General features: G+C 41.6%; 1 protein-coding gene across 1 annotated transcript; it reads right to left on the reverse strand.

Moving 5' to 3' along the window:
* Nucleotides 1-46,011: 46,011 nt before the first annotated feature.
* On the reverse strand, nt 46,012-60,456 carry LOC108804888 (acidic mammalian chitinase-like). Its single transcript, XM_018576801.1, has 11 exons — nt 60,310-60,456; nt 59,614-59,643; nt 58,461-58,662; nt 56,249-56,305; nt 56,002-56,167; nt 55,047-55,171; nt 54,525-54,648; nt 52,407-52,592; nt 49,955-50,071; nt 48,610-48,739; nt 46,012-46,382 (listed from the first exon to the last, which is right to left on the reverse strand). Exons 1-11 carry the CDS (start codon nt 60,332-60,334, stop codon nt 46,012-46,014), a joined length of 1,533 nt encoding a protein of 510 aa, XP_018432303.1. The 5' UTR covers nt 60,335-60,456.
* Between the last annotated feature and the right edge of the window lie 2,153 nt (nt 60,457-62,609).

The raw sequence follows: 62,609 nt of genomic DNA on the forward strand, positions 1-62,609 counted from the left end.
TATTTAAAATGTATTTCTTCTATTGGGGGCATGTAAATTCAAAAACAGTCGGGTTATACTGCTGGCTACAGGAGGTGTGGTCACTGGCAAACGGTGTGTGCCCAGGGTGGGGGAGGTTAATGGGTGTGTTGGTCCACAGAAATAATTTGGATGCCACTTAGAACCTAGGCCCATAACAATGTAACAAAATGGAGGGGGGGGATGATTATGGATCTGAATATTAATAAATTGTATCCATATTATCAACACCCACTTCTTACTGTTCAAGGGTAGGTCAGCTAATACATGCCATAAACTGTAGGTTTTAAAAGAATATATTGTACGTGGAATTTAAAACATACATAACTTGATTGATAAAAAACAGTACAGCAATAACAAAAACAAATCATCTATCAAAGATCAGTACCACAGGAACACTAGCACAGCAATAGAAAAAAAAAAACAATGTTAAAACAACAATACTAAACCAGAGAAGACTCCAACCCAACCTCTACAACACATAATATATCATAAACTGGTTGGTATAACTCATCCAAGTGCATGTACATATATTACCCACCCTGTAAAAGTACACAGGTTCTGGACTGTGGTTCCCACAATGGCTTCCTCCCAGATGACCTCCTCCACAATGATTCCTCTCAGATGGGCCTCTCTCCCAAAATGGCTTTCTCCCTGTGCCTCTTTAGTCTAGCTAACTTCATTCACCATCATTAGAAACCCCTGATTGGTCCACAAAACCTAAACAAACCTATATCATGATAGTGATTGGATGGCAACTTAAGGCTGGGTTAACACCTAGGCGTATCGAATATGCGCGTTTGTCGCATGTTTCGTGTCGCACGTTTGTCACGTGATTCGTGGTAAAAAAAAAACACGCATTTTCAAGGACTACCTGGCTGTATCCCATTGGATACGCGTGACAAAAAACGCCCCAAAGAAGCTCCTGTACTTCTTTGGGCGTAGGGCGTTTTGTAGCGCGTTCATACGGCCTGTAATACGCCCAGGTGTGAACCATACCCATAGGAAATAATGGGATTTCGGTGTTGAGCGTTTTGCAGAGCTTAGGAACGCGCTACAAAACGCCCAAATGTGAACCGGACCTTAGTCTTTGATCTAATAACTCGGTTGGCCATAACATGATTGGTTTCACGCTGTCTCCGAGTAGAGTATATGCATATTATTTTGAGTGTTATCTTCTGAGCTCACCGACACTCCCAAAACTACCACTTGGTGTAAAAGCAGTTGTCCAGGTTAGCATATCAAGCTGACCATTCATCTCAACATATCTGCTCTCACAGACCAAAGAGGGGAGATCTGCAAAAGGGGAGATTAGCATACTAACGAACTAATTCCTTTCAACATACCCTGCTCAGAGAAGTTGGGGTCCTTAATTTACCATTCTGTTCACACATGGGTGGCATCTGTACATACTTTGTCAAGTTACACCTTTTAAGAATCCTCCACCATATACACATTAAAATGATTAAATGGATATATTCAAATAGATTTTATTTTAATATGGGCCTTGGGATTTTACATTCCCCCCCCCCCGAGGACGGCCTAATTCTAAAATAGAGGGAGCCCTCATATTGGCCTACTCTTAAAACCACTCAAGATCTGTTTCTGAAACGCTATATCCAACACCCCATGGGATATAGTCCATGATTGCAGTGTTCCATCTTCAATCATCTGAGGGTTAGGTGAGGGAATTGCTTTAGTTGCGGATTGGAAAAAATTAAGTCTCAGACTTACAAGTGTTGTGGTTTGCTGAGAGACGTCTGCTCATATATATCTATACTATCCCCATCAACCCTTCAGCCACTGGATGAAATTCATGTTCTTCACTGAGGTTCTTGTTGCCGGAAGTGCTGTTGAATAATAACTCCTCATATATGCAGGTAGGATTTCCTCACCATCTTTTCATGGCAACCCACACTGCTGCACAACATTACTATTCATAGAATCCTGAGACCCTATATGAGGTGAGCACATCAACAGTACACACCTGATGTATCCACTGCTGCAGTTTTAAAAATTTCCAACTATAGGGTCAGACACATTTTCCGTTTCCATCCCTGAGTCAGTTTCAGTATCTGACACAATATCTTTGTCAGACTTCTCATCTACAACACATACATTGCCTCCAACCCCAGAAACAATAACTGCAGTCACAACAGCACTATGATTTTCCAACTGTTCAACTGAATCTGGGCTAGACAATGAGAATGCTCAGCCTTTGTCCTCCTGTAGATTAGACAATTCTTACGGCAGCCTGTGCATCCTTCGGGTTTTAAGACAACCATAACTCTGTATTATACTTTACAATACGTTATACTCAGTACTAACTTCAGCAGTCTGTTGGACAAGAGTTTAATTTCCATTTTAAGTCCTCTACTTCTCCTTCCAACCTCTGCTTCAGCCTACAAGACTCTTGATACTGTTTTGCTATCCAACCAGCAGCAAAAATAAGGGCATACCTCCCCTTTACATTGGCTCCACTTTTTGCGATACAATTTTGAGCCTGCAGTCATGGATCAGTAGATCCTTGCATGACTTGAACAATGGTCTCAGTGTCAGGGGCGTCCCAAGGCTGGGTGACACCCGGAGCGGTAACCGAGTGTCCCCCCCGCCGAGACGTCACTGCGCATCCGCGTGACATCACCACGCGTGTGCATGATGACGTCATCGTGCACGAGCGGCAGTATTCCGATACCTGCCGGCGTCCATCTTGGTGATGGATGCCGGCAGAGAGAGGGGACAGTCACTCGGCGGGATAAGGTATGCCGCCACGTCCCCTCCTCTCCCCTGATACTGCCGGGCGTTCGGTCCATGACCGAGTCATTTTGGTGTCACCCCTCTAATGGTGTCACCCAGGTGCGGGCCGCACCCCCCTTGTGACGCCACTGCTCAGTGTTTTTCACTTCAGCTACTTTTTTTTTTTAAATTCCTTACATTATTTATGTTAACACCCCAATCGTGAATAGAAAAATAATGTCAAACGATATGGCCTGTTGCCCAATACCTTTGGGACAGAATTACAGAGTACCCCACTATCACTGCAATAGGAGTAATAACAACCAACTATTAACTATGCCAAAGCGTTCATTCACTATGCTCATGCATTAAGCAAAATTAATAACTCGGACAATTCCAATACTACATTGCCCCTGTGGTTCACACAATACTCCCATCTGGCTGACCACTGAGGTCCACAACCACACTATACTCAAAAATCATTATTCAACAAAAAGTTATCCAAAAAAATCAAGTTGTACATAAAATTTTCAAGACACAATATGCCACAGTTGGAAATATGCATTTCAGCCACACCAAGCCCCTCCTACCTGGCTCTCCAAATCCAAGAAAAAAATGGGGGTGATTTCAACCAGATATTATTGTGATTTCTTACAACAATGGGGGAAGGGCACAAAGTATGACCAAGAGCCAACAACCTACACAGGCTTAACAGGAAGCCGGAGTGTACTCTCTTACTGGTGAAACAAGTCCAGTGGCATACAAGAAGTAGACCTTTTTAGGGAAGGTTTAAGTCTCACCTAATAGTGATGTGTAGCTAGGATAATAGACACCTGTGAGGCTCTATCCAGTCAAAGTTTACAGGTATTTGTCCCAAAAAGGTGCAGACTGCAGGGGGGCAAAAAACTGAGCCTTTTCAGGGAAGGTCGTCTGAGCATACCACAATGGGAATCCCAGGAAAGGGCACTAGGGTGAACACATTGTCTACCGCTCATAGAAGTAGCAGGTGCCTCTGAAGGATGTTGAGGGGTGCCATGTACCACAAGGGATTTGACAGTGCACAAGGAAAGCAGATTCTTCCAAGGAAGGGAGTGAGTGCAACTCTAAACCACTAGTAGACCGGGAGAAGGGGTCCCAGGATGCAGGGAACCGAGGAAGAACAGGTATGTTGCATTGTGTTAGGAAGATAGTGAGGGGACACTGAAGGAGGCGCCAGAGAGAAAGGATTAGCCTATGGGCTAAAAGGGGTGTCCTCTGCAACCAAATGCCAGAGAGGCAAACTTCTCAAGGACCCTTACAGATGCGCAATTAGTGCCCCACTGCATAGCGTACCTTGATGCAGAAGGCGTTTCAGAGGAGTTAGCCGACCTCTGGCCAAAAACTCTACAGGCTAAGTCAGGTTCTGAAGGCCTACTGACGAAAAGGATAAGATACCCCTGACCTGAAATCAGAGGGATTTCTGCTACATGAAACAGGGACCTACTGCAGAGGGAATCCACACATTCTGGTGTAGTTTGACAGACTGTAGTTTGACAGACTATAGTTACTACTAAAACAAGGCAAAGCTGCCTATTGGTGGGATTCTGAAAGGTGAGCATACCCTCAACAAGTCTAGTGGTGTCCCTGTCAAGGTAGGTTACTGGTGTATCCAAAGTGGGAACAGACCACAGATTTACAAATTCTGTCTAAAAGGGAAAAAGTTCAGACACTGTCAGGTGGGACCCAGGACCCTTCAGGGTGTTTCCAGTCTGCATACATAGCGAGTGTAGTGGAAAGGTCTTACCACTATGAACTCTAAAAGACCCAAGGCTTGGAACAGCAAGCTGATCCTACAGATGCAGGGTAGTACACACTGCATCAATAAGATGAAACAACCCCCTGCATATCCGAGATGACAGCAGGAGATTGCGTTGCTTCAAAAGCAGCACCAGCCTTACTGGTGCGAAAGTGTGTGAAGCACATGTGTTGCTCCACCCAACAGATTATGTCAGCATCTCAATCCTTAATGCAATAAAAATGGCAATGGTAAGAAATTTGAAAGGCGATCAGCAGTGTAAACAGTGAGGCAGCTCCTGATTCAGCTCATATGGCTGTACTCATAAGGAGATTCTTTAGAGACTGAGTCACACCTGGGGCTATGCCATGTCTCTGGACCTGGAAAGAACTTTGCGGCTAACACAGTACACTCAGGTCTGGAAAGTGCCACAATGCCAGTACCCAAAGGTCCCATTTCAGACTGCCCACACATAGCCAGTCCAGCGGGGTCCAACTACGCCTCCAAAGCTAGACTAAGGAAACATTGATCTAGATAGCTGCTATATTAAGACCAGCTCAAGCAGTGGTGCAGGGAGGAAAAAAGGCTAGCAAAACATTTTTTTCAGCCAGGATTGCAAAAAGGTCCAACCTCCTAGACACAAGGAAAGAAATGTGCACATGCTTGGTATACGAGGGATTATACAGGAACTGGCTTAAAAAAAAACTTTGTTTGCCAATGGTCAAACCTCCTGCAGGAGTCAGTATAACTGACTCTTTATGAATTCCTGTCTCACTCAATGTACAAGAAATACATATTTTTATTACTAGTATGTAACTTTACTAGTAGTACTTGTAAGTAAGTTTCTACCAGCAGTAAATCACTATTAGACAAAAAAAAAATCAAGTTGTATATATTGTACTCTTCTACTGAAAACATATGATCCCTTTCAGTGGGGCTACCTCTGCACTGCAATAGCACTGGGCAAGTGTTAGACTCACAAGTAAAGCATGATAGTCCTTCACCTGCATAACCATGTGAGGGGAGAGATTTGGCATTATACTCAAATACAAATCTAATACTATACTACAGTGCTGTACAGAGAACACTGAGCCAGTCACATTAGTGTCTGTAAACAGGAGCTTACACTCTAATGCAGAAAGGCACCTGTTGTAGAGAGACTACAAATGCCAGCAATACATTATATAGCAATGCAGAACAGTATATGAATTGGATTCTGGACCCAGCAACCCACTGGACCCAGCAACAGCTACTGACTGCTGTGCTGTCCTCCTCCCCCCCAGTGTCAGGCTCTAAGCACAGCTGCTAGGTCAAAAGCTAGTGATTTCACAGTGTAGCCTGGAAAAAGGCTATGTCCCATAGAAGGCACCTAACAAAAAAATATGCTATACACATCCTAATTGGTTTTAAAACTGTATGCATTCAGCAAAAGGATGCATTAGCCAATTCCCATCTAGTAGAAACACCATAGGGTAAGCTTAAACCAACCAGGGTTACTTGGTAGGTGCCAACTTACATAAGATAGGCAGTATATGGTTACATTCAAATTTGCCACTTGCACTCCATAGCTCTATATGCAGAAAGAAATCTGGCAAGCTAGATGCAGAAATTATGCTTCCATATGCATTAATGACTTACACATGTGTGCATGCATATGCATCTAGTATCATTCTGCCATCAATTGTGTTTACATGCATCTGGAGCAAACAGAAGGTAACATCAAAACTGAGAGGCAACTGACCTCTGTCTTTCACAAACACATGTGCAGACAATTTCATAGTAATTCTTCATTGTATAGATTGTGGAGCATAGCTCAAATGGGGGAATCACCATCCCTGGGAAAAGTGTAGTCCAGGCAGCAAAGTTCTTTAAAATGTGGCTTGCACTCAGTTTTATTTAAAAGGTTTCAATATCAAAAGAAAATAAATCCTTGCCATCCAGGCTCTAACCAACCAAACAGCATTCCTCTCCAGGTGGTGAGCTTCTCCCAGCTACCTCACAAATTAAAAGCTTTTCCTGCAACCTTTACTCACAAAGTGTCCAAACTGCAGCTCCCTGAGTCCCAGGCCAGAGCACCATTCTGCTCCAGCCTTCCCCTTTTATCTCACATGGACAACCAATTATAGGTAAGAGACAAAATCCGAAATGGATTACGCAGACCCAAAATCTACCTGAAAACCCAGTCTGAATCCAAGCTAATTTTGCACACATGACAGAAACCAAGGGGAAACATATTGTCCCTCGATAATTCCCCCCTTTTCCTTATGTCACAAACACTTCCCAAGGAGGTTTTTTTAATTTTATTTTAATAAGTGCGACCAACTGCACCTATTGTGAATGTGACTAAAGAACCCTGCCTGAGAAAAAGCCTGAGCTCTTATCCAAGATCATAGAAGTCAAGTATGTGTTCAGAGCATATGCCTTCAGAACTCCCATTCACCATAACGCATCTAATTGCCTTTATCCACCTTATTACTTCTGCAGAGGTACCACACACTTCTGCTATATTAAAGATGATAGGCAAGGATTTCTACCTGCAACCTCTTATCATTTTGGCATGGCAGTAAACATTATGAGCTGTCTTCCCCAGGTGGGATAAGTCAGCATTTCACTTATTCATTCTTTCAGTGTATATATATATATATATATAGTCATGTCCAAAAACATTTCCACCTAGTGGCAGAACTATCGCCATAGCGACTCAGGCGGCTGCTATTGCTATGGGGCCCAGGGCACAGAGGGGTCTGGCCAGGGCCAGGAACAAAGGAGTCCCCCTGCTGCCCTGCAGGCCAACTGGGTCACTATGGAATCGCAGGCTGCAGGATTGTCACTGACGGCTGTGAGGAGGAACGCACCGCTGTCCAGATCAGTGAAGCGGCGTGTTCCTCCTCACAACCGCTGCTGAGTCAGTGACAGCCAGCAGTGAAGGAAGAGGAGGAGGCGGAGTCTAGTGGAGGAGGCGTGGCCTGGCTGGACTCGGAACTTCATCGGACTTCCGGGGGTGTGTTCGTGTGAAGGGCTCGTCCCTGCGAGCAAGCGCACTGTGTCAACAGGTCCATGATTGCCACAGACCAATTCAGCATTTCTGCGGCTGCAGTGCTCGACCATCCGTGCAAGTGCACTAAGGCACAATGTCCATAATGCTCACAAACCAACGCTGCTGGTTATGGGTCATGTTTATGAAGAAAATTAAAATATTAAAAAAAGATGCTTACACACTGCCCCGTCAAGGCGCCTCTGTAAAGTTTGGTGCCTTGAAGGGGTTTTGTGTTTTGTATTGTTGCAAGCCTTCCCATGTGCACCCTGCTACAAAGGTTGGTTATATATGTATGCGGTTACCATTTCTTTCTAGTTTGACTATTATTGATGGGTTTTTTGGATTGCTGGGCCTCCCTGCACCTATTGAGGAGGAGTGGGCTACCTCCAGGTACACCTGCATTTAATTTATCAACTGCATTAATATGCTCCCATTTGGAGACTCATATAAATAGAGTTAGGACCACACTTTACAGAGGTGCCTTGATGGGGTGGGGTGGCGTCTACATATTTTTGGCCAAAGGTTTGTGCAACTTAAACCTCTCTTTTAACGCATACTGTTAGACAGGGCAATTTGTTTTGTTGCAGGCTAGCTGGCAGGTGTGCTGGGGACTTTTTTGTGTTTTGTAGTGAGGATGAAACATGTCAGAGGTGGACGGTTCACAAGCAGGGATGGAATATTTGCGGGCTGTTTGAATGTGAATAAAGTTCTTACAATGAAGACGGCGATGTGCGGCTTTTTTCCTATGTCAGCTTGATGTTTTACAGGGTTGGCATGAACTGATACCAAAGGATATATGGAAAAATTGCCTTGTTCTTGCATTGGGACTGTGTTGGTCATTGCAGAACAACGCTGCTGGTGTGAACAAGCCTTAAATATGTAAGTGTTATTGAGAAGTTTAATTACAATATATACAGTAACATTCAATTTATACCCGGGTAATGCTGTCTCAAAATGTGACACACAAGGCAAGGACTTAAACTGCAGTTCTGATTTCAAAGCATTTAAAGTGTAAACTTTTTTTTGCTTTGGATAAAGTAGAGAAGGGTTAAAAGCCCTGCCAGGTAATATTTATTTTTCTTTTTAGAAATTTCTCTTAATTTCCTAATTTACAGACACAACATGAAGTTAGAGAAAACCTCCCAAAGTTAGGAGAATTTCCCCTTGGACAGTTGTCACCAAAACAGGGGTCCCCATTGGACATTTTCCCTTTGCCTCTTGGTATGAGGACAACTCCAAAATAGAGGAGGGAATCTCCCCAATGTGGATAACAATAAAAACTCGACAGTGGGTTTAACCCTCCCGGCTCTCTATCCAAAAACTAAAAAAGGTGTAACAACTGCAACACCAAGCTGTATTTAACATTCTTTAATAACTGGCATTACTCTGGTACTAAAAATAGAGATAATGACGAGACGTTTTGCCACCTAAAAATATACACATCCCCTTACTATATGTGCCCAATTACCTACAATGATGACCATATTTACAAGTTAGTGTTTATATGTCATAGCTACCTATGTTTCTCATATTTAATGAAGGAGTTGCCTTTTCCAGATGGAGACTCCAAGTCCTTCACAATATCAGGCATTTTGGTCCAAAGAACGCACATACTCTGCAAGCTATGCTCCTTTCAATTTCAATGCTGCATGACTTCCAGAGAAGATGACAGGTATCTCATTGAATCCTAGGTAATGTATTTAATTAAGAAAATATATATCAAAGCGCTAAAGGTGTAACTAATAAAAGACTTAATGTAACCAAGTGATAAAGTGAAATTTTAGGTTTAGGCGGTCTATCCACTGGATAGTCTTCAGTGTGTTCCTGTGTCTGATGTAGGTTTCCTGTTCCTGTGTTTTGACAATTTAATTAGTATGTAACCATCACAGCCTTTCCTGGCCATATCCATGGCAGCGCTGACCAATGGGGTTTTAGCTGCAATTACCCCTAGCTGACAGGAACAAAAAGGATTAAACATTGCATAACCCTCCCTATAAAAGCCCCTCCTCCTGCTGACTTCCCCAGTCTTTTTTGTTCCTGTTCCCCTAGGACAGGGTCCTTTTCTAGTGTTATGCTAGAGTATGTAGGCTAAGAAAGTTTTTTTTGGCTTCAGGGGAGTTTAGCCTCTCTCCCCTGGGAGGGTCCCAAGACTCGGCCCCGAGCAAGGGTGTCCCCTTGGAAAGTAGCGGCTGGCTGTTATGTCAGATGCTGTTTCCCTCATCCGAATGGGATGAATATGCAGGCGGCATAATTCCGGTGCGGCGATATAAGGTAAGGCTGTGCAGGCTTCTCTTACCTATTCTATGTGCTCCCGTCCCGTTCAGGTCGGCGGCTCCCCGCTGTGTGCTCCCCTCACGGCAGTCAGTGGTGTGTGGGCAGAGCAGCAAGGGCACTCGCGGGTCCGGAAGGCATCTGCGCATGCGTGAGTGTCCGTCATTCGTGACGTCATCGGGGGAGACGTTTTCGGCGCCAGATTTGAATATCTGAGCTATTTAAAGACCATAGAAGGTTTCTTTAGTGGATTGTTCCCCTCTTGGTATCCGGAAAGCCGTCAAAGTGGCAGGACCATGGATGACTGCCCCTCACCGCACCGGTCTGTGGAGCTACCTTAAGCAGATGGATTGTATTCACCATCGTTCACGCTTATCAGACAGTGGGAGTATCTCCACCAGAAGGCATCAGGGCTCACTCCACTAGGGCCGTATCCTCCTCATGGGCAGCAGCATCTGGAGTTTCGGCACATCACATTTGTAGAGCGGCAACATGGGCATCTAAGTCGACCTTTGTTAAGCATTATCAACTAGACGTCAGGGCCACGGTTAATTACCACTTTGGTAGAAGTGTTTTGCTCTCCCGTCACGGGGTCGAATAATACATTTTGTTTGGCATTTGCTATGTTTCTGTCTGACTTTTTTCCCACCCCTTTTTCTTCTGCTTGGGTAATCCCCATTGGTCAGCGCTGCCATGGATATGACCAGGAAAATTGAAAATGTAATCATACTTACCGTAATTTTATTTTCCTGTTTATACTCCATGGCAGCGCTGAGATCCCGTCCTAGGGAGTTATTGGCTGGTTACTAGACTGGGGAAGTCAGCAGGAGGAGGGGCTTTTATAGGGAGGGTATGCAATGTTTAACCCTTTTTGTTCCTGTCAGCTAGGGGTAATTGGAGCTAAAACCCCATTGGTCAGCGCTGCCATGGAGTATAACCAGGAAAAGAAAATTACGGTAAGTATGATTACATTTTCAATTTTGTAATCCACATGTTGCCTTATTATATAATACTTACATTTATGGAAATAAGTTCTGCAAATACTTCATAGCACTCACTCACTGGTTGGCTTATTTGTTCCACTTCTCTTAAAGTTGGTTGTAGGTTCACAGTATTATCAGTTACTACATTTGCAGTTTGCTGTGTTCACTTGTGATACATATTTTAGTTTAGTTATACTTGGGAAGGGGGGGGGGTTACTATTTATTTTCTAAAAGTGAATTAATGCAAATTATTACAGCCCAGGAACATACGAACATAACATAGAGAGAGGCAGAAAGGTGTCTTGGCCTGGGAGATTTGGATCCCCTGACTGGTCTTCCGTTCCCTCTTTGCAGAAGAGAACATTAAGATCCGAGGTAATTGTTTTGCTACTCTTTTAATACTTGGGAAGGGGGGGGGGTTACTATTTATTTTCTAAAAGTGAATTAATGCAAATTATTACAGCCCAGGAACATACGAACATAACATAGAGAGAGGCAGAAAGGTGTCTTGGCCTGGGAGATTTGGATCCCCTGACTGGTCTTCCGTTCCCTCTTTGCAGAAGAGAACATTAAGATCCGAGGTAATTGTTTTGCTACTCTTTTCAGTACCAGTCTGTGAGTATAATATTTTACTGTTAATGTCTGCTACAGGTATTATTTTAGTGAATGGGGCTAGCAGATACAGTTATAAACTAAAAAACTATAAACTAGTGACTGATTCTGCACAGATATGTATGTAAACCCCCCCCCCAATACATTGACAGAATAGCTAGTAGCAATAGTCACACTGAACTGGACTTGTATTGTAATGTTGTGCTGCTTATCCACGCAGCTTCTTCAGCTCCTAATGAATAGCAACAGACTGTGTGGTCTAGGCCTACCCCCCAGAAACCTCTTCCATCTCCACTCTTCTATTAACTCCAGTTTTCTTTCTGCTCCCCTTCAATCTCTCTTGCCTCTTCTTCTCTGACCCAACTAACTACAGATCTTAGGGCTGCTACCTTCAACCCGCAACCCTGATAAAATCATGTTCAATATGGCACCCCTAGCATAGTTATATCTGGAACCTTATTACAGTCAACATTCACAGCTTTGCTCCCCACTATGTAAGCAAAAATCCCCAGTGCCTAGTATCATCCCCGCTATCACAATCGCCTTCACGTTCCAGTCAGTATATGGTTCAACTAAATTATTACCCTAGAACCAACCCCAAACATTGTAAATACAGAATTTTACAGTTTTTCACAGAGCAGTTTGTTCTCTTTTTCTTAAAAGAGACTACTAATAAAACTTTTTGCAATTGAAATGAATGAACATGTATGGAAAGGTAAACCTTTTTTTTTCCAGCAAATTAAAATATTATTTACACATAGAGTCTGAGGCATAAATCTTTTACCCAACATATAGCCCCTCAGCTCCATCTAGTGATAGTAATGCCGTATAAATGGCATTCACACACTATATGCTGAACGGAAGATTTCTACTTCAGCCGCTTAGAATTTTAACATACTTTGTATTCCTTATGGGTTACAACTGTAAACATATGTATTTCTTTTAATTTCTTCCACAGTTACCAACAGACACAGAATTTAGGAAACACAGGAACCGGGTGGCATATTTTAGTCTGTACTACAGTTAACCAAATGCCCTAAGTGCAGAGACTTTATCATTAACTTTGGTAGTTTTGTGTCTGCTTTCTGTAAATTAAAATTTTATATAATAATAATAATAATAATAATAATATTACAACAGATGCAAACTGTAATAAAAGTATTCTTTCATGATGTATATATGTGTAATTTTTTAATGGTAAATTATAAATGGGGCATTTTTGAAGAATGCTGAAAAATACGGCAGCACAATGGTGTAGTGGTTAGTCTTTCTGCCTTGCAGCACTGGGTGTCCCTGGTTTAAATCCCAGCCAGGTCACTATCTGCAAGGAGTTTGCATGTTCTCCCTGTGCTTGCGTAGGTTTCCTCCCACACTCCAAAGACATGATGTAGGTTAATTGGCTCTTATCTATATTGGCACTGTATGTATGCATGTGAGATAGGGACCTTAGAGTGTAAGCTCCTTGGGGGCAGTGACTGGTGTGAATGTGCACTATGTAAAGCGCTGTGTAAATTGCCACTACTATATAAATACCAAAAATAAAATGGAGGAAAGCATTGGTTGACTAGAAAGGGTAGAGCATTTGCTTTGTTCGTACCAAGTAGAGCATGCCACCTTCCTTGGGAACCCACTAACTGGCTTGTCTCAGCTGAAAAGGTCTGTAAGCTTGTGCAATTCAGGCATTTGTGTACTGGAAGATACTACTGTGAGATGCAGAGGAATGAGATACAGAGAAGAAATGTGGGTTTGTAATAGAGTTGTCACCTTTTTTCAAGTGAAACCCCAAAACTCTAGCGACGCGCTGACATTTTCTTGGGAGAATGAGTTGTGGCGTATTCATATGTAAATAGTGCCACCCATTCATATGTAAATATCACAGTTGAGACTATTTTCAGTGGGGGGCCAGTAGCCCCTATCTTAATTTTGGTTGCCCCTGTCTGCCTGACATCTTGTGTCCGGGTTTCTGCTGCCATGAAATCAGGACACAGCATTCAAAACCCGGACTGTCCGGGTGAATCCTGAACAGGTGGCAACCCTAGTTTGTAATCACATCTTGTTTGAATGGAAGCTCTGCACACAGAGACCTAGTAAGGAAATTATAATAATAGAAGCAACTTTAGTGGGCATGTACTTTAAACTAAGTGTGTATAAGAGGGGCTATTTTGAATGAACTAACAAATCATGTTGTACAAATAATCATGTGATGTCAATACTATATATGGAATAATTATATTATAAAATGATCACGTTTTATAAAATAGAATTTTAACAATTTAAAAATCATGCTATTAATAAATCAATTTTGATTTTTTTATACCTTAATAGGAGAGCGTTTAGTATTTTTTGAAAGCCCCTCCCCCTAGGGTCTTGGCATACCCCTAGGTGGAACTCACTTATTTCAATAGTTATCAAGGAAATGATAATAAGCTAACACAGTACTTCTACTGTACATTAAATCCTAAAACAATCTTTCTTACTTAACAAAATAAGGATCATAATTGAATTTTGCTTACTTGATGGCTTTCAGTTTAGGGTCATGCTGCCCACTGCCATAATAAAACATATTCACTGCAATTGGGGAAGTTCACAAATGCTTTCTGCAACACTTATGTATTCATTTTAGTGTTTCAAAGTTTCCTAAAATCTATTCAGGGTTGAGAAAGGATATGGCTGTAGCCAGGAAAGTGTCTGGTAATTTTAGCAGATCATATAGCTGCAAAAATAATTATCTTGCCCTTGCAAAAACCTCTTTCTCTTGCAGATTGATCTGCAATATTCCAGCTCAGTGGAATTCTACCTTGCAGATCCTCAACTGCCTCTACATGCAAGGAGCAGCAGTAAACAACTATATTATGTAGAACTGCAGCCAAGCAGTTGAGTGGTTCTTCGAGTGCTGTCAGTGGCAGTCAATTAGGACATCTACCTACTGAGAATTTTCAAGCAATTGTCCATCTTTGTAAGTAGATACAAATGGGACATTACCAATGTCAGAATCCATCACTTGTTCTGCCTGATGAAGGGGATTCTTCAAGACCCCAAAACATTGCACTAAGTGTGTTATGCTTTTTTGCATGTACGTCAATAAATAGACTACCTATTTGCTATTGGAGTGCCAGTGTCCATATTCTTCATGACCAATGTCAGCCCCCTGACTTTTATGTTAAAGCAACAGGGAGGGATGAACCCCAACATTAAAGTGGACTTGAACTCAAATAGTAAAGATTTATATATGTTATAGAGAACTTCTAATAGTAATAGTTGTGCCTAAGTAGAATCCTGAAAAATTTCCCTGGAAAAAATAAATTTTTTCTGGAATCCTTCCTGAAAAATAACTGCACTTTCTGGTATGTAAGTGTGCCTACAGCCTCAAATGATGATGAGGAATTCCAGTGGTAGGCAATGAAGCAGATATGAAAACAAAAAGAGAGGTATAAGGAGGAATAGCAAAACAATTTGTTTATTTATTAATGCTAAATTAAGGTGAGTTAAACTTAAAGTGGCATTAAACCCTCAGATTTTTTAACATAAACCAATACTGTAATGTGTGCCTTACTGTAATCCATGGTTGTTTCCCTTCTCTTTGCTGCTCTTCCTTTTAAATCCTCATGTCTTCTCATGCTTGGGGAGAACTTTCCTTTTCAGCTCAGGGCCTCTTCCTGTAGTGCTGGCTCAGGTTACAAGCCTATACAAAACCTATACACAAACACCGTGTATTCATTCCTGAGACAAGGCAGTCTGCTGCAAAACAGAAGTTCTGCAGAGCATGCTCTACTGTTCTGTAGAGTTTTACTTAGCTTTGTTGGTTTGTAACATTGTCACTGTATGTATTTTGACTCACACAATAGGATATTTTTCAGTAGAGGGCACTAGTTACCTTGAATTAGCATGAATTAATAAACAACTTGTTTTGCAATACTCTTTTATACCTTTATTTTTCTTTTGATATTGTGTTGGTTTGGGAGTTTCTGCTATTCATCACCAATTACATAAATAAACACTCCTGCCATTTGGTTTACATACTTTTTTTTTTTGCAATAAAGAATGCTTTCAAGATGTACAACCCCAATTCCAAAAATCTCAGGACGTTGTGTAAAGTCTACATAAAAACAGAATGCAATGGATTTGCTAATCACAAATACACATATTTTATTCACAAAAGAAAATAGAAAACATCAAATAGTTAGACTGAGAAAATGTGCCATTTAAAGAAAAAAAATGAGGTAATTTTGAAATTGATGGCAGCAACATGTCTCAAAAAAGTTGGGACAGGGCAGCAAAAAGCTGGCAAAGTAAGTGGTACTAACAAAGAAGAGCTGGAAGAACTAATTAGGTTAATTAGCAACAGGTTAGTGACATGATTGGGTATAAAAAGAGCATCTTAGAGAGTCAGAGTGTCTCAGAAGTAAAGATGGGCAGAGGTTCACCAATCTGTGAAAAGCTGAGTCTAACAATTGTCAAACAATTTCAGAATAATGTTCCTCAATGTAAAATCGCAGACTTATATATAAATATATCATCATCGACAGCACATAATATTATCAAAAGATTAAGAGAATCTGGAGAAATCTCTGGGCACAAGGGACAATGTCAAAATGCAATATTGGATCTTCGGGCCCTCAGACCGCACTGCATTCAAAATAGTCATGATTCTGTGATGGACATCACTCCATGGGCTCAGGAATATTTCCACAAATCACTATGTGTGAACACAGTCCGCCGTGCCATCCAGAAATGCAAGTTAAAGCTCTATCATGCAAAGAAGAAGCCATATCTGAACATGATCCGCATGCCTTCGTAGTAGAAGAGTCTTGGTGCTTAACTGGCCTACCTGCAGTCCAGACCTTTCACCAATTGAAAATATTTGGTGCATCTTGAAACAAAAACTACAACAAAGAAGACCCAGAACTGTTGAGCATTTAGAATCCTTTATCAGGCAAGATTGGGACAACCTTCCTCTCCCAAAACTCCAGCAATTGGTCTCCTCAGTTCCCAGATGTTTACAGAGTGTTGTTAAAAGAAGATGGGATGTTACACCCTGGTAAACATGGCCCTGTCCCAACTTTTTGGAGACATGTTGCTGCCATCAATTTCAAAACAACCTTATTTTTTTCTTAAAATGGTAAATTTTCTCAGATTAAACATTTGATATGTTTTCTATTTTCTATTTTGAATAAAATATGGGTTTATGAGTGTTGCAAATCACTGCATTCTGTTTTTATGTAGATTTTACACAGCATCCCAACTTTTTTGGAATTGGGGTTGTATGTGTGTCTCTTTCCAAAATGACCAATGCACCTTGGATATTAAACAGAGGGATGGCTACTAGGTGGCCACACTTTTAGACTTTCATTCTCATGGCAAAATAGAGGGTATTTTAACTCTCTAAAAATAGCCCTGCTTGTGAGGATTCAGGCCCTCCCTGTTCTCTACTACATACCACTCTGCTGTCTTTGCCAGAATTGGCAGAACTAGCAGCACACACAGCCATATAAAGTGTTTTTCCACCCACTGTTACAAGCTTAATGCACCCACCAAACTGATGTGTTGAAACAAAATAGTAACACTGTACTTGGTTCTAGGGACCTTTGACTTGGCAGAGTGAACTTGTAGCCTATACTTGCTAACTTTGCTGTGGATGCCCCCTTCTTCCCAACTTCCTGTATTCTGTGGAACAGGTAATGTTGCCCTCCCAAGGTGTACCAAGGTGGCTGCTGCATGCATGGAAAGACATACTTTCGTCAAAGTATAAATTAGTCCCGGATCTGAAACAATTTTCATCCACCAATGCCTGATTCAAAAAACTCCGACATCACACCCACTATTACACCTGCCTGCTACAGGTTCCCATCCATCATATTTGCTGTGGTTGTACTTTTAGTTACTGCTTCATAACAGCCAAATAAATATTGTGTTGCCTTCCTTGCCCACACAAATTGCTACTAAAGCTACACTATAGGCTGCAAAGCCAATCAAGAAAAGAACAATCTGTGATGCTGCATCTGCCTGTTGCTGAGTGTGAGGTGCCACACAGAGCACAGCAGCCAATGAGGATTGTTCTGAGCATTTGTGTCTCCCAGCCAATCACTGGAAGGTACAGATCAGTGATGCATGCTGGGAGAAGATATAAATGCTCAGTGTGGCTGATGCAACTCTCTCTTCCCTCCTCCAGGGCCTCCCCGGGGGCAGTCTGCTTCAGAGATACTGAACTGGCTAGGCCTAAGCCTGGGGACTAGCCTGAAACTGATACTGGGGCCTGAGTCTGGAGGCCCAGTGGTCATCCACTCATGCTGGAGATGGACATAGACGATGACTTCTAAAGCGCTGCTTGCCTGATGTTCTCTGCACAGATTGCCAGTCTGTGATGGCAGCAGTTACTGTGTTCTGCTTCTCAAAGGAGTCTACCTCGTCCTGGATGTACCTGACCCCGACCCTTTCTCCCTGCAGTTCAGCAATTAAAGAGATTCAGCTTTGATCAACTGTCTGGACTTCCCTTTGTCGGTCGCCACTGGAGGTAAGTGCTATTGGGGCAGCAGGTGCTTAGAAATCCCTAGACAGGCTATGGAAGGCCCATATATTACAGCGGCCCTTGCGCGGGGTACAAAAACCCATTATTTTTTAAACCCGAGCAGAAAATAAAATTTAAAAATGTTTTTTAATTAAAGAACAAAGATGCTAAAAATTCACCAATGAAAAAAGGGGTGGCACGGAGGCTAGGAAATAAGCATTTGCTGCTGATACCAAAAAAAAATAAAATAGAGTCCTAAGAAGGACATTTATGTTTATGGAACTGTTACCACATCAAAATCTACTGTATAGCACAGTATGGAATAGTATAGCACTGTGTAGTGCAGTATAGCACTATATAGCAAAGTATTTCTCCCTACAGAGATTTGTTAGGGGATGGCTTTATCCAATTCTTTAAGATTATTGTTTCTCAGAGACAAGGAACAAGGGTTATGCAGTGTATTATGGGTTCAGGCAAACATTGTCAACCATAATTTTTGGGTTTTCACAGAACAGCAAAACCATGATATCTGCCTTGAACCCAAGGTGGCTCTCAACCTCAAATCTTTGGTCAGCAGTTGACAGAAAAACAAAACAAAACACTCAATTAGCTTATTTAAATGTAACTTTATTAAAGAGTCATACAACAGTGGTGAGCATTTGCATAAGAGTAATAGGTAGTTCAGGGCCAGTTGCAACAGCTGCAGCTTGAATCAAACACCAGACCAGATGCACACTGAAAGGTATAGGTAGTTCCAGCAGCACATGAGTAGAATTTGTTACGGTTTAATGGATTTACATGAAGTCCATCAGTTTTACCCGCACAGAAGTTAGGATCAACATCATTTACTGGAGGATCTGGGGGAGGGGTGACTGGAGGTGCAGTTGTTGTACCTCCAGATGGGGTTGTAGCAGGAGATGCAGTGGTAGTTGGAATATCACCATTGCCTGGACATACAGTTGCACCAGGACAGTTTACGGTGGAACCTAAAAAGGTTACATGTAAATTATTAGGCATTATAAAAAATTACAATTTGTTTAAAACTTTAAAATGTATATATAATAAAAAATCCACAAAAAATAACGTAGGGCAAGTAAAATAACTATGTACACTGGCAAGCATCATAACTTGAAAAAACAGTGACATCAACATTAGCAAGGAGTCAAAAATAATGAAAAATACTGCTAACGAGACTGTGCAATATATAAAGCAAGCCCAAGGATGCACCTGATTGAATTGATTGTCAATGGCACCGGAGCCACGCCCCGCCCTCAGAGTGATTGGATGCATGGCCAAACATTGGCTGCGTTCCGTTTGACTGTAAACGCAAAAAATGCTGCATGCTCTATTTTTTGCATTTGCAGTGGAACGGAACGCAGCCAATGTTTTGCCACGCGTCCCATCGCATTGCGGGTGGGGGAGGCGAAGCTGCGGTGCCATTGACTTTAATGCACCGCCACACCCCCTCACGCCCCGAACGAAGGGGGAAGTTTTGTGAGCAATTGCGCAAGCCCAAAAGCAATCTTTTCTGTGTTATTTTACATAACCCTTAGGCTGGATTTACACCATTGTGGTACAATGACAGAAGTTGTGCTAAGGCAGCCTATTCGTTTGAAACCACCAAAACGCATGAACTATTTCATTGCAACACAGTAAGGCACGCTGAGGTGTTATTGAGAATGTATAGCACCTCAGAGAGGTGTATAAATTCTAACACGTGCATTGTCGATCTTACGTGTTACTGCAGAATTTTGAACACCACCATAGTGCTCTGAGAACCCTTTATCATGTATTAACCTTTTCGTTATCAGATATCGTTTTACTAATTTTATTGCACAGATGTTATAATGCACATTTTAGGCCTGAAGATGACCTACAAACCCCAGAATTATATATTTTCTGAAAGCAGAGACCCTGCAGAATAAAATGGTGGCAGTTGCAATTTTTTTCTGTCTCATGATATTAGTGCAGCAGTTTATCAAACCCAAATTTTCAGTGACAAACTGTCAGGGCCCGGCTTGGGAAGAGTATGGTGGATCACAGCTGCGGTTCCAACTGGGGGTGTAGTGCGGTTGTCAGGCTTAAATCCCCGGCGGCTCTCTCAATCTTAAACGGAGAGTAGGGGATTAAGTCATCATGGACCGCTAAATAGTAATCCGTAATAACCTTCGATGTAGTACAGACTAATAACCCAATCCCTGATGATGGCAATCTTATCTGGAATTGAGGTGTGAGCGAATGGTGTAGTCTCTATGACAGATAACATCAATTCTCCCCTTCATACAGCATAACTGGGTATAGTATTGAAAACATGAGAGAGGCGATACCCAAAGTCTCCACCAGAGGGCAGCGTCTGTGAGCCAGGATATAGTCAAGATATAGCTTGAAGATACTTGCAGTTTCCTGGTAGGTGCAATCAGATTCCTCCAAGAGATGTCCACTGGATGCTGGCTGCTGGGGAGCTGTTTCCTCCGTGAGGAGAGGTTCGAGGCGGCTGGTGAGGTTCCTGTGGGGTGTATGGGCTATGATCCCAATCATCGAACACCCCACAGCATCTATGGCAAGTTTAAATAGCCCGCGGCCGTGACGTCACGCGGCCGTGGGCTACTTCCGCGTTCCAGCGTGGAACGCATCTACACTTCCGTCAAGGGGGAGGAGGAGAGCGGCGTGCACCGCGGCCGATGCGCCCCAGCCTGGAACGCAGTCGGGAGGAGCCAGGAAGCCGGGGGACATTACACAAACACCATTTATAAATTAATTTTAGTGCACATAAACACAATATAATACCCATTTTTTGTAAAATGTAAAATTTGAGGTTGCACAGAGTAAATATGTTAAGCTTCAAAATTGCTTCACAGGCCTTCAGCTTAGAGTTAACCATGATTGTCTCCATTTGGCTTCTGCGATATGTGTATCATATTGTGAAATGCTTGAAACATGCATTCCACAATTTTATATGCATGTCCAATAGATTGGCTGCCCTGTTATTTAAATGACATGATACAGGGAGCAAAGATGTACTGTAATGCAATCACCCACCAATGTTTTTTATTCTATTATATATATTCATTATACAGTATATGTTGTTTCCTTCGGTCTCTCCTATACTGTATATTAAAAATGTTAACTATAGAATCTTAAAATAATTATATACAATACCCTAATCCATTCATTAAAATGACACTAAACTCCGGAGTTAAATCTTAAAAATGCATTCAAGTACTCCATTACCAAAAATGTACCTTATTTGTGTATCACTCGGCTGTAGAGCCTGTGTGTGTGTTAAGCAGCCACTGCTCCAAGCTCACTCCTGTGATGGACTACAATCTCAATATAAATTAGGAAACTAAACCTGAGATTGTAGTCCAATTACAGTAGCGAGCTTGGAGCAGTGGCTACTTTACAACACACACAGAGACCATGGGGAAGCAAAGTAGCCACCCTCCAGAAGGAAGGACATTGCCACCACCAATTCAGAGATGATTTGGGGATCTACAGCAAAGTGATAAACAAATAAGATACATTTCTGTTAGTTAGGGTATTTGAATGCATTTTTAAGATTTAACTACAGGCTTCAGTGTCACTTTAAATGTCTACACCTACGGTATATATTCGCCATCAGCATACAAAATTTGTAAATATATGTTACAGGTCAACATGTCATACCTTCCAGCAAGGATTTTAGTTTGGTGATTAATGGATATTTCCCCTCGCTGCAGAAAGTTCCCTGGAAATCATCTAAATCTATAGCCCAAACCATGGCACCACCAAATCCACCATCCTTCACATATCTTACCTAGGAAGCAAACATTAAAAACAGTATGAAGTATGAACCAGTTTCATTTATTTCTTTAAGCTAAATATATTCTAAGAAACCAGTGATTTCAGGGTAAAGTGTAGGGTGAAGAAACCACCAACATTTGAACTACAATCCCACCACCATCATACAACACTTTTCCAATAACAATATACGTAGTAAGCACTAGATTATGGCTGCTGCCAGTTCTTCATTACTGAGGCATGGACCCCACATTGTTAATATTCTTTCCATCTATAGCAGTTAATTTTCTAATCTCCGGTCTTCCTTTACAAATTTACAGACGTTTCCCAGGACAGTTGAAGGGTGGAGAGAGAAATACCTCTGCATGGTTATTATCCACTGGCTTAAGTCTTATTGTGTTTCTTTGCTGGACCTGCTAACAGCATCTTGTCCTCCAAGTTGAAGTGACACTAAACTCAGGCGTTAAGGAACTTGAATGCATTTTTAAGACTTAACTATTAACAAAAATGTACCTATTTGTGTATCGCTCAGCTATAGATCCTCAAATCATCTCTGAATTGGTGATGACACTGTCCTTCCTTCTGGAGGGTGGCTACTCTTGTTCCCCATAGTCCCTGTGTGTGTTGTAAAGTAGCTACCACTCCAGGCTCACTCCCGTGATGGACTACAATCACAATACAAATTAGTAAACTAAGCGAGAGATTGTAGTCCATCACAGGGGTGAGCTTAGAGCAGTGGCTACTTTACAACGCACACAGGGACCATGGGGAACAAAAGTAGCCACCCTCCAGAAGGACAGACAATGTCACCCCAAATTCAGAGATGATTTGAGGATCTACAGCCGAGTGATACACAAATAAGCTGCATGTTTGGTTAATAGCTAGGGTATTTGAATGCATTTTTAAGCTGTTACTCCTGAGTTTAACGTCACTTTAAAGTAGATCTAACCTGTAACTGGATGACATTCATGTTTTCATTCTCTTAGTATCTCAGTGCTGCTGATCTCCTTTAGCTTCTTTGTAGCTGCATATAAATGCTCAGAATGGATCTCATGATGTTGACAAGTGTAGAACATGCCTGCACAACAATCATTGGCATGACCATGTATACTCCCCACTGGAAGCACATGTGAGAGTAACAATGTGGGGTAACAATCAATGGGGAAACAGGGGCAAGGTCCTTGATTGCATTATTGCCAAGTATGAGTTTAATGACATTTGCAAGTTTAAAAAGATTGAAAATAAATTAGCATATTAAATTAGATTCAGCAATTGGATGTAGCTTTTCCTCAACATTTCTTCCAAAGGACACCCCATGTTATTCTGTTGAAGTTTTTACACCATACATTTTCTGATTGCCCATACCTGTTGAAATTTCTAATATCTGCTATGTCTAGCTTTTTATAGGCAAGGATACCTTATCAGTTTAAATCTAGGGAACAAAAAGCAGTGACATGCAGTTTTTTGCATTACCAATACTTCTTTCTTAGGTCCCTTCCTCTGCCTCCGTGCACATATGTAGAGGAGTTCACATGACTCCTTACAACTTACCAGGGCACAGCAGATGTAAACTTTGCATGTTTGCTGTTGTGTGTTAAGACTGTTTTAAAATCCAACAGCTTTTTTTCAGTACAATCTGTTTTTACATACTGTAAAGTTACAATCCAAAATGTACCCAGTGCATTATGGGGCAGGATCCTCCATTTATTTATAGAAGTATTGATGTTTGCAAAAATCTTTTTCTTAATTGAAGTCATAGCTATGACTGGGGGTGGGTAGGAAGCTTGCACAAGATGTCATGGGCCCCAGTCATGAGCTTTAGGTCATAAGATAATGCTAAGTTAAGTAAAGTGTGATAATCCTCTATTCCATTTCATTTCTGAAAAGTACATATTTCATATTTGCATTAAAATTAACGTTTGTGGCACAATGGTGAACAGGTAAGGGATCCAAAAGACTGCTCTACCAAATCAGTTTGTAGGTAAATGTTTTGTGGTTTTACAGTGATAACGTTTTAACAAAAAAATGGTTTCTTGCACCGGGGCCCTGAAGGTTCTAGTTACGCCTCTGCTTGGCATGTTTTTTTTTCCAGCGCAAGACACGCTATATATTAACAATGTTGGTTTAGTGAAACATTATTATTATGTTGTTGTTAAAGCCCAACTCCAGACAAAACCTTTGCTTTATGCTGAGCTGAAAAGGGTTAGAAATTCTCTCAGGATTTTATTGCTTTCTCTATCATCCTAAGGAGATTTTATTGCAGGTCCTCTTCTGAAGACAGGGTGGCAAAGGGGCAGGAAATTATTGGATATATCTCCAAAGTAAACAGATTCAGTGACACTTTTTTGGGGGAGGTAAAGTGGAGATAGGAAAGATTTAGGGAAATGTCAAGTTTGTTATTGCTATGCTTGTCTTCCTTTCCCAGCAGCACTCATTTACAGTACGGGCAGTCTCTGGGTTACGTACAAGATAGGGACTGTAGGTTTGTTCTTAACTACCTCCGGGCCGGCCGCAGTAAAAAAACGGCCGGCCAGGAGCACTTCAGCCAAAACATTTTTTTTAGTTTAGGATAGCATAGGGAAGGGTTAACCCCCCTGTAACGTTTGTTTTGCTGTCCTCACAGTGGCTCTAACCCCCACACCATACTAACCAAAACTAAACAAATAAAATGTACATGAGTTTTACTTTAAATGCAACTTGGACAGATGTTTGTACAATTTCCTGTAATGTACAGTACCAGACCCGGAAGAAGAGGCAGGCACTCCTCGTCTGCATGTCTAACAACCTCCTGTGATGTACAGGAGGTACAGTACTACGAACATCGCCATGAGCACGGTAGCGTTACAACTAGTGGAACAGCCTGGGACCTCCGCTCGTAAGTAGGATTCGTACGTAACTTGGATGTTCGTAATTCAGGGACTGCCTGTACCTTTTTTAGTGGCGGAACTATTAACCAAAGGGCCCTGGTGCAAGATTTTATCTTGGGCCCCCCTCCCAAGACGGGGGCCGGGGGGGAGCGGGGGCCAGTGTGATCTCTAACATCGGTCTCTAATGTTGCAGTAGCGTGCTGGACTTACCTGAGACCCTGCAGAGCACACCATAGATCCTGTATAGCCCACCTGAGACTCTCTATGGTGGGCTCAGCATGGTCCCAGGTGGGCTGGTCTGGTCGTCGGGATGCCGCCTCGGTACAGTTGATACCCATGTAAGAGGTCCCCCAGACCCCTCACATGGGTACCGGCCATACCCCTCTGATGGCGGTGTTCTATCAAAGGTTGTGACTACGTTAAAATGTGTGACTGGTCACATGATCTGTACTATATTTATTAATAAAAACCTGATTGTTGCTAACCTTACCCTACAGTATCCAAAACTACAAAAACAAATTGGCTGGGTTGGGCTTCATGGCATTCATGGCCTCTGCATAACTTAATAATAATTGTTAAACTGTAAATGTTTATTTTGTTTGCGACAATACTTATTTAATCTACAGTTACTAAAAAAAAAGGATCACATATGTCTATAACTAAACTCTGTCTTACTTTGCATTCATAAGTCTCTCGGTCGTCAAATCCAACCCACTCATTATCTTTACAAGCGTATGGTACCCTCTGGTCTGGAATCCATTTCACCGTGGTCCCCCTAAGCCATGTGCAGATCTAGAAGAATATATGAATAAAATTTGATAATAACGGTATATAGTCAGTCAGGTTCAAAATAAAAGACATCCATCCAAAAGACAAAAATAAATAAAAATTAAAAACCTGTAACCTCAGAACCCTCAACACATAGTAAGAAATAAACCTTCCTGATCCCTTACAGCGGAAGTTAAGTAATTTTTTTAAATTGTTGACAGGCAGTATTTATAGCAGAAGAGAATGTGTAAGTGTCTTCTGCTAAAAATCTCCTACCTGCCTGTCCACAATCTTTTTTCCTTCTGTATGCTGAGCGCAGTTCAGTGCACAGACCCAGCATGCTGAAATGAAGTAACACATGCGCAGGAGTTACTTCATGCCGGCTGGCCAATTAAGAGGCCAAAGATACCGAACCCGAAATACGACAAGAAGAAGATGGCAGCGACGGTGACGGAGGGGATGGTTTTACAAGGTACATTGGCCAAACTGTTCTAATATGCATTGCATATTAGCACATTACAGCAAACATTACCAGGGCACTTTTTTTTTTTAAGATTTAACATCCACTTTAAAGCAATCGGATACTCTCTGGATCAACACTTTACATATTACTTATAAATATTAATAGCCAGTTATAGTTTGCAGAAAAATATTCAGCCTTTTTCAAAATCTACTGAGTTGGCTAGAGCTAACTCCTGAGGAAATCTGTTCTACATTTTCACAGTTCTTACTTTAAAGAAGCTTCTCTGTATGTGGGATTAAACCTCTTTTCCTCCAGGTGCAAAAAGTGCCCTCCTGCCATTTGCAATGACTTTATAGTGAATAACTTTTGCACCAAGGTTTCTTTATGGACTATTAATGGTTTTATACATGGTGACCATATCCCCTCATAATCGCCTCTTCTCTATTAAACTTAATTCAACTCTCTCCAGTTCTGCAACAACCTTTTTTGTGAACTGGCAACCATAACGGGACTGCATATTTCAGATGAGGCTTTACTAATGCTTTGTACAGGGGCAAGATTAATCGTCTCTCAAAGGTAAATTCCAGCCTTACCTTTGGCTTCCACAGCTGTAACAACTCCTCTCCTATGCTGAAACCGATTATTCTTAATTCGCTGCAAATAAATCTAAATTTTCCCACAAATAAAGTGTAATCATACAGCTCCATCTTAAGCCCGGTAGTACCAAGGACACTAAAGCATCTTAAAAAAAAAAAGGATATACTCCAACATGGCACTATACCAATTCTCTGGTATATTGTAATACAGCAAGAATTACATGAATTTTCTTTTAGCTTTTTTTTTTTTAAATACTGTAAAAGTAATCACTTATATTCATACCATATCTTAAGCCCACCGTCATTTCCTGCCTGAACGACAGGCAATGTTGCTGTATTAATATTTACTAGTTAGAATGCAGGAACATTTACATACAGTATGACCTGTAAAATATTTAACCAACGTTGTGATAGATAGATAAAGATAGTCAGGGGAATTCATAAAAACTGGAGCAGACAAAATCTGGAGCAGCTGTGCATGGCAACCAATCAGCTTCTCTCTTTTATTTTAAAATCTTAACTGTATAAACTGAAGAGAGACGTTGATTGGATGCAACTGCTCTAGATTTTCTCTGCTCCAGTTTTGATAAATTCCCCCAAGTGTTCGTTTGGTCTTAAATAACAGAAAATAGGTTTTAGTGCCATGCTAGCTTTATGTATATCTCAGCAAGAAAACTGATGATAATGGATGGATATATTCTGATTATCAGCTCCGTTATAGCATTATTCAGAGCTATGCTGGAGAAATGACAGTTGGAAGACAAAAGTTTGATTGGCATTGATAAGATGAGCATAGACCATCTGTTTCTACTACTTTTTGTACACAAAACCATTATTGGGGAAGCTAGCAAGAAGCACGATACACACAGCTATTAGCATTTGTCTGGCACAAATTTACATAGTGTCTTCTAATCTGTTATTAGATATATTCCTTTAGAAAAATATCACCTCATAGTAGGCCCAGAAGCCAGCCTCACGAGTGTATGGACCAGCTGATCCTGCTCCAGATACAGGTATCCCTACATCACATCTGCTAGGATTAGGGTTCCTAAGTGTTCTGCCGTACGTTGGGAATCCCATGAGGAGTTTTTCAGCTGGAACGCCATTTTCTTTCCAGTACCTCATTGCAAAATCCTGGTGATGAATAGATAAATGATGGAAACATCACATATAAAATGTAGGAAATATGTATAGTTTAGTAAACCAAATAGGTAGTGCTTATGTTACATAGTTACATAGTATTTGAGGTTGAATAAAGACACATGTCCATCAAGTCCAACTTATTGTGTGTGTGTGTGTGTGTGTGTGTGTGTGTGTGTGTATAGGTCCTTGAGGCATTCATTCTTAAGAGTACCTGTACCCCTGTATATTACGGTCTCTCAGGAAATCGTCCAAAAGCTTCTTGAATGATTCCACACTATTTGCTGAAATCACTGCTTGTGGCAATGAGTTCCAGACCCTAACCGCTCGAACTGAGCCTCCTTCACCCCTTGTGTTAGAATTTTTTTCTACCAGTTTTAGGTGGTGGCCTCTAGTCTTTGTTACGGAATTAATCTTAAAGAGTTTGTTGCTAATGTTGCTATGACTATAGAACATCTTGTACATGAAAATCATATCCCCCCTTAATCTCCTTACTTCCAGCGTGAACATATTTAAATTTAGTAGCCGTGTCTCATAGCTCTGGTCCTCCATCCCCCTAATGAGTTTGGTTGCCCTCTGCTGGACTCCCTCCAGCTCAAGGACATCCTTTCTATGTACCGGTGGCCAAAACTGCACCGCATACTACAGTTGAGGCCGAACCAGTGATGTGTAAAGTAGCAAAATTAAAGACTGATCCCTGCAAAACATTCCTATCTTGATTTTTGAATTTCTTCACATTACAGAGTCCATAGGCAAGCCAAGACACCTAGTGGTCTGTAGAAATCGTGGTATTTCAGTCAGGTACAGGTGAAAATTGATTCTTTACAAAGCAATTTTCCAGAGTAACTTTAAAGTGTGAATTTGCTAGCAATTCGCCCCGATGTGGCGCTCTCAGTATATCCCGGGCAATAGCCCGGGATATACTGAACTTTGGGTCACGGGAGGAGGTTGGTATATGTCATACCGTGACCCTAAAGAGAACTATGGGGAAAAACACTTACCCCATAGTTCTCGTTTAAAGTGAGAATTCTCTAGCAAAATTAAAATTTGCTTTGCAAAGAGAGCATGATCTACTTCTTTAGTAAATTATCTACACTGCTTTGTAAAAGCAGTAATAATCATTTCAAAATAATAAAGAAAATATCTGCACACAGAATGAAGGATAAGTCAAACAAGATTCAGCAAATATTTAACAAGTATTCTTTATCCACATGATCGTAAGTTATACTATGCACTAGTCCAGGTTTCCAACTGTGAACTGGGCAGTAGGAGACGTCTTTTAAACAGTACCTGCTTCACCAGATTCTCTCCAACTTCTGTACCGGAGAATGACAGAGGAATGAGGATGTGATGTAATACACATCACTTCCTGCATTCTGAAGAGGAGGAGGAGATCAAGCGAAGATCGTGTACTGATCTCCGTTTGACCTGCTGTGCTGGTCCCGGGCTCACACCAAGCTCGGGATCGCCAGCAGCAGCTGCAACGGGGGTGGGGGCCGCACACCCGCATGCACATTACAAGTAATCGGGCATCTCTACAGACGCCCAAACGCTTGTATGTAAACAGCCATCGCTGGCTGTTTACATTCCAAGCTGATTTTCCGCTCGTGCGCTCTGACTAGCGGCATGCACGAGCGGGGCGGGATAGGACAGGACATCTAAAAACGCTAACCCACGCGCATCCAAGAAGCCACTGTCTGCCCATTTAATTACAACGGCCGGACAGCAGGTGGTTAAAGTCAGCTCTCTCAGTATCCCCCTTTCAGAGCACCTGCTATGTGTTACATTAGAGATTGGAAGGATAAAAGTCCACTGACTCAGGATAAAAGTCCACTGACTGTTGGGAGAAAAAGGGAGAGCTGAGATAATTTGTACTTGTGGCCCATTCACACCAGCAAGCTACGCAAATCACATGATTGCTGGTGTGCGTTGACAGGTACAGGTTTACTGTTTTGGGTTATACCGAGTGACATAGCATTAAGTTCTATCGGCACAGTGTGGTGCGATGCAGCGGTACCATGTTGCACCACGCTGTGCTGAATAATACAGCATGCCATACTTTTTTTTAAGCACATTGCAGTGCTGCTTATTTAAATTAGGTAAATTGCCTTGCCTGTGCATTGAGGCTGTGCTGCAAAAAGCATCCAGTGCAACCCCAACACTTCTGGTGTGAATAGGTCCTTAATTGCTTTAGCTGTTGATCTATTAGGTCAGAGATGACTTGTTTTAAAGCTCATTTACTTAAAAATATGTAAACACTTGAATGCCCATAGCCCGGCCAAAGTTACATTTGAAGACTTGTTTGTATTATAAAGAACTTTTCTTACACTATTAAAGTTTATTAATTCTCCCTGGTCCGTGGATCCCTGACACAGGGGGCTGTTGTGTCCAGACTGAGTGTCCCACCCACCATGAAAATCGTACGTCATCACGCTGATGAAATCCAGAGAGGACTCTGAGCTGGATGTAGATAATATTGTTAAAACCTGTTATCTCCTATAAGGCTCAATAAAAGAGAAGTTACAATCTTTCCACAGTTAAAAACAATTTTTAAATACTTCTACACTAATATTTACACTTTATCTGTTATAGGATCAAAATCCAGTGGTTTGTTGGTCACATGAGGCTCCCGGCTTTCTCTGGTGTCGGTCACAGACGGTTCATTTAATTGCAAGCCTGAGCACCATCTACATCATATATTTCTCCTAAGTTTTAATCTAAGTTGGGCCATCAGCTTGGTAAATATATTATTGAGATATATAGATTATAAAAAGAGTGTGAGATCTATATTATGCATTTCTAAGCTTAGCAAAATCATAGGTATTTCACTTACTTTCCAACTTTTGCAATTTCATATCCAGCATCAATGGTTCCTTTTCCTGCAGATACAGCTACTGTGACCAGTAGTCGTGGAACATTTCTAGATGCTGCTTCTGCATTAAATGCCGCAAGAAGTTCCTGACAAAGACAAAAAAGTCCACTGACCAATAAAACACTGTCTCTGGATATGTTCAGCTACCCATGAGACATGCATCATGGGGATGAGACTGCCATAGGTAATCCACATGTCCATAAACAGACACAAGAGCACTCGGCATTATTAGCTTTTTTTTAAGGCCAGTATGACAACAATATGGCTACTGAGTGAGAAGCTCATTGATTTAAAGTCTTGCTCCTCAGGTCCACTGCATTACTCACAGGCTTGAAAAGCTTTCTACTTCCCCTATGTTACAAAAGTATTGCATATAATATTTTTTTGGGGGGTGGAGTTTGCTACTACTCAGGAAAAGATATTCAATTAGCCTACATGCATTATCCATGTTATATGTAATCTTCTCCTTGAACTGCAACCAGGCAATGAATAGTTTAAAACATTATATTAGCAGATTGTGTATGTGTTTATCAGTGGTCTTATTGGACCTCCCAAAGACCACATGCCTGGTTACATTGGCAGCTATAGCAACCCTTCCTTCCTGTTTTTTTAACTAGAGGTGACAACAACATGTCAAAATTACCTCTGTTGCTGTAATATTTATCAAAAGACATTACAGCACCCCACCAGAAGAACCCTGGATACTTTATCACTCACATTTACATGGGCTTTATACAGTAAATATCATAACCCATATAAAAAATCCTTACACAAATGGGGAGATTTTCCACAGCAGCCAATCAGATTGCATTTTTGATTTTTAAGATTAAATCTGATAGGTAACTTTATATAGCTTATATCTTAAGACCACCTGTAAATTAAAATATCTTTGAAGACACAATGGCATGGAATTTACATTGGTAAACATAGGGACAAAACAGGAAAACTTATCATCCTTACCATAATTTTCCTTTCCTGACATGCTTCATGGCAGCATACGAATGGGTAAATCCCCGCCTCCTCTATCCCAATAGAACCATCAACTCGTACATTTTTGAGTCCCACACTGACAAGCCGTTGAGTAACTAGCTACTCCGACTGGGTGGGATCATATGCTGCCATGGAGCATGTCGGGAAAGGAAAATGATGGTAAGTATGATAACAATTTTCCTGTTTTCCTGTTTTCCTGACTGCTCCATGTTAGCATACGAATGGGAAATAACTAGCAACAAAGGGAGGGATGCAGTACAACTTTAATCTCAACTCGATACAGAAGCAATTACTGTTTGACCAAACTCTGCTGTTGTCAGAGCAGCTGGTTCTATACAATAATGTGAAATGAAGGTGTGAACTGAAAACCAAGTGGGTGCTTTGCAAATGGTTCCCAGAGAAGCTCCCTTAGCTGCCGCCCAAGAGGTCGACATACTAGGCCTTCTTACACTTCCTGGCGCCCACAAGAATGACAAAAAGATGATCCGACTGTCTGAAATCCTTTGTAGTTTGGATGTATGTTTGTAGAACTTTTCACAAGAGATACTTCACTCTCAAACAGAGCAGAGGCTAAACAGTCCTACACTAACGTTAAATCCCACTTGGGAAATTCAATTTCTTGGTGGCCTCAATCTTATGACAGCTTTGAAGAATTGTGCCATCAGCTCATTTCATACTAGATGGATGTCACCAGCACACCAAAAGTATTGTAATCCAAAGTGCTTGTTTATTCAAAATGTCATGTCATCAGAACTATCAACTCATTTGAGGCTCATTGAATATTAGTGAAGGCTGAAAGTGCAGAGACTTGTCCTTTGAGGGTACCCATACCAAGCCCCATGTCCAGGCCCTTCTGAAGAAAGTCCAGTAAGTCACTAACTCTAAAATCCAGTGTTCGAAATATACTTTTAAACTCCTAGGCACTGTTCATGCTGTTCTGTCTGGATTTCAACAGGGTGTCAATTACTCTTACCGAGCACCCTAATTCCAAAACCTTTGCCTTTCAAAATACAAGACATTAAGCATAATTTCTCAGGAGCTTGGTGAATCAAGGGACCTTGTGACAGAAGATTGGGAACTACCGTTAGTGGGACTGGATCCTTCACACTCAGTTCTAAGAGCAGAGGGTACCACGGTCGCTTGGGCCAGTTGGGAATTACCGCCAGCACTAAGATGCTTCTGCATCCACAATCTCTCCAAGAATCTGAATATTATTGGAATTGAGGGAAATGCATATGCTGTCTGAAAGGTCCAACTCGATGTCAATACTTCCACCCCTAGTACTTGTGGGTCAGGATTTCTTGAGAAAAATGTCGGACATTGAGAGGGGATACAAATATATCCACCTGTGGTATGAATGCCCATCTCGTTATGGCTATGAACACTTCTGGTAACAGGGACCACTTGTTGTTGTCCACCGATGTTCTCGACAGATAATCTGCCTGGACATTGTCCTGGCCTGGAATATACAACGCTGACAGATGTAGAAGGTTGGTTTGCGCCCAACACATAATTGGTAGCACTTCCTTGATCAGAGACCGGCTGCATGTACCCCCTTGGTTTTTGATGCACACCACAGCTGTGTTACTGTCCATCTTCAAAAACACTGAGTTCCTCCAAAGGAGATGTTGAAAGGTTAAAAGAGAGTGCCAAGTTGCTCTTAACTCCAGGATGTTGGATACCATCTTCCTAGATGAGAAAGGCCATAGTCCCCAAACTTACTTGCCCAGACAATTGCCCCCCAGCCCTCCTGCCTGGCATCTGTAGTCACCGCTGTCCATTTGATTAGCTTCAGTGAATGGCAATTCAGAAGATTTTCCAGAAGCCTCCACCACTGCAGACTTGTTCGCATGGATGGACTGACAAGAATCGTCTGGTCTAGCTTCTCTGGCCACCATTGCTGCAGGAATTCGTGCTGAAAAAGATGCACTCTCCACTGTGCCCAATTGACCATGGGGATAGTGGACATCATAGTTCCCACAATCTGTAGACATTGGGAGGCCGCCAGAAGTCGGGCTAAGCATGCCTTGTACATTTTTTTCTAGAATCGCAGGGGTCTTTTCTGCTGGAAGAGAAACGCAGTCCTGGACGGTATTTATTCATGCCCCAAGGTAGGTGATATCTTGTGAAGGGATGAGCTGGCTCTTGGACACATTGATCAACCAGCCAGCCACATTTCTCTAGCATCTGTCGGACTAACTGTAGATGTGCCCTCAGGGTGTCCAGGGTTCTGGTTCAATAACAGGACGTACAGATAATGCGTATGGCCTTCTCTCTCAGAAGGGCAATTAAGGCTAACAGGACCTTGGAAAACACTTGAGGTGAAGTAGTGAGGCCAAAGGGAAGGCAGACGAATTGGTAATGCGCATGGCACATAGAAATTGCTGAAAATCCAGATGCATTGGAATATGGAAGCAAGCAGATTTTATTTCTATAGAAGAAGCCAGTCCCCTGGCTGTATCGCCTGTAGGATGGTCTGAAGAGACTCCATTTGAAACACTCCTTCCTGGTAAATGTGTTCAGATATCTCAAGACTATTACTGGCCTCCATTCGCCTGTCTTCTTTAAGACAAGAAATAATGGGGAATACATTCCCATTAATCGTTTCTGCTGGGGAACTGGTATCACAGCTCCCTGTTTTGTCAGGGTGTCCACATTAGAGAATAGCACCTCCCGTTGTGCTGTTGACACTGGAAATTTTGTGTCCATGACTCTAGGCGTGAAGCCCTCTGGAAAATCCATGCGTGGTCCTCCATAACTGAGGACCCATCTGTCTTCTATGTTATCCACCCACACCTCCCGGAACCTGGACAATCTGGCTCCCACCTGGCTAGTCTGGGTGGGGACACTATCAAAAATAATGATATATTTTTTTGACCTTGTTGTGCTGCTGACGCTATGACTTTAGAGGATTTAGAAGCTGCATTTGCCACATTCTTCCAAGGCCTGCGAAATTCCATCCCAGGTCTGTAAGATCTTGCTTCTTGTTCCCATTTTGGGCCATTGCTATAAATTGTCCCCTTCTTGCTTCAGAATTCTCCTGTCTTGCGGAATGAACCCAGATGTGCCTCTTGTTGCTTTGGCAATGGCCGAATTCAATTTATCTCTGAAAAATGACTGGCCTTCATAAGGAATCTTGCACCACCCTTGTTTGAAATTGGGGTCCATCACCCAAGGCCTAAGCCATAGCGCTCTTTTCCCGGTTACTGTATATAACATAACTCTGGCCAGCAGCTTCATGACGCCAATAGAGGCTTTGGCTAAAAACGAGGAGGATAATTTATTCTCCCTTAGAGATGCCATAATCTCAGATTTACTGAGACCACAAGATACTGCTGCCTCAGATTTTTCAACCCACATCTCCAGGGTCTTAGACACGTTAGCAAGTGCTATAGCTGGTTTGTATACTCCACCAGCCATTAAATAGATTTTCTTGAAATTTAGGTCAATATACTTATCCAATACATCCTTGAATGTGACTACATCATCAAGTAGCATTGTGACATGTCTTGCCAGCCTCATTAATGTGGCATCGACCACAGCCGGATTCTCAAACTCTTTAATTTCCCTTTTCTTAAAAGGATAGAGTTTTGCAAAGTGATTGCGAAAAGAGAACTTTTTATCCACTTTTTATTACACTCTTTTTATATGTGCAAGTTGAATCGAGGCGCTTGGTGATGCCCCTAGTTTGCTGGGAAGTACTTGGCTGATCCAAAGGTAGTTTCACTTGTAATGCAAACTCCTTCAGGGCTAGTTCACACCAGAACTGCATCACAAGTGCGTGCGTCCGTTTTTTGTTTTTTTTTCTAAGATGCAAATTAGAAGTTTATTTTTTTATTTATATTTTATTTTGGATGCGTTCCATTGCGATACATTTGCATGCGTTCAATTGAGATCAAGTGCAGCTAAAATGGGGCAAGCAGTATTGGACTGCACTGTTGTGAACAGAGCATTACGTTTCCTGAAACACTGGTTTCATCAACTTCGCTACTTACATATTATCTGACTATCTCCAGTTGCTTCTAGGGAGCAGCTTTCATAGGCCATTTTCCCAGGGAGTGCCCTGTTAGGACAAGCCCATCATCCGTTTGAGAGTAGAAGTGGATAATAGTGGTGCCGTTCAAAAGGTTTTGTACTCTTCAATGTGTCAGCTGGAGATTCAGAGCGGCTCTCTTTATTATAATGGTGTGAGTTTCGCCTATCTCTAGAAGTTGATTTGTGTCTGGATGCAGCTGAATGCTCTTCCTTGTCAAATGCTTACACTGAACTGCAAACTACAGTGGATGCAGGCCACCTACCTTCTCTCTGGAGGCTGGTCTTGGGAGGGATAGGCATAGGCTGATGCATGTTGCAATGTTAACATGAGATACACTTAATAATTGGCAACAATGTAGCAGCTCATATATCAACAGGCTCTGTATTACAGAGCACACATACCTGGAATAAAATAAAATCAATATGGATGAATAGGAACATTTCCATTACGATAAGGTGTAAACTTTTTTGATAAAATATTTTATTGGTTTGCATATTAAGGCACAACGGTGCACGCTATTTGTGTCCAATGAGGACACCAGGCATAGCAATGCATACAATAATACAGCATACAGCCATGCTTAAGGTCTATATAGAAAATTAACAAAAATTAACAATAACAATATCAGTAGTTATTAAACTAATATATAGTAGTTTGGTAAACATTTTTAGGTCACAGTTCAACAGAGCAATGGGCCTGTAGGAGGCACAGTCCGCCGGGTCCCTAGGTGGCTTGTGGATTAAAATCAAATGGGCCTCAGTCATAGAGGACGGTAAACAGTCCGCCTCTAAACACAAGGCATACATCTCACACAACCTAGGGACCAGAAGGTCTGCATGAGTTTTGTAAAATTCCATAGGTATACCGTCTGGGCCCGGTGTTTTCCCATTAGGAAATGAGCATATGGCTGCGAGCACTTCAGCTTCAGTTACAGGCTTCGTCAGAAATGTTCTCTGCCCATCCGTCAAGGCGTTTTCGTATAGTAACTCAGGATGACTTCTAGCTGCAGCCAGAACCCGGTCCCTATCCCTGTAGTTTAGCAGGCGGATAAGGAACGGTCGGGCCGGAGCCCCCGGTTTTGGCAGGACGGGCGGAACTCGATGGGCCCTCTCTACCACAAAGGTCGGTGGTAAGTCATGGAGGTCCAGGAGCTTAGCCAAGAAGGTTTCAGCGAATTCGGCCGGCGTTTTTCCCTCCGCACGTTCCGGAAGGCCAGCACGCGGATATTATTGCGGCGTAGCCGGTTTTCGGTATCTACTGCCTTGTCTTGTAGGCCCTGGAGCTGCCGTTGTAGCCGTTGTACCTCGTTCGAGTCCGCCCGCGTGGTCTCCTCCACCTGCGAAATCCGGGCCTCCGCCTCTCCCATGCGCGTTCGGAATTTATCCAGATCATGGCGCAGAAAGCTTACATCAGCTGAGAGGGAATCGATTTTGTTTGTGAGCGCCTCTTTACAGGAGGTGATTGCTGCCAGGATGTCAGAGCTAGTAGGTGCGGGAGACAGATCCTCCGAGCCGCCGGTCTGTGTGCTCACCGACATCTTGCTGCACTCAGCCAACACAGCCAAGATGGCCGCCTTGGAGACTCCACGAGGCCTGCCTCCCGAGGAGCGAGTCGATCTGCTCTTATTGCGTTTCATGTAGCCCAGTTCTGAGAAGGCGACCTCAATCAGGAGGTGTTCCGGTTCGCCTGAACCCAGGTAGGTCTCAAAAAATCAGTACCAGGATAGTATCAGGATAGTATATGGAGCGGAGCTGTTCTGGCACACGTCTGCTCGGGATCACATGCTGGCCACGCCCCCTCTAAGGTGTAAACTTTAATGCAAATAAAGCAGGGGAAACTGCAGTTCAATACTTCTTGCTGGTTGCTGGTGATGCATGCTCTTTACCGGGGGAAGGGGGGGCTGCTGGTGGTGGAATCTCATATCACCCACTCAGGTCCTGGAAACCAGAGACGTCAGTGAGTTGGGCAGGACGCTGCCCAGAGCATCACAGGGTGAAAAGAGATCTTGGCAACCTGGGATGCTCTGGTCAGTCACCTGATCGCTGTTTTCCCCTTCCCCGATGTCGTTAATAAACAGGGGTCCCAGCACAGAACCCTGAGGCACACCGCTAATGACACTAGCCCAGTCTGAAAGGGCGCCATTTATTGATACTCTCTGTACCCGTTCCTTTAGCCAGTTCTCTATCCATGTACACACCCTTCCATCTATGCCCATAGACCTCAGTTTGTATAGTTGATGCATTGAGAGGTGGAGTCAGTCAACAGCAAGTGAATTTAAACATTAAAATATTCAGACAAAATTATAAAAAAAAGGACAGACTCGATGGACCACTTGGTCTTTATCTGTTGTCACTCTTCAAAAAGTTCCTTCTTAAAAAGTTGAGTTGCTAAAAATATATGGAATGTAATAATGTAATAGTAAAAAAAATCTGCAAAAACAAAGTTAGCAAGCTGAAGCTAAAAACAGATTTCCAATAAAAACAATAAATCCTAAAACATTTTCACAAGTATATAAACCTGACAAACTCCTAATATATGACTTCTAAAGGATAAATTAGAAAAATATTGTTGTACAAGACAAAGTAGATATCTTAAAATGCACATTTTTAAATCTATCTTCACAATGGAGTTGCCAGATAATTTGATGACATTGGAGGAATGTACCCAATGTTCCCTATCTAACATTACATATCTACACAACTAGATACATTGTTGGAGGAAATGTTTGGAATACTGACCTTTGCTTTAGGTCATTAAACTGTTTGTACAGTACATCATCATTCCACTCGTATGGCGCAATCTTGTGCTGATTCATGGTGGCAAAGGCATATATGAGATGGGTGCAGAGCTGCGGGTCAATATTCCCTGGCACATACTTTGCAGGCTCAGGTCAGTATTGTGACCAGTTTGTAAAATAGCAAACCAGCTTGTAGGTAGAACCTAGAGAAAGCAGATAATTAGTGGCAGAAGACAAAAGGGGATTGAAGAACTCTGGGCAGAATAAAACTTTTTTTTATGTTTTATGTTTTGGTCTAGGGTGCAAAATAAAAAAAACGATATACTCACCCGAACCTTGGACCTGCCAGGTTGTTGGAGCAGTTGCCGCAGTCTCTCTCCCCCTCCAGCGATGGAATGTCCCTCGGGATCCTTATGTCTAATAGACTGTATTAGACGTGATGACTCACAGGTCATTAGACCACCAGAGTGGAGGGGGGGCGCAGAGGCTGTGGGGACCAGTCTCGCAGCCAGGCAGGACTAAGGTTCGGGTGAGTACATCTTTTTTTTTTTACACCTCTTAGAGCAAAGAAAAGTACTTTAACCCTTGCAGTGTGGGGGTAGAGTATAATAAAAAAAATAATAAACTGGGAATCCCTCCATAATAGATTTATAATCATATCAAACGCAAAGTCCTTGGTCTGTAACCCATTACCAATTTTAAAAAGAACCCCTTAACCCCTCCATGACCAGTGACGTACAGTGTACGTCACTGGCATCGGGCCCGTTAAAAGAGAAGCCACCGGGACTCCGTTTACACTTGTAAAGCCGGCTATCGGCTTTACAGTAGAAGTGAATCTGGTGGCTCAGCTGCCGCCAGATCACTTCTACGGGCTGGTAAATGCCCCCCCAGCCGACACCCCCGCCGTGTTTCCCGGGCTCAGCTGCCCCTCCTACAGGCACGGGATGGGCTTCTCTGGTGGCGGGAGGAAGCTGGGGAGGAGATCGGCGAACCTCCGTTCACCGATCCCCTCCCCGTACTATGGGACCGGGAGCGGCGATGCAGATTACATCCGGTCCCATAGCTGTCATTGCTGGGCTCCTGAAGCCTGCACTTCAATAGCCCACACCTGCGATCTGCACCTCAATAGCCCACACCTGCGATCTGCACTTCAATAGCCCACACCTGCGATCTGCACTTTAATAGCCCACATCTGTGATCTGCACTTCAATAGCTTATTTCAAGTGTAAAGGTGATATTAGGGATCTGTTGGACCTCCAGTATCACCTTAAAGAGTACCTGTCACTGCCAATTTGAAATCACACGGGGGCTCGTAATCCCCCTATGTGATAGCAATTAAACTAAAGTTAAAAAAATATGTTTTTTAAATTAATATTAAATAAAATAAATGTAAAAAATACAAGTATTTAAAGTCCCCAGCGAGCATGGGCATCTTCACACAAACACGCGTCAGGTGCGCCTGCGTATGAAAACGACGATCGTGCTACACATGTTGGGTATCGCCGGATCACATCAGAGTGAGAGCAATAATTCTAGGGCCAATATTTATGGGTATCTCTAAACTGATTATCTGTGAGGGCTTTTAAAACGTTGTCTAAGGACTTTTTGGGGTACTGAATTTTGTTGGTTTTCACGGACGCACACAATTTTTAACCTTGCAATGTTGGGTATCTATTTACTCATTCTAACCTCATCGTTTATATTTTATTTTAAAAATGGGTATTTTATTGTGTTTTGGGGCATTTAAGTGCATTTTTCTAAATTTGGGGCTTTGATAAAGGAGTTGCAAAATTTTTTGTTGTACGATATTAGCACAACTGCCACCATTTTATTCTACGGGGTCCTGGCTTTCAAAAAATATATAATGTTTGGAGGTAGTCATTTTCAGGCCAAAATGTGGATTATAACATGTAAATAAAAAAAAAAAAAAAAGGCCTCAGTCATGAAGGCGTTCCAAGATAAGTCAGCAACAGTGGTTACATATAAGACCCAGCACACATTATGCAATTTATAACACCAAACACTATGCTTTATGAAATACAATACATACAGAACACCACGTCTGAGAAAAAAAGCACGGGGGTAGTCCCACTGCAAGGGTTACGTTTTATTCTGACAGGAGTTCTTCTTTAAATGTGAATTTCACCTCAGTATGCATTTAAATGAAAAATACACAGGACACAAACACTCCATCAGTGATTGTATTAGCAGCACTGATGTTACAAAGAAAGAGGTAAAGATGGTGAGACAGACAGACAGACGACTTGGCTTTTTCAGAAATAATTAGCAGCCTCATCCTAATATGCTATCCATAAATGCTTCTAGCCTGAAGTACACAAAGCAAACATTCATGCAGATATTGTAAAACTTACCAGATATATGACTTACCTAGCTGTACATGGAGCAGCAGGAATAGACCTGTGTAATAGATGCCATCATCGAAATTATTATTATTCAGGATTTATATGAAGCCAATAGTTTACACAGCACTTTACAAAATGGAGGAAGACAGCACAGTTACAATACAATTTCAATACAGGAAGGTTAGTAGGGCCCTGCTCATGAGAGCTTACAATCTAGTAGGAGGGGCAAGTGATACAAAAGATAATAATTGTGTGGGATAGGTTAATAGAAGAAGTAAAAGGACAGTTATCATGTCGAGGTGTGATAGGTTTGCCTGAAGAGATGAATTTTCAAGGATCGCCTAAGGGCAGGCAGAGTGGGACAGGGGTGGGGAACCTCCGTCCCTCCAGCTATGGTGAAACTACAAATTCAATGAGGCATTGCAAGATTCTCACAGGCATGACTCCCAGAGACAGATGCATCATGGGAATTTTAGTTTCACCCCAGCTGGAGGGCCGGAGGTTCTCCACCCCTGGAGTTGGAGACAAGCGGACAGATTGGGGTAGAGAGTTCCAGAGGATGGGAGAGACTCTGGAGAAGTCCTGGATACCAATATCTATAGAACAGCAAGGCAAGTTAATGTAGTATCCAGTTTTATCATTTGTAATCACAGACTATCCGTTGCATTCAAGGCATTAAAATATCATGCAGACAATAAAGTGCAATGCCAAGCATTATGATTTGTGTCTCTTACACGCCCAAAGCAGCATTTTCCTCATGTCTGTCTCAGCACTGATAGAATTTGGCTGGTACCTTTTATAGAGAAAACAATGGCTGGTATCACTGTGGGAGTTCTACTGGTGCGTGGGTTCTGGCTAAAAAATATGTTTAAATGATTATGGATATGAATATTAATAAATTATATCCATATTATTTATTAACACCCACTTCTTACTGTACAAGGGTAGGTCAGCTAAGAAATACAAAATACACACCATAAACTGTAGGTTTAAAAGAATATATTGTACCAGGAATTTAAACATACATAACTTGATTATTGATAAAGAAAAGAGTACAGCAATAACAATAACAATAAATAATCTATCAAAGATTACTACCACAGGAACACTAGCACAGCAATAACAAACCAACAATGTTAAAATAACAATACTAAACCAGGGAAGACACCAACCAAACACCTCTACAACACATGATATATCATAAACTGGTTGGTATAACTCGTCAACTACATGTACGTATATTACCCACCCTGTAACAGTACACAGGTTCTGGACTGTGGTTCCCACAATGGCTTCCTCTCAGATGACCTCCTCCACAATGATTCCTCTCAGATGGGCCTGTCTCCTAAAATGGCTTTCTCCCTGTGCCTCTTTATTCTAGCTAACTTCATTCACCATCATTAGAAACCCCTGATAGTGATTGGATGGCAACTTAAGTCTCTTTGATCTAATAACTTGGTTGGCCATAACATGATTGGTTTCACGCTGTCTCCAAGTAGAGTATATGCATATTATCTTGAGTGTTATCTTCCTGAGCTCACAGACACTCCCAAACCACCACTTGGTGTAAAACCAGTTGTCCAGGTTAGCATATCAAGCTGACCATTCATCTCAACACATCTGCTCTCACAGACCAAGAGGGGAGATCTGCATGGTAGAATAGCATACTGACGAACTAATTACTTTCAACATACTCTGCTCAGAGAAGTTGTAGTCCTTCATTTACCATCCTATTCACACATGGGTGGCATCCGTACATCCTTTGTCAAGTTACAGATTTTAAGAATCCTCCACCATATACACATCAAATTATGAAATGGATATATTTAAATGTCTCCATAAAGAGGACCTGTCACTGTATCTGTGCTATCACATAGGGGGCTTGTTAGGCCCCTATGTGATAGCACCATAGTTGTTTTTCACACGTTCAAAAATGTTTTTAAAAAAACACCACAAAAACATTTTGCTAAAGTCCCCTGCCTCCATGTACATGCACATACAAATGCAAACGCATGCCGGATGAGCCTATGTGCAAAAATGACAATTGTGCCACACGTTACATATCACTGCAAACACGGTGCGCAAGCAATAATTCTAGGGCCAATCAATCACTGTTAAAGCCTTGCATATGGGTAATTTTTGGGTATGAGTTTTTTTGCGATTTCATGGAATGAAGCAGAATACATTTTAGCTTAATATATGAAGAAAGATTATTTGCAATGTTTCATAGCATAACGTAGGAAAAAAATGTTTTTATATAGTAAAAAGGAAAAAACCCCAGTGGTAATTAAATACCACCAAAATAAATCTATATCTGTCCCCCAAAAAATGATATAAAATTGCATTTTGGTACAGCATTGCATGACTGAATAAATGTCAAAGTACCTCAGCGCTTAATACGGAAAAATGGCCTGGACAGGAAGGGGGTATAAGGCTGGGTTCACACCTAGGCGTACGGAATATGCGCGTTTGCCGCGAGTTTGTGTTTCCGAGTGCTACCTGGCTGTACCCCAATGGATACGCGCAACAAATACGCCCCAAAGAAGCTCCTGTAATTCTCTGGGCGTAGGGCGTTTTACAGCGCGCTCCTACGCGCTGTAAAACGCCCAGGTGGGAACCATGCCCATAGGCAATCATTGGTTTTCACATGTTGAGCGTTTTATAGCGCGTAGGAACGCGCTGTAAAACGCCCAGGTGTGAACCAGGCCTAACACCCTGGTCTTCAAGTGATTAAACAATTAGGATCATCATACGAATAGGAAACAGAATTGTATCTGGACTAATCAATTCATCCACGACAGTTACCTGCTGAGCCATTCCAGGACAGAACAAAACCTGTTGGGATACAGCACCTGTCATGTTTCTTTATTCCCAAACACCGTAGTTTTGACCATGAGTATAGCTTTGTCCCCGTATCAATGGTGGCCATGGATTTTAAGATACATTTTGCACCATCATAAAATCAAAATATATTTATCAGTGAAAAAGAAACCTGATTATTATAACAATGGCACTTTTTCTAGTTGATACAGAAATAGCTCATGTTCTATCAACATATAGTAAATGTACATATAACAGAAACAAAATGCAAAAATGTTTTGTCTGGCCAGTAGAGATTAGCTACTCTGCCTAGCTTCTAATCCGAACTTCCCTGAACCGCATTAAAATCCATGCGGGGGGGGCACAAATCGTGATATTCAATTTATCAATTTATTCCATTTGTGGGGCTAATAAACAAATTGTTTGAAAAAAAAAAAAGGAAGAGGCATAGTAAACTGAGCCATGGAGGACATGCACCAATGCCCCTTTGAGGGCGAAGTTAGAGATACACAAATTCTTTAGAGGTTTGATATATATATATATATATAATGTTTAAGCTGTATGTGGCGCCAGGGCCGGCCTTTGGGGTGTGCAAGCTGTGCGGATGCACAGGGCACCATGGCAACAAGGGCGTCAGGTGGGCAACACAGCTCGCTATGACACAAGCAGCAGGCAGGGCCGGATTCCTCACAAGGCCACCGAGGACATGGCCTCTGGGCGGCAGGGAGTAGAGGGGCGACACACCCTGCACCTTCTCCTCGGATCCCCACTGCTCTACCCCACCTGTATGGACAGAGGCAGCGGGGACTCAAAGAGAAATGGAGCACTGAAGCCGGCGGGGGGCGGAGGAGGGAGCGCTGTCATCAGGATGGACAAGCGGGAAGAAGATTACAGAGCCGCTGGCTGTCAAATCCAGGAGTGTCTGTGTGCATGACTGAGCGGCTCTTGTCACTTTCAGGATGGCCGAGTGGAGAATTGGTAAATATGTGTAATATTTACTGATTCTGTGTGCAGCACAAACACTGGAGTGATTGGTGATCACTCCAATGTTTGTAAACAACTGGGGACACATAGTACTATGTGTACCCAGTTATGAACAGGAAGTGCTTTACATCACTTCCTGTTCATTTACGAGTTTCTGAATAGGTAGAAGCAGCCCGGTACAGAGGCTTCTATCCATTCATAACTGGTTGATAGTAAACATTTACTATCTCCAGTTTGTGAAAGAGTGGGAAGCCTCTGTACAGTGTGCTTTCCGTTCACTCAGTGCTGAGGCTGCAGAAAAAGAGACTGTGTCCTCATTTTCTTTTTCTATTTTAATCTACTTTGTTTTAGTAAACAGTATGCACTATTTAACATGTGTCTAGGTTTTGTGTTCTGTTTCTTGTTTTTACTTGATGCACTTACTTGAAAAAATGGGTCTATATGACATCCTGACACTTTAATATTTTTTTTTTTTAACAATAATTGTTTATTGAGAAACAGGTCAATCATAAATGACAACAACAATCAAATAGGTATCATATTAATCTCACATTTCTGGCATTTTACATAACAGAAAAGGCTTATCCGTACATTCAATGATTTCAATAACAATGCTCATTGACACTTTATTTTTATAGACTATTTTAGTTTGACATTGATTGTTTACCACTTGTTTGCCTGCTTTTTAATAAGAATACTTATATTGTGCTTACAAGTTTAATACCTTTGAATAATTGTTTTATTTTTATCATACTTTTTAATCTGTTTCTATGGGGCCTAACAAAATGGTAAGCTTTAAATGGTGTAGGTATTGGAGAAATGGGTGTGGTCACTGAGGTGTGGCCATGGAGGGACACTTTAAAGCTTTCTCGCACATAGTGCCCAAAGGCCTAAGGCCAGCCCTGTGTGGCACTACAGAGCAGCACAATGTTCACATACAGTATCCGAGAAAAGGAGGGGGAAGAGGGATCATTAGTAACAATGGGAGACACAAATCAAATAGAATATTCCCCTACCCATAATATATATAGCCAACCAAAACAAAAACCCACAATTTTTTTTAACCCGAGCGGAAGATGAAAAAAAAAAAGTTACATTAAATAACAAAGACACTAAAAATTCACCGAGAAAAGAAAAAGGGATGGTACGGGGGCTAGCAAGCAAGCATGCATTTGCTGCTGATACAAAAAAAAAAAAAAAAGTGTCCTAAGAAGAACAGTTATGCTTGTGGAACTGTGAACACAGGGCCTACACAAGGGTATGTAGCTTACCCCAATACAATCTACAGAATAGCACAATATAGCACTGTGTAGTGCAGTATAGCACTGTATAGCAAAGTATCTCTCCCTACAGAGATTTGTGAGAGGGGTGGCTATATCCAATTCTTTAAGATTATTGTTTCTCAGAGACAAGGAACAAGGGTTATGCAGTGCATTACGGGTTCAGGCAAATACTGTCGACCATAATTTTTGAGTTTTACAGAACAGCAAAACCATGAGATCCGCCTTAAACCCAAGGTGGCTCTCAAACTCAAATATTTTGGTAAGCAATTGACAGCAAAAGAAAAAAAAAAACACCACTCAGTTAACTTTTTTAAATGCAGCTTTATTAAAGAGTCATACAACAGTGGTGAGAATTTGCATAAGAGTAATAGGTAGCTCAGGGCCAGTTGCAACAGCTGCAGCTTGAATCAAACACCAGACCAGCTGAACACTGCAAGGGATAGGTCCTTCCAGCAGCACATATGTAGAATTTGTTACTGTTTAATGGATTTACATGAAGTCCATCAGTTTTACCCGCACAGAAGTTAGGATCAACATCATTGCCTGGAGGATCTGGAGGAGGGGTGACTGGAGGTGCAGGTGTTGTACCTCCAGATGGGGTTGTACCTGCAGATGGGGTTGTACCTGCAGATGGGGTTGTACCTCCAGATGGTGTTGTAGGTGGAGTTGCAGTGGTAGTTGTTGTAGTAGTTGGAATATCAACATTGCCCGAACATACTGTTTCACCAGGACAGTTTACGGTGGAACCTAAAAAGGTTACATGTAAATTATTAAGCATTATAAAAATTACAATTTGCTTAAAACTTTAAAATGTATATATAATAAAAATACACACAAATAATGCAGGTCAAGTAAAATAACTATGTACACTGGCAAGCATCATAACGTGAAAAAACAGTGACATTAAGGAGACAAAAATAATGAAAAATACTGCTAACGAGACTGTGCAATATATAAAACAAGCCCAAGGATGCACCTCATTGAATTGAGAGCACACAATGCTAATAGGAGGCCAACGTTATACTATCTAAAAATCACCCTGAAAAAGGTGCTACCCCAAAAACAGGAAATGTCTCCCAAACTGCAATTTATCACAATAAAACAAATACAAGTTTTAGAAATAGTAAATATGAAATATTGTAGTCTTCTATCCAGCCAGAAGATGTAGCTCTAGTCTCTTCTCACATTATTAGCATGATTTCTTTTCATCTGTGCTGTGCTCTTGTTTTATAGAACTCAGAACAGTGACTTATGCCTTGTCAGGAGTCTAAAAGGATTCTATCAGAAACAGGGAACTGTAAAGCAAGCTTTTCGGTGTTATTTTATATAACCCTTAGGCTGGATTTAGGACCCTTTAGGTGCCCATACACCTTACAATTATCTGCAGATTTTCTGTGGTCAGATGGAAAAAGTGCAAGAGATTGGCCCAGGTGGAGATAACTCCATCCACACAGTTAAGTGTAGATGGAGGAATCTGTTGCACCTTTTCCATCTGACCACAGAAAATCTGCAGATAATTGTAAGGTGTATGGCCAGCTTTAGGCTGTACCACAATTGTGGTACAATGACAGAAGTTGTGCTAAGGCAGCCTATTCGTTTGAACTCACCAAAACGCATGTACTATTTCTTTGCAACAGCATGGCGCATTGAGGTGTTACTGAGAATTTATAGCACCTCAGAGAGGTGTATAAATTCTAACAGGTGCATTGTCGATGTTACGGTTTACTGCAAGTGCAGAATTTTAAAACCCCACCTTAGTGCTCTGGGAACCCTTTATCATGTATTAACCTTTTCGCTACCAAATATGTTTTTGCTAATTTTATTGCACACATGTTATAATGCACATTTTAGGCCTGAATATTACCTAAAAACCCCAGAATTATATATTTTCTGAAAGCAGAGACCCTGCAGAATAAAATGGTGGCAGTTGCAATTTTTTATGTGTCATGATATTAGTGCAGCTGTTTATCAAACCCAAATTCAGTGACAAACACCATTTATTTATAAATTAATTTTAGTGCACATAAACACAATACCTATTTTTTGTAAAATTTAAAAGTTGAGGTTGCACAGAGTAAATATGTTAAGTTTCAGAATTGCGTGCATCTGAGAAATGGAAAAAACCATGGTACCCCAGATTTTCCTTAGGCAACACATCAAAACCCTTTACAGGCCATCAGCTTAGAGTTAACAATGATTGTCTCCATTTGGATTCTGAGAGATGTGTATTGTATAGTAAAAAGTGGGAAATATGCAATCCACAATTTTATATGCATGTCTCAGCGCCAATAGAGTGGCCGCCCTGTTAGATAAAGGACATGATACAGGGAGCAAATATGTACTGTAATGCAATCACCCACCAATGTTTATTATATATATTCATTATAAATAAATGTTGTTTCCTTCGGTCTCTCCTATATATTAAAAAGGTTAACTATAGAATCTTAAAATTATATACAATAACCTCATTCATTAAAATGACACTAAACTCGAGTTAAATCTCATCACTCGGATGTAGATCTTCAAACTATCTCTGAATTCATGCCGACACTGTCCTTCCTTATGGAGGGTGGCTACTTTTGTTAGTGATGGTCCCTGTGTGTGTGTGTTAAGCAGCCACTGCTCCAAGCTTCTTCTCTTGGACTGAAATCTCAATACAAATTAGTAAACTAAACCTAAGATTGTAGTCTGTCACACTCCAGCAAGCTTGGAGTGTTGGCTACTTTACAACACACAGGGAACAAATGTAGCCACCCTCCAGAAGGAAGAACATTGTCACCACCAATTCAGAGATGATTTGAGGATCTACAGCTGAGTGATACACGAATAAGATACATTTCTGTTAGTTAGGATATTTGAGTGCGTTTTTAAGATTTAACTACAGGCTTCAGTGTCACCTTAAATGTCTACACCTATATATTCGCCATCAGCATACAATATTTGTAAATATATGTTACAGGTCAACATGTCATACCTTCCAGCAAGGATTTTAGTTTGGTGATTAATGGATATTTCCCCTCGCTGCAGAAAGTTCCCTGGAAATCATCTAAATCTATAGCCCAAACCATGGCACCACCAAATCCACCATCCTTCACAAATCTTACCTAGGAAGCAAACATTAAACAGTATGAACCAGTTTCATTTTTTTCTTTAAGGTAAATATATTCTAAGTGATTTCAGGGTAAAGTGTAGGGCGAAGAAACCACCAATGTTTGAACTACAATCCCACCATCATCATACAAACACTTTTCCAATAACAATATACGTAGTAAGCACTAGATTTTGGCTGCTGCCATTTCCTAAGAACTGAGGCATGGACCCCAAATTGTTAGTATTCTTTCCAGCTGTAGGAGTTAATTTTCTAATCTCCAGTCTTTCTTTACAAATGACAGAGGTTTCGCAGGACAGTTGAAGGGTGGAGAGAGAAGTAACTCTGCATGGTTATTATCCACTAGCTTAAGGGTTAGTTCACACCATAAACTGTGCGTTCTGGTCCGATTCTGGCCAGAACGCACTGCCTCGCTTTGCGGCCGGCTCACTTTTTTGCGGGGCAGGAGGGGGCGTGACGGGCCATTGAAGTGAATGGCACCGTAGCCACGCCCTCCGGCCGCAATGCGATCGCCCACACGGGATCGCAAGGCACATTGTGCCTGCAGTGCGGTCCGTTGCGATCAAAATAGTGCTTGCAGCATTTTGATCGCATGGCATGTTTTTTTCCGGAGCAAGACATATATATTAACAATGGTGGTTTAGTGAAACATCATTATTATGTCGTTAAAGCCCAACACCAGCCAAAACCTTTGCTTAATGCTGACCTGAAAAGGGTTAGAACTTCTCTCAGGATTTTATTGCTTTCTCTATCATCCAAGGGAGATTTTTTTGCAGGTCCTCTTCTGAAGACAGGGTGGCAAAGGGGCAGGAAATCAGTCACAGGGACTGAAGATGAGAGGAAATCTCCCAATGGAGAAACAACTAGCAATAAAACCTTACAACAATCAAAGTGTCTTCGAATAAGAACCATTAGTTCATCCATTCCCATATAAGTCTTTGTCCCTCTGGATTGGAGTAGAGCGCTCACCATTTGCGGTACCATATTTATTAATAAAAACCTGATATTGTTGCTAACCTTACCCTACAGTATCCAAAACTAAAAAACAAAACAATTGGCTGGAATTGGGCTTCATGGCCTCTGCATAATTTAATAATAATTGTTAAACTGTAATGGTTTATTTTGTTTTTGGGACAATAGTTATTTAACCTACAATCATTACAAAAACATAAAATAAATCACATATGTCTATAACTAAACTCTGTCTTACTTTGCATTCGTAACTCTCTTGGTTGTCAAATCCAACCCACTCATTATCTTTACAAGCGTATGGTACCCTCTGGTCTGGAATCCATTTCACCGTGGTCCCCCTAAGCCATGTGCAGATCTAGAAGAATATATGAATAAAAAGTGATAATTACTGTATACAGTCAGTCGGGTTAAAACAATAAAAGACACATTCATCCAAAAGAGAAAAATAAATATATTAAAAACCTGTAACCTCAGAACCACCAACACATAGTGAGAAATAAACCTTCCTGATCCCTTACAGCACAAGTGAAGTCATTTAAAAAAAAATTGCTGACAGGCACGTTTTTATAGCAGAAGAGAATGTGTAAGTGCCTTCTGCTAAAAAAACTCCTACCTGCCTGGCCGCCATCTTTCTTTTTTCTGTATGCTGAGCCGTGCATGCGCAGCTCAGTGCACAGACCCAGCGTGCTGAGATGAAGTAACACATGCGCAGCAGATACTTCATGCCGGCTGGCTAATTAAGAGGCCCAAGATACCGAACCCGAAAGAAGACTGGAAGAAGATGGCAGCGCCGATGACGGAGGGGATGGTTTTACAAGGTACATTGGCCAAAATGTTCTAATATGCATTGCATATTAGCACATTACAGCAAACATTACCAGGGCACTTATTTTTTTAAACAGATTTAACATCCACTTCAAGGCAATCGGATCCTCTCTGGATCAACAATTTACATGTTATTACTTATAAATCGTTATAGCCAGTTATAGTTTGCAGAAAAATATTCAGCCTTTCAAAATCTACTGAGTTGACTAGAGCTAGCTCCTGAGGAAATCTGTTCTACATTGTCACAGTTCTTACTGTAAAGAAGCCTTTCTGTAGTGGGATTAAACCTCTTTTCCTCCAGGTGCAAAGAGTGCCCTCCTGCCATTTGCAATGACTTTATAGTGAATAACCTTTGCACCAAGGTGTCTTTATGGACCATTAATGGTTTTATACATGGTGGCCATATCCCCTCATAATCGCCTCTTCTCTATTAAACTTAATTCAACTCTCTCCAGTTCTGCAACAACCTTTTTTGTGAACTGGCGCCCATAACTGGACTGCATATGTCAGATGAGGCTTTACTAATGGTTTGTTTAGGGGCAAGATCAATCATCTCTCAAAGGTAAATTCCAGCCTTACCTTTTGCTTCCACAGCTGTAGCAACTCCCGTCCTACGCTGAAACAGATTATCCTTAATTTGCTGCAAATAAATCTAAATTTTCCCACAAGTAAAGTGTAATCATACAATTCAATCTTAAACCTGGTGCTAGCAAGGACACTTCTAATGATATAATGTCATGTTGCTGTATTACAATATACCAGAAAATCGGTATACTCCAACAATTACATGAATGTTTTTTTTTTTTAAATACTGTAAAAGTAATCACTCATATTCATACTCGCACTTCTCTGCAAACTTGCATCTCCACAATATAACCCTTTGAAGCTGCAGCAGCTATGTTGAGCCCACCGTCATTTCCTGCCTGAACAACTGGCATGTTCACTTTAGGTGTATCTCAGCAAGAAAACTGATGATGGATGGATATATTCTGATTATCAGCTCCGTTATACCATTATTCAGAGCTATGCTGGATAAATGACAGTTGGAAATATTAGGGGTCTAAACAGACCCCTGATATTTCCCTTTTAAAATAGAAAAAAAGAGATTGAGGACACAGAGTTCTCAATCTCTTTTTCTGCAGCCCCTGTTATAAATGAACAGAAATCCTCTATACTGAGTGTTCCTGTTCATTTATAACATGAGGACAGAGTATGGTTACTATAACCACAATCATGAATGAACAGGAAGTGATGTAGATCACTTACCATTCATTCATAATTGAGGGTATAGTAACTATACTCTGTCCCCAATTATTTACAAACACTCAGCGATCACTGATTCCTGAGTGTTTGTACCTTGCTCTCCATCCTGACAGCTGTCACAGGAGGCTAAGGAGAGCTCGAACTGACAGCTGACTCCTCCCCTGCACAGCCATCTGGCCTCCTGTGACAGTGCTGGCTGTCTTCGCCTACACATTGCTCTCCTCTGATCTGTGACAGGAGGCTGACCGCTGCGGGGGAGGAGAGACGCCGTACTCTCACACCGCTATCCTCCCGCACCGCTTGGCCGCCTGTGACAGTTTCTCTCCTCCTCCGCTGGGACACAGCAGCGCAGGAGAGAAAGCCGGGATGCATTTTGCCAAAAGTGTTATTTTCGGCCGATATGTTGTTTCGGCGGCCGATATATCGGTGCATCCCTAATAATGAGCACAGACCATCTGTTTCTACTACTTTTTGTACACAAAACCACTATTGGGGAAGCTAGCAAGAAGCACTATACACACAGCTATTAGCATTTGTCTGGTACAAATTTACATAGCGTCTTCCAATCTGTTATTAGATATATTCATGTAGAAAAATATCACCTCATAGTAGGCCCAGAAGCCAGCCTCACGAGTGTATGGACCAGCTGATCCTGCTCCAGCTACAGGTATCCCTACATCACATTTGCTAGGATTAGGGTTCCTAAATGTTCTGCCATACGTTGGGAATCCCACGAGGAGTTTTTCAGCTGGAACTCCATTTTCTCTCCAGTAGTTCATTGCAAAATTCTGGTGATGAAAAGATAAAATGATGGAAACATCACATATAAAAGTAGGAAATATGTATAGTTTAGTAAACCAAATAGGTAGTGCTTATGAGAAATCTCTTCACATTACAGAGTCCATAGGCAAGCCAAGAGACCTAATGGTCTGTAGAAATTGTGGTATTTCAATCAGGTACAGGTAAAAATTGATTCTTTACAAAGCAATTTCCCAGAGTAACTTTAAAAGGAGAACTATGAGGTGAGTGATTTCCATTCATCCTCATAGTTAGAGCCGACCTGTGACAAAGAAGCTGTCACAGTTTGGCTCTATTGATTGGGAAGTGAGCAGAAACATGCAGCCAATCCACTTACTTTTGATCGTCTCCCTGCAGTGAGCGGTGACTGTTAGTCACCGCTCCCCGCAGGAATTCCCCCCTCCCCTCTCCGATCCTCCAGCGCTGAGTGGAGGAACGAACGGGGGAGGGGGAGGACACCGCTGGCTCTGCCTCTAGTTAGGCAGAGCCAGCTGTCACTCACGCAGCTGGGTGGATCTCGACAGTATTGTTGTGATCCGTCCCGGCTGCGGCGCTCTCAGTATAGTGCAGGCAATAGCCTGCTATATATGAAGCTTTGGGTCATGGGAGGAGGTTAGTATATGTCCTCCCGTGACCCTAAAGAGAACTATAGGGAAAAACACTTACCCCATAGTTCTCTTTTAAAGTGAGAATTTGTTAGGAAAATTAATATTTGCTTTGCTCTGATCTACTTCTTTAGTAAATGATCTACACTGCTTTGCTCAGAATGGAGAGGTGGCAGTGTCTCTTAAAGTAAAAGCTGCAATAATAATTTCAAAATAAAGAAAATATCTGCACACTGAACACATATTATTCTTTCCAACTAACAATCTTACATTTTTGCAGCAGTTTTTTTATGGCTACCCATACACAGAATGAAGAATGAGTCAAACAAGATTCAGCAAATATTTAACAAGTATTCTGTAATGGGGGGTGGGGAAAGAGGCTGCAGGGACCGGTGTAGCAGCCAGGTGGGTCAGAGGATTGGGTGAGTAGATCTGTTATTATAGACCCTAGTCGGAAGTAGGCACTTAACCCTTGTAGTGCGGGGGTAGCCCCAGTGCAAGGGTTACATTTTCTTCTGCCTGGGGTTCTTTAAATCTTTCATGTCAATTTTTACTGTCACTTCACTAAGTTTATACATATCATGTACTTTGTAAAGCTAGTCGTTTCTTCTTTGGAAATGAGCGAATATGGGTTTTGATGAGTTTTAAAACAAGTCATCACTGACATGTGTAGCTTCAGGCACTGTGGAGCAATTCATCCTCAAGTTCGCAGCAGGAGCACTGAAGTGATCAGCCCTCTCAGTGCCCCCCCCCCCTTTCAGAGCATCTGCTGTGTGTTTACATTAGAGATTGAAAGGCTAAAAGTCCACTGAGTCACTGTTGGGAGAAAAAAGGAGAGCAGAGCTGGTTTGGACAAGGACTTGTGGTCCATTCACACCGGCAAGCCGTGCAAAATCACATGATTGCTGGTGTGCGTTGACAGGTACAGGTTTATTGTTTTGGGTTATACTGAGTGACATAGCATTAAGTTCTATCTGCACAGTGTGGTGCGATGCAGCGGTACCATGTTGCACCACATGCTGGTTTTTTTAAAATACAGCATGCCATACTTTTTTTAAGCACATTGCAGTGCTGCCCAATTTAAATTAGGGAAATTGCCTTGCCTGTGCATTGAGGCTGTGCTGCAAAAAGCATCCAGTGCAACCCCAACACTTGTGGTGTGAATGGGCCCTTAATTGCTCTAGCTGTTGATCTATTAGGTCAGAGATGACTTGTTTTAAAGCTCATTTACTTAAAAATATGTAAACATGTGAATGCCAATAGCCAGGCCAAAGTTACATTTAAAGACTTGTTTGTATTATAAAGAACTTTTCTTACAATATTAAAGTATATTAAATCTCCGTGGTCCGTGGATCCCTGACACAGGGGGCTGTTGTGTCCAGACTGAGTGTCCCACCCACCATGAAAATCGTACGTCATCACGCTGATGAAATCCAGGGTTCTGTGAACACACACGAGAGGACTCTGAGCTGGATGCAGATAATAGTTACAACCTGTTATCTCCTATAAGGCTCAACAAAAGACAAGTTACAATCTTTCACAGATAAAATCTATCTTTAAATACTTCTACACTAATATTTACACTTTATCTGTTATAGGATCAAAATCCAGTGGTTTGTTGGTCACATGAGGCTCCCGGCTTTCTCTGGTGTCGGTCATAGAAGGCTCATTTAATTGCAAGCATAAACACCATTTGCTTAATATATTTCTCCTAAGTTTTCATCTAAGTTGGGCCATCAGCTTGGTAAATATATTATTGAGATATATAGATTATAAAAAGAGTGTGAGATCTATATTATGCATTTCTAAGCTTAGCAAAATCATAGGTATTTCACTTACTTTCCAACTTTTGCAATTTCATATCCAGCATCAATGGTTCCTTTTCCTGCAGATACAGCTGCTGTGACCAGTAGTCGTGGAACATTTTTAGATGCTGCTTCTGCATTAAATGCCGCAAGAATTTCCTGACAAAGAGAAAAAAAGACCACTGACCAATAAAATACAATCTTTGGATTTGTTCAGCTACCCATGAGACATGCATCATGGGGATGAGACTGCCATAGGTAATCCACATACAAAACTTACAGTACTGCACCATTTTTTTAAACTGTGCAATGCCTAAAGGTGAAAAAAATATTACAGCAACAGAGGTCATTTTGACATTTTGTTGTCACCTCTAGTTTAAAAAAAAAAAAGGGGGGTTGCCAATGTAACCAAGCATGTGGTCTCGGGGAGGTCCAATAAGACTGATATACACATACACTATCTGCTGAAATAATTCTTAAACTATTCATTGCCGTGTTGCAGTTCGAGCAGATTACATATAACTTGGATAATGCATGTAGGCTAATTGAATATCTTTTCCTGAGTAGTAGCAAACTCCACCCCCCAAAAAAATATTATATGCAATACTTTTGTAACATAGGGGAAGTAGAAAGCTTTTCAAGCCTGTGAGCAATGCAGTGGACCTGAGAAGCAAGACTTTGAATCAATAAACTTCTCACTCAGTAGCCATATTGTTGTCATACTGGCCTTAAAAAAAGCTGACAATGCCGAGTGCTCTTGTTTCTGTTTATGGGCAAAAGACATTACAGCACCCACCAGAAGAACACTGAATACTTTATCACTCACATCTACATGGGCTTTATACAGTAAATATCATGACCCCCCTTAAACATAATTTTAAAATCATAGCAATTTCACCAATGATGTTAAAGAAATAATATCCGTGAATATAAAAAAAGTATGATTTACTGTAACCCCTACAAAGTCAATAACTTTTTAATTTTCCTACCTCTGTCAGAGTAGTAAATCTTTGCTTGTCCTCAGGTGGACTCCCTCGGGATCCTGGGTACTCAAAGTCAAGGTCAATACCATCAAAGTTATATTGTCGAAGATGTGCGATCACAGAACCAATGAAAATTTTACGGTTGGCAGCAGAGGCAACCATATCTGTGAACCTAAGGATATGAACACACCCAAGATGAGGAAAGTGGTTTATAGAGCATGAAGTGTGTGTTTCATTTCATTAGTAGACTTACTTCTGTGTCCCAAAGTTCCAGCCACCGACTGCCAGTAGTGTTACCAACTTTGAATTCCTAGAACAAATTACAGGGCTCAGAATAAACAATAATTTTATCAACAGGTGTTTTACAATAGCTGGAACAGGGTGAAGTTGATATAGTAAAACTAAAGCTAAAAATATTTACAAAAATGGAGAGATTTTCCACAGCAGCCAATCAGATTGCATTTTTCATTTTTAAGATTACATCTGATAGGTAACTTTATATAGCTTATATCTTAAGACTACCTGTAAATTAAAATATATTTGAAGACACAATGGCATGGAATTTACATTGGTAAACATAGGGATTCCGTTTTGGTGGACCTGAACATAGCTGATCAGAGATAATCAGAGGTAAACAAACATGTCCGCTTACATCAGACTGCCCATAGACCTAACGTGGATTAGTTTATTGCATTTTTTGTCTCCATAACAGATGGAGGAAATACTGAACAGACACGGATGGCCACAAGTAATATCCGATATGTATATAATTGCAAAAGACGTCGCCCATGTGAAGGCAGAACCAACTTGAGAGGATGTATTGCTAAATTTGGTAATTTCTAATACAGTAGACCAAATACCATATCAAATATGAAGGTCTACAAATATTTGGGCAACAATGACCACAAACATAATAACATTTGTGTTAGAATTCATTTACATGCATGCTGGACAAGGAGTTGCAAAAATAAACTTAAGTTTAAACTGTTTGACTTCTGTGTTTTGCATGCTTCCATGCAAAAAAACACTCAGGTGTGAACCAGGCCTTAAGGTTAAACAAGACAAACAACTAAATAGGACTATAAAGAATAAAAAAATAAAAAAAACCTCACACATTACTATGAATAAAATAAAATCAATATGGATGAATAGGAACATTTCCAATACGGGAAGGTGTAAGCTTTAATGCAAATAAAGCAGGGGAAACTGCAGCTCAATACTTCTTGCTGGTTGCTGGGGATGCATGCTTTGTACCGGGGAGGGGTGGGGCTTCTGGTGTCGGAAACTCGTATCTTTGTGGTCGATTGGGTGCTGGCAGTGGATGCTCAAAAACCTGGGTTGGGGGGGATGCTAGTGCCACCTCTGGATCCGGCAGCTGTGTCCGGTGTCCTGCCAAGCTCACTGATGTCACTGGTTGCAAAGAACTGGGTGGGACACCAGCTAGAGCATCCCACTCAGGTCCTGGAAAGCAGTAACGTCAGTGAGTTGGGTAGGACGCTGGCCAGAGCATCACAGGATGCAAAGAGATCTTGGCAACCTGGGATGCTCTGGTCAGTCACCTGCCACCCCCCCAAGTGACCTACTGAGATGCCCCCTAAGGCAACCGCCTCATGCTCCCTCATTATAGAGACGATCCTGCTCATTTAGAATATGGTGTTCAATTCTGGGGACTTCACTTACAAAAAAGGAATTTATGAGCTAGAACAAGAAGTCTAGAGATGTCTGACTGATATATAAGGAGAGACTGCAGAAACAGAATATGTACAGTTTTGAGGAAAGAAGGGAAAGGGGGACAAGATTGAAACCTTTACATACAACAGTGTAAATAAGGTTCAGGGGGAAGTATTTTTAATATATGGATAAGACCAGAACACAGGGGCATGACCTCAAACTAGCAGGAGAAAAGTTCAAAACTTAGAAAGCATTAATTTTACAGAAAGACTAGTTGATGCATGGAGCAGACTTCCACCAGACGTGGCGAGTCAGTCAACAGCAAGTGAATGTAAACATTAAAATATTCAGACAAAATTTTTAAAAAAAGGACAGACTCGATGGACCACTTGGTCTGTATCTGTCGTCACTCTTCAAAAAGTTCCTTCCTAAAAGTTGGAGTTGCTGAAAATATATATGGAATGTAATAAATAAAACAAATCTGCAAAAACAAAGTTAGCACACTGAAGTTAAAGACAGATTTACAATAAAAAACAATAAATCCTAAAACATTTTCACAAGTATATAAACCTGACAAACTCCTAATATATGACTTCTAAAGGATAAATTAGAAAAATATTGTTGTACAAGACAAAAGTAGATCTCTTAACAGCTTCACATTTTTTAATCTGTCTTCACAATGGAGTTGCCAGATAATTTGATAACATTGGAGGAATGTACCCAATGTTCCTTATCTAACATTACATGTCTACACAACTAGATACATTGTTGGAGGAAATGTTTGGAATACTGACTTTTGCTTTAGGTCATTAAACTGTTTGTACAGTACATCATCATTCCACTCATATGGCGCAATCTTGTGCTGATTCATGGTGGCAAAGGCATATATGAGATGGGTGCAGAGCTGCGGGTCAATATTCCCTGGCACATACTTTGCAGGCTCAGGTCGGTATTGTGACCAGTTTGTAAAATAGCAAACCAGCTTGTAGGTAGAACCTAGAGAAAGCAGATAATTAGTGGCAGAAAACAAAAGGGGATTGAAGAAGAAATGTGGGCATAATAAAACTCGACCCTTGCAGTGGGGCTAGTGCCGCACTGCGAGGGTTGAGTGCTTGTTTTGATCTAGGGTGTAAAATTTTAAAAAATGAAATAAAAAAAAGATACTCACCCGAACCTGCCAGTCTGTTGGACCAGTGGCCGCAGTCTCTCTCCCCCTCCAGCGATGGAATGTCCCTCGGCATCCTCATTTCTAATAGACTGCATTAGACGTGATGACCACGGGTCATTAGACCACCAGAGTGGAGGGGGAGAGAGGTTGTGGAGACCAGCCTAGCAGCCAGGCAGGACTAAGGTTCAGATGAATACATCTTTTTTATTTGACACCTTCGACCAAAACGAGCACTTTAACCCTTGCAGTGTGGTGGTAGACCATAATCAATAAAAAATGAACTGGGATTCCCTCCATAATAGTCTTATAATCATATAAAAACTCAAAGTCCTTGGTCCGTAACCCATTAACAATTTTAAAAAGAAAAAAAGCTGCCCTTAAAAGATAAGTCAGCAACAGTGGTTACATAGAAGACCCAGCACACATTATGCAATTTATAACACCAAACACTATGCTTTATGAAATACAATACATAAATAACACCACATCTGGAAAACCCCTTTAAAAAGCACAGGGTTAGTCCCACTGCAAGGGTTACGCTTTATTCTGACAGGAGTTCTTCTTTAAATGTGAATTTCACCTCAGTATGCATTTAAATGAAAAATACACAGGACACAAACACTCCATCAGTGATTGTATTAGCAGCACTGATGTTACAAAGAAAGAGGTAAAGATGGTGAGACAGGACAGATAGACGATTTGGCTTTTTCAAAAATAATTAATTACACAATGCAAGCCTTCATGCAGATATTGTAAAACTTATCAGATATATGACTTACCTAGCTGTACATGGAGCAGCAGGAATAGACCTGTGTAATAAATGGCATCATTTAAATTATTATTATTATACAGGATATATATGATGCCAATGGTTTACACAGCACTTTACAAAATGGAGGGGGACAGCACAGGTACAATACAATTTCAATACAGCAGGTTTAGTAGGGCCCTGCTCATGAGAGCTTACAATCTAGTAGGAGGGGCAAGCTATACAAGAGGTAATAATTGTGTGGGATGGGATAATAGAAGATGTAAAAGGACAGTTATTATGTCGAGGTGTGATATGTTTGCCTGAAGAGATGAATTTTTGAAGGATCGCCTAAAGGCAGACAGAGTAGGACAGCGGTGGGGAACCTCCAGTCCTCCAGCTATGGTGGGCATTGCAGGATTCACACAGCCACAGGCATGACTCCCAGAGATAGATGCATCATGGGATTTGTAGGGTCACCACAACTGGAGGGTTGGAGGTTCCCCACCCCTGGAGTTGGAGAATATTGGGGTAGAGAGTGTCATTGGACGGGAGAGACTCTGCAGAAGTCCTGGATAACAATATCTATAGAACAGCAAGGCAAGTTAATGTAGTATTCAGTTTTACCATTTGTAATCACAGACTATACATTGCATTCAAGGCATTAAAATATCATGCAGACAATAAAGTAAGTGCAATGCCAAGCATTATGATTTGTGTCTCTTACCCGCCCAAAGCAGCATTTTCCTCATGTCTCTCCGTCTGTCTCAGCACTAATTGAATATGGTTGGTACCTTTTATAGAGAAAACAATGGCTGGTATCACTGTGGGAGTTCTACAGGTGCGTGGGTTCTGGCTAAAACATATGCTTACAGATTACGAAGATAAAAAGGAGAACCACTTTGGCAACACAACAGGAACAATTGTAAGACTGAAACAGATGATGTGACAGAGGGTTTCAGGGTGGCTGTGGAGAAACAAACTTAACAAAATACTAAATATAATACTCTGCAAAACTTACGCTACTATATCAAATGCATTACTTAACTCCTTCACGACCTATGACGGGATAATCCCATCATGAAGTCTGAAAGGGTAAACAGGCTAAAAGCCACCAAGAGTCTGCTCAGTTTTGTAGAGCTGGCGACCGGCTTTACAGTAGCAGCGATTCTGGAGGCTCAGCTGCCGCCAGATCACTTCTTCGATCTGGTAACCCAGGCCAACCCCCCCACCTGACACCCCCGCCTGGTTTCTTGGGCTCCGCTGCCCCTCCTACGGGCCCAGGATCGGGTGTCGGCAGGAAGCTGGAGAGGAGATCGGTGAACGTCCGTGGTAGTGGCACCGTAGCTACGCCCTCCGGCGCCATTCCCTTAAATGGCACGTCACGCCCACTCCTGCCCCTCAAAAAAGTGAGCCGGCCCCAATGCGATGCAGTCCGTTATGGCCAGAATCGGGCCTGAACGCACTGCATCTGGTGTGAACCTAGCCTAAGGCCTTATTGTAGCTTGTCAGAAAAAATTCTAGATGACAGGTCTAGAGGATGTTTTACAGCCTTTCTTAGGCCCTGAAACAGGTGAAAAATATTCCTGAATCTCCTCCAAGAGTGACTGATTTACAAAATCTAGTTAGATTTAGTAACTATCTTTTATACAATGGATGAGATAGATTCCCAGAGATTCAGCATCCCTCTTTTTATTCTATCTGTCCTCCCAGGTCCTCAAGCTGCCAATAACTGTCCGGGGTGTAGCACACCAGGACTACTCGGCAGCAGGCTCTAGAGTGTATATCAAAACTACTGCCCCCAACGTTATCTGGAGGTAGAATAAGTAGTCTTTCTTTAAATGGTATCCATTCACCTATAACTTGGTAGTAGATACTATGAATATAAAAAGCATTGATGTACACGTTAAAGGTATTGTGTGTGCATCTGTACACACACGGTCACCCATGAACCATCACCCACTTATGTTGCCATAGATAATGGACTCTCAGTAGGGAAAACACACACACAGACACAAACACACACACACTAAAGTTTGTTTGAACCTCGTCTAGGACATCTTGCTAAATGTACCTAGGTCCATTGTTCAAAAACTGTCAATTCCAGGACTTTTGATACCTCCAATACTAAAAGCAGAATAGTGAAGCCGATGTATGTAAAAAACCTAAAGCAGGTCGTTACTTCAGCATACTAAACCTGTACGGGAGTAAAAACACCCTACCATGTAGTTGTACCCAATAGACTATTATGTCTAAACGATGTATAGTACATAGCTCCACGCTTAACCAAGGATCATGAAGTGTGTAACTTGTCTCCGTAGTGATCTTGTTTATTAGGGCTTGCCCACATCAGCTGCATTCAGGTGTGTGTCCAGACAAAATCTAGCATAAAACCATACTACATTTATTTTTATTTTATTTTTATTTAACACTTCAATAAAGCATGCAAATGAACATGCAAAATGCATTCTGAAAGCAGTGAGCAGTGAGTATTCCTAAGCCAGTTACAACCTGTATATAATACAAGGGCAAATACAACCTTGATATCCTCCCTGATATAAGGCACATTCCCATGTGTGAGATTGAACAAAACATAAAAGTATGAAGTTGACCACCTGAAGCCATGCTTGAGGTGGGTACGGGTCAAAAGCTAGTGATTTTCATGGTGTAGCCTGGAAAAAGGCTATGTCCCATAGAAGAGCTGTAGCTCGCGGTATACTGAGACGCCGCAGTATACTGAGACGCCGCAGCTGAAGCGGAATCTGACACCCTCTGCACCCCGTCTGACACCCTCTGCACCCCTCCTGACACCCACCGCACCCTTCCTGGGACATTCCGCACCCCTCCTGACACCCTCTGTACCCTTCCTGAGACCCTCTGCACCCCTCCTGGGACATTCCGCACCCCTCATGACACCCTCTGTACCCTTCCTGAGACCCTCCGCACCCCCTGCCTGGGCATTCTGCACCCCTCCTGAGACCCTCCGCACCCCTCCTGAGACCCCCCGCACCCCTCCCGACACCCTCC

This window comes from Nanorana parkeri, unplaced genomic scaffold, assembly GCF_000935625.1.
Source record: "Nanorana parkeri isolate BGI_ZX_2015 unplaced genomic scaffold, ASM93562v1 scaffold77, whole genome shotgun sequence".
Taxonomy (NCBI): Eukaryota; Metazoa; Chordata; class Amphibia; order Anura; family Dicroglossidae; genus Nanorana; species Nanorana parkeri.

Excerpts from the sequence above, each read along its gene's own strand:
- LOC108804888 (XM_018576801.1), bottom strand. The coding sequence starts at position 60,334 with ATGAGGAAAATGCTGCTTTGGGCGG. Across the intron at positions 56,306-58,460 it reads TTTAATGACCTAAAGCAAAA|GAATTCAAAGTTGGTAACAC; the intron begins GTCAGTATTCCA and ends AATTTGTTCTAG. Across the intron at positions 48,740-49,954 it reads AAGAGAGTTACGAATGCAAA|GTAAGATTTGTGAAGGATGG; the intron begins GTAAGACAGAGT and ends TTTGCTTCCTAG.